The sequence below is a fragment of the Bos javanicus genome, chromosome 8 (assembly GCF_032452875.1).
Source record: "Bos javanicus breed banteng chromosome 8, ARS-OSU_banteng_1.0, whole genome shotgun sequence".
NCBI classification, from domain to species: Eukaryota; Metazoa; Chordata; class Mammalia; order Artiodactyla; family Bovidae; genus Bos; species Bos javanicus.
Genome location: NC_083875.1, coordinates 88894921 through 88967009, shown reverse-complemented (window position 1 = coordinate 88967009; position 72089 = coordinate 88894921). Strand labels below are relative to the sequence as shown.

The window sequence follows — 72089 nt, the reverse complement described above, 5'->3', positions numbered from 1 at the left end:
AGAAGGTGAGCCTGCCAACACCTTGATTTTAGCCCAGTGAGACACATTCCAGACTTCTGGCCTCTAGAAGTGTGAGACTGCAGATTTGTACTGCTTTAGCCACTAAGTATGTAGTTGTTACAGAACCTTAGGAAACTAATACGAGTGTCAAACAGACGACTTTTGTTTTAATCTGAAGAAAGTAGAAAAAGACAAGCAAATGAAATGCAAATAAGGGGTAGAAATGAAGCAACGAAAAAAGTGGAAAGATCAATTAAATTGAAAGCAGAAAGACAATAGAGAAAATCAGTGAAAATAAAATACATGTTTTATAAAAGTTTAGTTACACTGTTATTGAGCCAATGGACCATTGATGGATTCTTCCTCATTGCTCGTGACACTTTGAGTTGTATATTCTGTTCCTTGCAACCAAATGCATTTAAATTCAACATGTTATGAGACAAATGCCATCCCTCACGAGGAGGGTATAGAATGTTAACAAGTTATTTCTGCATGTAATATACCCAGGGATACCTTCCCTAGATAAAGTGCTGAAACTCTTGCCTCTGATGGGAAAAGCAATAAATGTTCTTAAAATCTTTGTGACTGAGAATTCACATCTCCCCAAACATTATATTATAAATAGCCATAAAGCATGGTTTAATTACACTCTGTGTATACAATGCACTGAGGCTTCCCCAATGGCTTACCAGTAAAGAGTCTGCTTGCAATGCAGGAGATAAAGGAGATGTGAGTTTGATCCCTGGGTCAAGTCAGGAAGATACCCTGGTGGAGGGCAAGACAACCCACTTTAGCATTCTCGCCTGGAGAATCCCGTGGATAGAGGAGCCTGGTGGGCTACAGTCCCTTTGGCTGCAAAGAGTCGAACACCACTGAAGTGACTGAGCACATATACAATGTGTTAAAAAAAGATTTTGCACTAAATAAGAATTCTAGTGTTCAAAGAAAAAAAATCCAGACTCCAATCATCTTGTGTTACCCAGTTACTATGCTACAATGAATTTCAGTTATAAAATACAGGGTTCTTAGCAAATTTTTGGAATACAATTTATTTTCATGATGCATAATATTGTTAAATGAGAAACACTTTATAAGATTATGACAGAAAGACTCCAAGGAAGAGGCCAGTCCCCCAAGAAGAAGGGAAAGAAAGAAACTGATTGCTATCCTAACTTGGTTTGTTGGTGGGAGGGATGATAATAATTCATTAATATTGAAAATTCTGGAAATAATTACATTTTCAGAGAGTTGATGAGTTGAGTGTCAGACAGGTGTTTGCAATGCTGGTGGTATTTAGTGGAGAGGGGTGGATAACCAGGACTGGGGCTAGGGGAGAAGGTCTGGATTGAAGATTGACATCTAGACATCGTGAGAGTAAGATGGGTTAAAGATACTAACCAGGGAGTACGTAGAGGACAAGGACTGGACAGCTGGGAGAATGTCTTCATTTATGGGGGAAGCAGAGAAAGATGCCCAGGGGACTGAAATGGAAGGATAAGAAGGATGACTTCATGTAAGTCAACAGGAAAGGAATTTTGAGAAGGAAGCAGAGGTGCTAGTGCTGAGTGCCAGGGAACATGAATTTCCATGGATTCAGATCAAGGTCTCAGATCAAGGTCTTGGACAGGACAGATACAGGTGCACAGAGGTTGCGGGTTGGACATATGGAGTGCTGTGTGTCTGTGTGTTGGGGAGTGGGGTTTCCATGGTCTGTGGGTCCTACGGTTCAGAGTGGAGATCACTCTGGAATCACCCAGAGTACACTGCAGGTGAGGGGAAGATGTGTTTTGTGCTAGTGTGCAGTGACTGAGCCTGGGAGGTGTTGGGGGACCTGAAGGCTGGGTTGGTCAGGGGACAGAGAGGGTGGGAGGTAAGGGCATGGAAGCCTGAAAGCACAGGCAGTAGAAGGGACAAGTAGGTGGTGAGACCCCGTGTGACACGGTAAGATGGGGAGCCGAGTGGTCTGCGTCAAGAGGGAGGGAGAGAAATTAACTCTGAGCATGGAGGAACCACTCTTTCTTTAAAAAAAAAAAAAAGGAATGAATATGGGGTATCAGGGATCGTGGCACAGTCGTGGCTTGGGGATGGCATGGAGGTTTGCTGGCACATTCCAAACAGCTGGCTTTTAGATGCATCTCCCAGAGTTTCCTTCCAGATCCTCAGAGGCCTGCGAATGGAAGGGGTCCATGGCGGGCTGGGAGAAGTTGCAGCCTCTCCCTCTCCTCCTGCCATTCTGATCCTGAAGTGCTCAGCCATTTGAGTTAATCTCCAGTGAGAGTCCCTTAGAATCATTCTTGCACGAGGAATGCTCAGTCGCTTAGTCATGTCCAGCTCTTTGCAACCCCATGGACTACAGCCTACCAGGTTCCTCTGTCCATGGGCTTTTCCAGGCAAGAATACTGGAGTGGGTTGACATTTTCCACTCCAAGGGATCTTTCCGACCAAGGGATTGAACCCTCATCTCCTGAGTCTCTTGTATTGGTAGGTGGATTCCTTACCACTGAGCTACCAGGGAAGCTCCTGAAGGAGGAATAGTTGATCTGTTCATTTCTGAAACAGTTGGTCTGTTCACTTCTGTTTTTATACTGTTTGGGGAGAAACTGAGTCCTGGAGACTTCAGATGACCTGTGGGGCAATTAGGGCTCAGTTTAAGTCATTGTAGGTGCTCCTGACAGATCTTCAATTGTGGGCACATTTCCAATACTTAGTCCAAACACAGGCCTGTATGTTTGGCGTGTAGGTAACACTTGCTTTGATTCACCACACAGCAGTCCAGGGAGGACACTTAGTTGATGTGCTCATCCCCTGGAGTAGGGAAGGCTTTGGGAGAGTTGGTGTCTTCTAGGCCATTTCTTCCCCAGTCCCCTACCTGACTTTTCTTCTGCCTTGGGTGTTTTAGCCCCAGCTATTCCCACCATGCTGTCTACTGAGCACCTGTGAAGAAAAGAGTCCTTCTAAAGCCTCATTCAAGGTATGGTTAGGGAGTTTGGGATCGACCTGTACACACTCCTGTATTTAAAATGGATAACCAATGAGGACTTACTGTACTGCACAAGGAACTCTGCTCAATGTTATGTGGCAGCCTGGACGGGAGGGGAGTTTAGGGAAGAATGGATACGTGCATGAGTATGGTTGAGTCCCTTTGCAGTCCTCTTCAAACTATCACAATGTTGTTAATCGGTTATACTTCAATACAAAATAAAGCCTCATTTGATTCTTTTGCTCGGTGGGGGTACTGTGAGGTTCAACCCTAAGGGGCCCAAGTGGAGGAGCCTCTGGCTGACCTTGGCTGGTGGTTCCCAGATACAGTCCTAGGAGAACTGGCAGCATCCCTGGAGAATGTGCTAGAAATCGAAATCCTCAGCCTTCCTCCTCCTAACTGAGAGAGGAACTCCAGGGTGGGCCCACTAGGCTCAACTCCAAGAACCACTTGCTGACACCAACCTGTTCAATTCAATGTTTTCTTTCGTCCAGTGTCAACCAGGCAGACATGTGAACCCCCTCCCCTTGCCCTAGGGAGTAGCCCTGCGGGATTACGGGTGGGCCTTACCATCATTGCTCAGAAATTGTCCCTTTAAAAAGTATGGCCCCTCCTGGTCCTGGCCTGTCTTTTTGAGAATTGGGGAAAGAAATACAGGAATGAAATAAGTGGAAGGGATGGAGGAGGAGAAAACACAGTTCCTGGAGCAATAAAACCTCAAAAACTGCTGTGGGAAAATTTCCCAGTCATGGTGGATTAAAAACACGCGTCCAGATGAGCCGCTCTAAGTAGCAAAGAGTGGCTGAGAGCAAAGCGGAACATTAGGAACTCTGGCTGTGGTTGGCCACCAAGGTCTCCTCACACATCTGTCAGGGCTTCTGATCTGATGTGGCCTGCTTCCAACCTGCAAACTGCGTGTGCATGCCACACACACACACACACATGCACATGAGCAAACACACATACAGATGTAGATACACACATGCACACTCAGATATACACAGGCACATACATGTACACACAGAGACACACATGCACACACACACAAGTGTCAGTTCAGTTCAGTCGCTCAGTCGTGTCCGACCCTTTGTGACCCCATGAATCGTAGCAGGCCTCCCTGTCCATCACCAACTCCCGGAGTTCACTCAGACTCAGACTCACATCCATAGAGTGGATGTGAGTAGGCACATGTGTAAGCACACACGTATATATACTCAGATACACACAGACACACATGCACAGACACATATATACACACACATGCAGGCACACACACATATACACATGCACACTCAGATACACACAGACACACACATATAGACACACATATATACACACTCTCATACACACAGATACACACTCATGGACACCCACACAGACACACAGATGGGCAAAGACCAGATCTGGGGCTCCGTTTGTAGCTCAGCTGAAGGCTTTTATCAAAACAAATGCTGCATCTCTCATCTTTCAGTCTCTGCCCAGGCTCTTCAGCACCCCAGGGCCACAAGGGGTGGGGTTTACAATGGAAAATAGAAGCAGGACTCTGTATGCCGTGTCACCTGTGGGCTTGGTGGCCCTGCTCTCCAGGAGGTATGGTGACAGAGGCCGGCTGTCACTGGAACTCAAGAGGTGGCAGGAAAGGTGCCTTGTGTGTGATGAAGCCTGGAGTCAGTCCTTGGAAGCAAGAAATCCTGGAAACTCTCAGCAGCGTCCAGGGGATTCTGGGTGGTGAAAGAGCTCACACTTGGGCTGGTCTCTACAGAGCCTAGTGAGGGCATTTGGGCAGGCAGTCAGGCGTTTTTGGTGTCTGGGAAGATGGTACGCTCATACTTCCTGCAGAGCCCTGTAGTGCTACAGAGCAGAGGTGGCAACATTTGGAAACTTTGAGAAAGAGCTTCGTGGTTCCATGCAGGCAGCTGGGGTTGACAGTGGTGGGAGTGCGTGCTACTTACAGAAGACACAGCAGGCAGCTGAAGCCTGAATTCAGGCCCACGCTTCTATGTATTCCCCGGTCTCTGCAGTTCTGCATGCTAGATTTTAGATTAGTCTAAGTGGATAAAACAAGCAGGCTTAATATTAACTGGGGAATCTTGAAATCCTCTGAAGGTTTCTGTGGGGTGTGACTATTAGTAGCAAGTGACTGTTACCAGGCTGTAATTTTCAGTTCTGTGTGAAGGAGTACTCCTTCCTCTTCTGAAGGTTCTGCTCTTCACACATTGAGGGAGCTCTCTGAAGGATCATGGTGCCACCCTGGCATTATCTAGACTAGGAGGCCATCCCACCTTGAACAAGGGCAGAGCTAGAATTGGTGAGGACCAGGTAAGGTGGCTGAGGGCTCTAGGGTGCCCCGAAGGCCTTGTGAGCAAGAAGCCAGGCCAGGATCTTGAGACCATGGGGTTTTGCTTTCTACTCAACTGATGTTGAAACTTTGGAGAGGATTCCAGAATGAACCATAAGATTTTTTCTATATCCTTTAGCCAGAGTTTCCTGTAATAACAGTTATGCCCATGAAAAAAGTGCGAGAGAACAGGGGTCTTGGTTCTCAGAAGCCTGGGGTCTCAGCCTGGCCATGGCTGCGCTGCTCCATCTCTGAGACAAATCCATCTCCGAGACAAATCCATCTCCAGCTTCTCTTAGTTCTAGAATGCATCCTTCTACAAATACAGGGGCTCCATGGAGCCCCACAACCTCAATTCTTTTTGAAATTCAACTCCTTTGTGTGGAGTGTCTAGTAATTGCCCTGGGCAGAGTCTGGGAGGATTCTCAGTTTTAGTCTTATTCTAAAACTTCAGTTCAGTTGCTCAGTCGTGTCCAACTCTTTGTGACCCCACGTACGGCAGCACACCAGGCCTCCGTGTCCATCAGCACCTCAGATGGTGTGGCTTAAATAACAGAAATGTATTTTCTCAAAGTCCTAAAGTCTGCAAGTCCGAGATCAAGGCATGAGCAAGGCTGGCTTCTCCTGAGGCCTCCCTTGTTGGCTTGAAGACCACTGTCAACATGTCACATGGTCTTCCCTCTGTGTGTGGGTTCTCATCTCCTGTTCTCATAAGGACACTGGACATGCTGGATTAGGGCCCACCCTAATGTCCTCATCTTACATTAACCCCCTCTGCAAAGGCCCTGTCTCCAAACATAGTCACAGTCTGAGGTCCTTCAGGTTAAGATTCCAGCATATGGATTTTGGGGGGTGTCCTTTTAGCCTATAATGGTGAGTGGGCCTGTTTGAGAGGGTGCCTGTCCCCTCTCTCCTCCAACATTCAACGCTGCTCTCAGAAAGTGCCTGATCTAAATCTCCCCAGAGAGAGAGAGAGACAGTGGGAGACAGAGACAGAGAGACAGAAGTGCCAGGCTTCAACCCTGTGCCGTGTGCTCAGCAGAAAACCTGTTTAAAGGGAAGCAGATGCTCCCTGCACTCCTGATCTCACACTGAGTCTGTTTAATATAATTGACCTTGGCTCGTGCACTCACCCTTAGCCCACCATGTCACTCAGCCATGGTTGAGGCTCTTACGGCTCTGACAGTTTCTCAGAGGGTCCCCAGCAGGATGCAGCTGTGTCGGCCCAGGGCTCTCACCTGCTCTTTCACATCTGCCTCATGGCCTCTGGCTTTCCTCTCTTTCCTTCCCCACTTCCCCACTTTCCCCAGCATCCGGACTCATGTCTCAGAGGACTTTAGGGGGATTCAGACTAAGACAGTGTGGACTATGGATGACATGCACCCCCATCTTGGCTGTGAACTATGGGGAAGGATTTGTTTACATCTCTCACTGATAGTATCCTTTGGCCTCCAGTTGGCACTGACATGTCACTGCTGTGTTAACTGCCTCTGTGCCCTGCTACTGAGGGTGACAATGAGAGTGGGACTTTGTGGTACTAACTGGAGTTTCAACCCATACGCAGCACACATGGAAAATGACCAGAGGGGCTCACTGACAGCAAATGAGGCCGAATGTGCTTTCTCTCTCTCTCTTTTATTTTCTTTTTCTCCTAATTCATTTTCTATATAAAAATGTGATAAAATGTACATATCATAAGATTTACCATCTTACGTATACAGTTCAGTGGCATCAAATGCATTCACGTTGTCGTACAATGGGGTGATGACCACTATTCGTCTCTGGAACTCTTTTCATTTTGGAAAACAAACATGTGTCACCATTCAACACAAACTCCTGACCTACTGTATAGCACAGGCAACTATACTCAGTATTTTGTAATAACTTATAAGGGAACAGAATCTGAAAAGGAATTCAGATTTCCTTTTGTGTTGTATCCCTGAAACTAGCATGATACTGTAAGTCAATTATATTTCAATTAAAACAAAAATCACTAAATCTGCCTTCTCTCTTCTCCCCAGACCCTGGCACCCACCATTCTACTTTCTGTTTCTATGAATTTGAGTATTCTACAGCTCTCATATTAGTGGTATCATATAGTATTTGTCCTGTTTCTGGTTTCTCTCCTTAGCATGATGTCCTCAAGGTTCATCTATGTAGAAGCAAGTGTTTTTAAAGCTGAATAATATTCCATCCATATATCCAAATGTGGATATACCACATTTTATTTATTTGTTCTTCAGTGGATGTTGGGGTTGCTTCCACTTTCTGATTGTTGTGAATAATCCTGCTATGTACACTGGGTGTTCAGACAGTTCTTTGAGACCCTGCATTCAATATTTTTTGGTAAATACCTAAAAATAGAAATATTGAATCATATGGGAGTAAAATGTGCTTTTAATAATTTTCAAAGATTGTAAATATCAATAGTATCTGCTGGGTCACAAATACATCTTCAGATAAAGGATCTGTGGACATTAGTATAAGAAAAACCACTTGTCCTGGTTTAGTTTCCCACAGAAACAGACCCAGGATGGTGGCTTGGGTGCAGAAGTGGGATGTGATCCTGTGAGGGTGGAAAAGTAAGCCCCCCACCAGGGAAGGCAAGAAAGAGGGTGCCCACCGCCTGGTTACACTACTGGGTGCAGTCCTGCCTTTCCTGGATGACCAAGGAGAGGTACCTCCCCAGGCAAGGAGGGCTCTCATTGTCTCAGGGAATCCTAGCAAAACCAGCTGTCTGTGGGCTGTTTATTGTCACCATGCACTGAGATTCAAAACAGTGCAGCTCCCTAGAAAAACATATTTGTTCCAAACAGCGGCTCTGTTTGCTCTTGAATTGTAATCATATTGATGCCAAATTGACATGCAATATTACTTATGCTTTATTCAAAATCATCTTCTACATGGAAGTTAATTTGAAAGATTCCAGTGACACAGTGACCCAACAAACATTTCTTTCAAAAGGAAGCTCATAACGGCTCAGAATCATTTCCATTCCATTCGCATGAGGTGCACAACTCCCACAGTCATACATGACCTTGTTTTTAAACAGTCGTTTGAAATAAACAGTGATAACTCAGTGGTTTAAAAAAAAAAAAAGACCAAGAATCAGCTCTAGAGTTATCACCGCTTTGTCCTTCTATGGGCACTCACAGCAACAGTGAACTCTCAGGTGTAAGGGCAGATTTTAGTGCATTTGTTTCATTTCATGATGATTTTTGATATTTTTATCATAGAAAACATACCTGTAAATATACATGTTCTCATATCCCTGACTCATGTTCTCACTCTGAAACGGGTCCTGGGCCTGGGCAGAGGTGCCTGGTGTCTGGTGTTTTTTCGAGTGGAAGATGAACTCATAGCTGCAGCAGAGGGAGGCCTGGCTGTTAACGACCATTGCCTTAGGGTGAGATGAAACTGCTCCTGCCTCGTAAGGATCTTTCTCTCTGTCTGTGAAGGAAGATAAGGGGACTGCCTGTGTGAGGGCACCTGGGAGCTAGTCAGGACCCTGACACCCCAGAACTGCCCACCCCGGGGTGGTATTTTGCTGATGATCCAACCCGGATATGTTTATGTGATTATATTTGTTTCTTTGAGAAATGGATTATTTCCTGCCATTCTTGTAAACGAGAGTGTCACAGTCATCAGAGACTGCAGCCCTCCAACGTGAGCCTCCTGTATCCTCTTAGGTCACAAACAGTTCTCACTTTAGGCCACAAGCACAATTGATCTGGAAAGACTGAGCATGTGTGGCTCAGGATGATTGGACTGTAAACTTGAGGTAGCATCTCATCTGATCCTGGCTAAGCTGATCCTCTGCAACCTCTGAACTTGCTAGAAGGTTCCAGAATCTCCAGGGTAAGGGTGGCTGGAGAGAGAAAATGGATGGAAGAACCCCGCTGGGGTTCAGGGGCTCTCTGCTGTTCCTTCTCTAGGCCCCCTGAATGTGCTCTGTGTAGATGTGGTTTCCAGTGGCTCCTACGCCCATGTGGTATAGGTGACCTATGGAATTTCAGGCCTCTGTGCCCCTCCCCTTTCACCAGTGTGAAGGACAGCCCCTCTACCTCTCACCCTGTAAGTTTCCTTGGTGGGGGACTCAGACCCAGGCCACAGTGTCCTGACTATAGACAACACTTGTTATGCTCTCAGAGTGGTCCCTCTGGGCCTAGAATCCGGCAGTGTCACTCTCCCTCACCCATCAGGCACCCCAAGGCGTTTTGAATTTGACTTGGACAATCTTAATAGCATGAGACATTTTGGAAAACAAACAAACAAAAAACTTTACCCTTGATCTTCCCTCCCGCTTATTTTTTATTCATTTAATTTTTTTTTTTTTTTAGAAATCTAGGGAAAGGCTTTGAAGTGTCCTAGAGCCTTGAGGTGGGAAGCAGTGGAATTCCTCTGTCTGGGCTCAGCAGGCTTCTCTGTCAGGAGCAGATGGATTGGGGCACCCGCAACAATAGCAGCAAATGCAGCCCAGTCCTCTCCTTTGATGTGCGAAGATTAAACATCGTGTCAAGTGAGTGCTGGAAGCTGGACTGAAATGTGATAATATGGAAGCCTGATACCTTAGGGCCAAAGCCTTATAAAGATAAAAATCAGATTATTAATGACAGTTTCCAGTTTAAAAAAAAAAGCCTTAAGATGTGTTTGATCAGCAGGTTCCAGGCAGACACCCCTGCTTGAGAACACATGCAGACCACATGCTTGCAAATGGAAAAGACCCAGTCTGGAAAGCAAAGGCTTTGGGAGCAGACTGGCCAGGAGAGCTGGGAGTCCTCAATGCCTCCACAGGAGGTTTGGCGAGAAGCCAGGGCCACTACCGAGAGGCCACCCCTCCAGGCGTGTCGCTCTCTGAGGGTGCCTGTGTGCTCTTTCCAGCTGTCGGGGAATCGCTGTGCAGAGATCCAAGTCTGGCTGCAGCCCCTGCCTGGAGGCTGTGGGGGGTGAGGGCAAGCGTTTCTCACATGGGGAAGAGACAGGTTTCTGCAAATCCCCTTCTATCTGATGTGTTCTTCCAGGAAGCTTATTTGCAGTGGATGGGGGGGTTGAGATTTGAGGAACCCCCATGGGGTAGGGTTTCACTGGCTGCCCTGGACCTAGAAAGCCTGTCCAAGATGTGTTTGCAAGAAGGCATGTTCCGTTCTCTAGCTGAGATGGTTTCAGTTAGGTGGTACACGAGGCACGTGGGGAAAAGGTCTCTGGAACTGTGAGGGGGAGGGGTGGACTCCAGACTGAGTGAGGTTCCCAGTGGGCGTGTGATGTGGGCCTCAGTTTTCTCAGCTGTAACTGCAGAGGGTCAACCCACACGATGACCCTGGTCCTCTGCCATCATGGCATTAGTCATCAACACCTCAGTGTAAATAGTCCCTAGGATCACTTTTGGGGGATGAGACTTGGTACAGACACTCAGATTAAGGAAAGGGATTGGAAGGGAAGTTTCTAAGTACAAGGATCTGCCTGGGCTGCAGGATTTTGGGAGCCCTGGTCAGGTAGCAGGATGACAGGAGAGGGGTTGGGAGCGAAAGCACAGATGTGTGAGGTGGGGGAGGTTCCAGGTGTCAGGGTCATTACCATCCTCTGGGCAGGGTGCTTCTCCATCGGAGCTTCACCACACTCCCAGGGGACACACAGACCCTGTCTCATTTGTCTTGGATGAGTAAACCGAGGCTCAGAGAGGTTGGATATCTTGAATCAGAATTTGAATCCCAGCCTCTTGAATCTAAGCTAGGTTTTGTGACCACAGAACATTTAATTTATCACTTGGATCAATCCAATTGCAAAACCCACTCCTGGTGTTGGCCCCTGGCCCTGGCTGCCCCTTTGCACTCCTGGTGGTGGTTTAGTCGCTAAGTTGTGTCTGACTCTTGTGACCCCATGAACTGTGCTCCAATAGGCTTCTCTGTCCATGTGATTTCCCAGGCAAGAATATTGGAGTGGATTGCCGTTTCCTCCTCCAGGGAATCTTCCTGACTGAGGGATTTTCACCATTGATGGTGTGCAAAGGCAGCCTGACCCAATGAGGGATTTGAGAGACTCCTGAACAATCTGTGGGCTTCCCTGGTGGCTCAAATGGTAAAGAATCTGCCTGTAATGTGGGAGACCTGGGTTCAATCCCTGAGTTGGGAAGATCCCCTGGAGAAGGGAGCAATGACCACACCAATATTCTGGCCTGGAGAAGTTCATGGACAGAGGAAACTGGTGGGCTGCAGTTCATGGGGTCGCAGAGTCAGACATGACTGAGTGACTTTCACTTTCACTGAACAATCTATTCACTCAGAGGAGTTGGTACTGGCCTGTCAAGGTCACCTATGGAGATGTAGGGGCCATGGCACCAGCTGCATAGTGGTTCCAAGGACAGATGATAGGATGCTGGTATGGCATCACGGATCAGACTCAGAGGTTGCTTCCCAGTGTTCAAATGGGTCTTCCTTCCTCTGTCCCTCTGCTGGTCGTTGAAGGCAGGCAGGGAGCACACTTCCTCTGGACGTGTTGCTGGATGGCTTGAACTAATGTATGATTGCCGAGTCTCGACCTGGTATGGCAGAATGCCCTCAAATGGTGATGGCTACTGAATACCCATTGACTGTATGACAGTTAGTGTGTGGGCTGGAAAGCAGAGCAGAGGTGTGGATGTTGGATTAAACACTTCTTGAGCACAGAGCAGAGCCTTCGTACCTTGCAGAATTGTTTTCAGGTGGGTCTTTATTGTGAGTTGGAGGATGATGGGCAGTGAGTGATGGGCACGCCCACACAGGGTCCTCCATGCAGCCAGGGCAGAAGTAGGCTGGGCATGGACGATCTCTAGCAACTGCACACATCTGCATATCACAGGAAGACAGGCTGGTCCTTGAGGATGTAGGAGGGCGCATGGGATGGAGAGCCACTTGATCTGCAATGGTGACTCATTCTAGGAAGAAATGGGTCAGGGATGGAGGATGGACAATGTTGGTCATCTGCATCCTCTTGGTTGGAATGTAAGCGATGAGAGTTCAGCCTGCTTATGCACTTATGACTGTTCTTGTCCCCGTGAAATCACCGTGCAGGTGAAAAGGGCAGATCTTTTGCTCCTCTGGGGAATCCTGCTGTCAGCTGGACTTGAGAATCTGCTCCCCAAATGTGATATTTCAAGTCCTGAAGAAATCTATATTGACCCATTTCTGCCTGTCACTGTCACATTGCATCCTCCTACATGCCCCTCTGCACCTACAGCCCTCAAGGACTCCAATCCACCCTTGAACACTGGGCCTTGAGCAATCTGGTCCTTTTCAGAGGTCTGGGCTCCCTATGAGGGCTGTGGCTCCTGCACCAGCTGGCTCCTGCACCAGCTCTCTGCCCGTCTCCTGGCAGACCTGTCTCAGGAAGTGTTGCTATTTCTGGCCCACGGTGGATCATACATTCCTCCTGGGCAGATGGATGTAGCGGGTCTCACTTTAAATGGGCCAGATTTTATTACTGTATCCCATGTGTGATGCCAGCTTTAAGAGGAGAGGTCTTCACATCTCTTTTTCGAGGGTGAATGAGGAGGGACTTCCCTGGTGGTCCAGTGGTTAAGACCCTGTGCTTCTATTGCAGGGGGCACCAGTTCAATCTCTAGTCAGGGAGCAAAGATTCTGCATGCCACATGGCACAGCCAAAAATACAAAGGTGAATTAGGAATGTTTCCAAACTCTGTTTGATGCCCATTTACCCAGAAACACACACATCAAGCATGGAGATCCACGACTACACAGCAGCTTCACAAGGTCTGCACTGTTTTCCCACAAAATGTTCAAAATGGGTGTGAGTCGCAGCCCAGATCCTGGACCTTCTCACAGCACAGGGGAGGGGAGGTGCCTGTCTCTCTGTTCCACCTGCCTCCAGGTATTCACATTCAATCTGCAGCCAAGTCTCTTCCTGTGTTGAAAAAGGGCTGAAAAACTATAGCCACAGTCACATTGTCACAATGAATCATAGATGTGGGTCATGCCTTGGGACAGATAAACAGGGTCACAGTTCACATGGCACCAGAGCTAGCTGGCCCTGGGTGAAGCTTGCGTGATGAGACCTGACCTCACCTCCCACCCCACACCTCAGGGTCACCTGCCAGGATACACTCCTCTCATCCCGTCCCTTCTTATCGGGCTACATTTCGAAAATTGTGCTTATGCATTCCCTTCAATACTTCATCTATAATAAAAAAAAAGTGGGGTGGGTGGAGAGGGATAAACTAAACTATAAGGATTGCCATACATACTACTATATATAAAATAGATAACTAATAAGGACCTGCTGTGTAGCACAGGGGACTCTGCTCACTACTCTGTAAGGGCCTAAGGGAAAAGAATCTAAGAAAAGGGTGGATATAGGTATATGTATAACAGATTAACTTGATTATACAGCAGAAACTAACACAACATAATCAACTATACGCCAATAAAAATTTTTATAAAAGTTTTTTTAAAAGTGGATTTCCAAAACTCAGGTCAAATGGACTCAGATGGCCTAAAACTGTGTCTAAGAATGAACAAAACTCCATATTCTTTAGGTATAAAATTCCACCCATCAGCCAAGTTGTCCATGTTATTATTGGTGTTGGAGAAGACTCTTGAGAGTCCCTGGGATTGCAAGGAGATCCAACCAGTCCAACCTAAAGGAAATCAGTCCTGAATATTCATTGGAAGGAAAGATGCTGAAGCTGAAACTCCAATACTTTGGCCACCTGATTTGAAGAACTGACTCATTTGCAAAGACCCTGAGGCTGAGAAAGATTGAAGGCAGGAGGAGAGGAGAATGACAGAGGATGAGATGGCTGGATGGCATTACTGACTTGATGAACATGAGTTTGGGTGAACTCTGGGAGTTGGTGATGGACAGGGAGGCCTGGCGTGCTGCAGTCCATGGGGTCATAAAGAGTCAGACATGACTGAGCGACTGAACTGAACTGAACTGATGGATAGTAGTCTGCCAGGCTCCTCTGTCCATAGGATTTTCCAGGCAAGAATACTGGAGAGGATTGCCATTTCCTTCTCCAGGGGATCTTCCCAGTCCAGGAATCAAACTCACGGCTCCTGCATTGGCAGCTGGATTCTTTACCACTGAGCTACCTGCGAAGCCATACCCTATAAAAAGAAGGTGCTTCCAGGCCAGCCAACCACAGAACCCTCCACACACATTCTGCTCCAGTCTGGCTTCTCTTTTTCCTTCTCTAATTTAAGTCTGGTGAGTTAGTTGCAGGATCAGTATTGGTCACAAAGTCTCCCTTGCTACTAAACTGATGCAATACACTTGCCTCTAACCGTGAAGGGTCAAGTGAAGCATCATTTAATTTCCACTACCCTTATTTTAAAAGACCCTGATGCTGGGAATGATTGAAGGCGGGAGGAGAAAGGGACGAAACAGAGGATGAGATGATTGGATGGCATCACTGACTCAATGGACATGAGTTTGAGTAAACTCCAGGAGGCGGTGATGGACAGGGAAGCCTGGTGTGCTGCAGTCCATGGCGTCGCAAAGAGTCGCATACGACTAAGTGACTGAACTGAACTGAACTGACCCTTACTTCAGTTTAAAATTTTCTGACTTTGACATTAAACAGTATTAGACATCAGCTACAAAACGTGTGACCAAAGATAGACTATCTTACAACATAAAAGATAGCATCCCATGTATTTCAACATAGTAGCATTTGGTCTGTCAACCCATGTTCCTGGCCAAATACAGAAAAAGTGATGTGCTTTGCCAAAGCTGGTTTGGGCATTTGAATAATACTGTTCTTGTGATGAGATTCTGTAAGAACATCTTCTGTCAGACTGAGCTCCCTAGCTCACATCTCCAAAGGCTTTTCATGTCCAAGTCTGCTGAAGCACTTGGCAAGCACCCTCTTTACTGTGCTCTGAGCAGGAACTGAGGATGGGTTTCCCAGATGAAGGAGCATCAAGAGGGTGGCAGGCTGGTGGCCAGCACACTGGCCCTGGGCCAGGAGGAAATAAATGAAACCAGAGTCAGAATCACAGTGCTGCCTTGGCTTCCTAGGGACACCCTGTCCCTCTGCCTGGGCTCCCTGGGTAATTAAGAGGCAGCTGGATTCAGAGAGCTAGCTTGACACTGGGTGGAATCAGAGATTCATGTCCCGGCTTGAGTGCAGAGTGTCCTGTGCAAAGCCTGGGTGGTCACTGGGCATCTCTCCACTGGGCAATGCCATGCTTCCTTTCAAAAGCTCATTAGAGACTCCCCTCTTTTCCAAAGGCATGGAGCTATTTCATGTGCTGTTTTCAATTTTCCATGATATGACTCCAAAGAGCCTGTGATGACGAGAGGGTGTGTTTGTGAAACTGAAGGAGTCTCCCAGACCACAGTTCTGTAGACAGCGTCTCACTGAGTTGGGATGCAGAGGCTGGGAGCAGACAGCAGCACACTGTTTTCAATTCTCAGCCTGGCTCTGCATCTGAATGCAAGTGGTGTGCACCATGTTCTAGGAAGAGCTGAAGGTCAACTTTGATGCTGGCTTTTAAAAAATGGGGAAAATCAAACACAGATTCCTGAAATATTAGCAACCCCGGGGCTCTGGGGATTTGGAAAAGAGGATGTGGGAAGACCTTGGACCTGACTATTCTTCTCTTTAAATTGATTAATTTCTCACCTTTCTCTCCTTCTTCCTGCTTTTCCACTAGACACCTGGTCAGGCATCTTTGCTGCCCTGGGACGGGCAGTGTCACAACTGCAATTGCCAGTTGGTTAGACTGGTGTGAGTACCAGAAGTCTGGCTCAGTTCCCCCACTCTGCTCCTGTTCTCCTTCTCCCACTACTCCTCTGGGTACCAAGGAAGAGAGCCCTGGGTGCATGCGTGAGTCTAGACGTCTGCAGACTTCTCTGTTTATTATATTGTATTATATTGCATTATATTGTATGTGTGTGCTCAGACATGTCTGAGTGTTTGTGACCACATGGACTGTAGCCTGCCAGGCTCCTCTGTCCATGGGTTTCTCCAGGCAAAAATACTGGAGTGGGTTCCCATTTCCTACTCCAGGGGATCTTCCCGACCCAAGGATCAAACCCAGGTCTTTGTGTCTCCTACATCAACGGGAGGATTCTTTACCACTAGCACGTGTCTCTTTATGCTGGTGTCCTAATGCTCCAGCCCCGCCTTCTCCAGGTGTGAACACTGGACAACTTTCTGCCTGTTTTCACTCTCATTGTTTGCTCCACCCGCTTGCTTCTTCTTGAGAAGTAAGGCCCTGTGGCCATACTGACCTGTGCAGAGACCTTTGTACAGGCTGAGTAGTGAGGAGGCCTTCCTGTGACTGGAAGGTGACTCTGTTTCTCACGTGTAGCATCATGTTTTGAGAGAATGAATAAGCCTGGGAAGCCAAAAGGGGCCAAGTCCCTGGAAAAAGTTCATGTCAGTGCCTTCTGTGTCAATATTCTTTTAAACTCTTTCCCAGTTTGCATCAGAAAAGAGGTCATGCCTAAAGAGGGTGATCAGTGAACTTGCAGAGTGTTACTGACCTGCCTGGAAGGTTGTGATCTCCAAGGCAGTCACAAAACCTGTTGGGTCTCAGGGCACAATAGTCATGAAGGGTGACCCCACTGGCCAGACTCTTATTGTCTATGGAATATCTGCTGAATGAACAAAGCAGTTGGGAGTCTGAACCCAGAAGCGAGGCCCAGGAAAGACCCTGGAGTCAACTACACAGAAGCGCATGTCCTAGCATGGGACGGTTGGATGGAGGGATGGACATCAGGCTCTGGCAAGGTGGTGCTCACAGCTGGGTAAATGTTCCGGTCACCCAACTCCAATGTGTGTGTGTGTGGGGGGAGGTTTCCAATACAGCCAAGCAATTCTCTGAGACTAGCTGGGGGCCCTACAATCAACTGAACTCTGACACTGTTGATCCAGAGGTAGCATCAGATTCCACAAGTTAAGGGCTCAGTAGTGCAAGACTGTCCCCATGTCCCCTCAGAGGCCAGTTTCAAGTTCAGGTTGTCACCTGGGCTTCTGGAACAGACTAGATATAGGTTTCCCAAGTCTAGCAAACTAATCCTTAGAATTTGATTAGTTTGCTAGAATGACTAGATTACTAGCTTACTGATTTATTATAAACTGTGGAAAATTCTGAAAGAGATGGGAATACTAGACCACCTGACCTGCCCCTTGAGAAATCTGTATGCAGGTCAGGAAGCAACAGTTAGAACTGGACATGGAACAACAGACTGGTTACAAATAGGAAAAGGAGTACGTCAAGGCTGTATATTGTCACCCTGCTTATTTGACTTATATGCAGAGTACATCATGAGAAATGCTGGACTGGAAGAAGCACAAGCTGGAATCAAGAATGCCAGGAGAAATATCAATAACCTCAGATATGCAGATGACACCACCCTTATGGCAGAAAGTGAAGAGGAACTCAAAAGCCTCTTAATGAAAGTGAAAGGGGAGAGTGAAAAACTTGGCTTAAAGCTCAACATTCAGAAAACGAAGATCATGGCATCCAGTCCCATCACTTCATGGGAAATAGATGGGGAAACAGTGGAAACAGCGTCAGGCTTTATTTTTTGGGGCTCCAAAATCACTGCAGATGGTGATTGCAGCCATGAAATTAAAAGACGCTTACTCCTTGGAAGAAAAGTTATGACCAACCTAGATAGCATATTGAAAAGCAGAGACATTACTTTGCCAACAAAGGTCCACCTAGTCAAGGCTATGGTTTTTCCTGTGATCATGTATGGATGTAAGAGTTGGACTGTGAAGAAGGCTGAGCGCCGAAGAATTGACGCTTTTGAACTGTGGTGTTGGAGAAGACTCTTGAGAGTCCCTTAGACTGCAAGGAGATCCAACCAGTCCATTCTGAAGGAGATCAGCCCTGGGATTTCTTTGGAAGAAATGATGCTAAGGCTGAAACTCCAGTACTTTGGCCACCTCATGCAAAGAGTTGACTCATTGGAAAAGACTCTGATGCTGGGAGGGATTGAGGGCAGGAGGAGAAGGGGACGACAGAGGATGAGATGGCTGGATGGCATCACTGACTTGATGGACGTGAGTTTGAGTGAACTCCGGGAGTTGGTAATGGACAGGGAGGCCTGGCGTGCTGCAATTCTTGGGGTTGCAAAGAGTCGGACACGACTGAGCGACTGATCTGATCTGATCTGAGCCTTCAAAGGGTCCTGCTGGGTTTCAGATTCATGCTACAAAATAGATTAAAAAGGTGTTTCTAGAGGACAGTTCAGTTCAGTTCAGTCACTCAGTCGTGTCCGACTCTTTGCGACCCCATGAACTGCAGAATGCCAGGCTTCCCTGTCTATCACCAACTCCTGGAACATACCCAAACTCATGTCCATTGAGTCAGTGATGTCATCCAACCATCTCATCCTCTGTTGTCCCCTTCTCCTCTTGCCCTCAATCTTTCCCAGCATCAGGGTCTTTTCCAATGAGTCAACACTTCGCATCAGATGGCCAAAGTACTGGAGTTTCAGCTTCAACGTCAGTCCTTCCAATGAACACCCGGGACTGATCTCCTTTAGGATGGACGGGTTGGATCTCCTTGTAGTCCAAGGAACTATCAAAAGTCTTCTCCAACATCACATTTCAAAAGCATCAATTATTTGGTGCTCAGCTTTCTTTATAGTCCAACTCTCACATCCATACATGACTACTGGAAAAACCATAGTCTTGACTAGATGGACCTTTGTTGACAAAGTAATGTCTCTGCTTTTTAATATGCTGTCTAGGTTGGTCATAACTTTCCTTCCAACGAGTAAGCATCTCTTAATTTCATGACTGTAATCACCATGTGCAGTGATTTTGGAGCCCCCCAGAATAAAATCTGTCACTGTTTCCACTGTTTCCCCATCTATTTCCCATGAAGTGATAGTACCAGATGCCATGATCTTAAGTTTTCTGAATGTTGAATTTTAAGCCAACTTTTTCAGTCTCCCTTTTCACTTTCGTCAAGAGGCTCTTTAGTTCTTCGTCACTTTCTGCCATAAGGGTGGTGTCATCTGCATATCTGATGAGATTGATATTTCTCCTGGCAATCTTGATTCACGCTTGTGTGTGCTTCGTACAGCCCAGCATTTCTCCTGATGTACTCTGCCTATAAGTTCAATAAGCAGGGTGACAATATACAGCCTTGACGTACTCCTTTTCCTATTTGAAACCAGTCTGTTGTTCCATGTCCAGTTCTAACTGTTGCTTCCTGACCTGCATACAGGTTTCTCAAGGGGCAGGTCAGGTGGTCTGGTATGCCCATCTCTTGAAAAATTTTCCACAGTTTATTGCGATCCACACAGTCAAAGGCTTTGGCATATCAATAAAGCAGAAATTGATGTTTTTCTGGAACTCTCTTGCTTTTTTGTTAATCCAGAGGATGTTGGTAATTTGATCTCTGACTTCTCTGCCTTTTCTAAATCTAGCTTGAACATCTGGAAGTTCATGGTTTACGTACTGTTGAAGCCTGGCTTGGAGAATTTTGAGCATTACTTTACTACAGTGTGAGATGAGTGCAATTGTGCAGTAGTTTGAGCATTCTTTGGCATTGCCTTTCTTTGGAATTGGAATGAAAACTGACCTTTTCCAGTCCTGTGGCCACTGCTGAGTTTTCCAAATTTGCTGGCATAATGAATGCATCACTTTAACAGCATCATCTTTTAGGATTTGAAATAGCTCAACTGGAATTCCATCACCTCCACTAGCTTTGTTTGTAGTGATGCTTCCTAAGGCCCATTTGACTTTGCATTCCAGGATGTCTGGCTCTAGATGAGTGATCATACCATCATGATTATCTGAGTCATGAAAACCTTTTTTGTACAGTTCTTCTTTATATTCTTGCACCTCTTCTTAATATCTTCTGCTTCTGTTACGTCTATGTCATTTCTGTCCTTTATTGTGCCCATCTTGCATGAAACATTCCCTTGGTATCTCTAATTTTTTTGAAGAGATCTCCAGTCTTTCGATTCTATATTTGCCCTGATCACTGAGGAAGGCTTTCTTATCTCTCCTTGCTATTCTTTGGAACTCTGCATTCAGATGCCTATATCGTTCCTTTTCTCCTTTGCCTTTAGCTTCTCTTCTTTTCACCACTATTTGTAAGGCCTCCTCAGACAGTCATTTTGCCTTTTTGTACTTCTTTTTCTTGGGGATTGTCTTGGTTCCTGCTTCCTGTACAATGTCACAAACCTCTGTCCATAGTTCATCAGGCACTCTGTCTATCAGATCTAATCCTTTCAATCTATTTCTCACTTCTACTGTATAATCATAAAGGATTTGATTTAGGTCATAGCTGAATGGTTTAGTGGTTTTCCCTACTTTCTTCAATTTATGTCTGAATTTTGCAATAAGGAGTTCATGATCTGAGCCATAGTCAGCTTCTGGTCTTGTTTTTGCTGACTGTTTAGAGCTTGTCCATCTATGGCTGCAAAGAATATAATCAATCTGATTTCAGTGTTGACCATCTGGTGATGTCCATGTGTAGTGTCTTCTCTTGTGTTGTTGGAAGAGGGTGTTTGCTATGACCAGTGCGTTCTCTTGGCAAAACTCTATTAGCTTTTGTCCTGCTTCATTCTGTGTTTCAAGGTCAAATTTGTCAAATTTGTTTCTTGACTTCCTACTTTTGCATTCCAGTCCCCTATAATGAAAAGGACATCTTTTTTGGGTGTTAGTTCTAGAAGGTATTGTAGGTCTTTATACAACCATTCAACTTCTGCTTCTTCAGCATTACTGGTCGGGGCATAGACTTGGATTACTCTGATATTGAATGGTTTGCCTTGGAAACGAACAGAGAACATTTTGTCCTTTTTGAGATTGCATCCAAGTACTGCATTTCTCTGAGAGACTTATAGCCCTCATAGCTCTGAGAAACTGCTCCAAAGTGGCGGTGGGGGAAGGTCAATATATAAGATTTTGGTGAAGGGGGAGGTCAATATCATGAAGCACTCATTTTACAAAAGGTTTTTTGTTATTCATGAGGATCTGATGTCATCATTAAGGAATATAGTGCTTCTCTAGATATGAGGAGATGCAAGGATTGAGATCATAAAATCTGTTCCTAAAAACATCCAACTATCTAAAGACCTGTCCCACCGGATTCCCTGGAACACAGAATGCCTCATTCCACCCTGAACTTCCTCAGGGGTTGTTGAAGGTTAGCAGCTATAGCAGCATGGGGTTCAATCTGTGTAGAGTCAGATGGCAAATGCCTTTGTTGGTCAGTCAGTGGCAATGCTCTTGGTAAGTACTAATTTATAGTTGACTAGCTGTTGAGCTTGAAACCTGAAATTTGTTGTACAGCAGATTTGACTGAACTTTGTTCCTGGTTCCTGGAAAGTATCTGCTAAATCCTTGGAATTTCCAGTGTCTTTCTTATTTGAGGTGGATCTCCAACCATTCTTGTGATTATGCTAATAAGATGACTCAGGATGGGGGATGGTCACAGATGGAAAACCACTATACCATAGGATTAGAGCATTGGGGCTTTGAGCCTAATGCTAGTGAAACCCTGTATTTTAGGCTGGGACTTGGACCCTTATGCCTGTTCTTTTAACTGAGATCATATACCTGGTGTCTCAGGACTTAATGAGTCTCAGGTTCTTGATATTGCATTGCAATAAGAATTCAGTGAGAGACAAAGTGATATGTAAAAAGTGGATTTATTTAGAGAGAAACACACACTACAGACACAGTATGGGCCATCTCAGAAGGTGAGAGCAGCATCAGCGTATGGGACTGTCAGTTTTTTATAGGGGTGGGTAACTTCATAGGCTAATCAGTGGGAGGAGTACTGCAGCTATTTTGGACAAGGGGGTCAGAATTTCCAGGAATTGGAAAGCCACCCACTTTTTGGTCTTTATGTTGGCCTCAGAACTGTCATGGTACATGTGGGTGTGTCATTTAGCTTGCTGATGCATTACAATGAGTGGATATTGAGGCTCAAGGTCTAGTGGAAGTCAACTCATCTGCCATCTTGAACCTATTTGGTGCCAGAGTCCAGCTCCAGCAGCCAGGGAATTAGCCTGAAGAGATGAGCGGTGTCAGTGGGGAATGATGCAGCCTCTGACTCAAGGTGCGGGACTGCGTGTTTATTTCAAGTTTCAGGTTCTCTTTTATACTTTGACAAAAGCATTAGGTCAGAGGTTTGACATTTTCAGTTCCCCCTCACCCATATTTATTGTCTCCAGAAATCATTGTTGCCCTTCAAACAGAGTTCCTGCTTCAGAGATTCTCTCAGAATCGTGTTTACTATCTATTATCTACTTCCTCTTATGTGTCCTGTATCTAACTTGTGATTACATTGTAACTCATGCTTATGTCTGGGCTGCATACCACATTCCTCAGTTTATTTCTTATCTTTCTAAATCCTGTTTGCCCCTAGAATCTTAAGCTCACTATCTCTTAAAAGGTTTCTAGCTATTAATATCTCTAAAATTCCTAATCTCTATAAGCTATAGTAAAATATGCTAACACTACAACATTCCTTAAATTTTTAGCTTCTAACTATTCTTAATTATTCCTAGACCCTAAACTCAACAAACTCCCTTTGCCGTAAATATTTCCCTCACAAACAGGTCTCAGATAACAATCCTTCCCATGGCCTCAAGCTGCAGCCTATGTGCTCATCCTGGAATGTTCTTTGTAAAGATCCTTGAACAAATGTCAATGGTTAACTTTATAGATTATTCTCTGGGAACAACTGCAGAAGGCTTTGTGCCTTCTTATGTTCCTCTCAAGAACAATAAGCACCTTAACATTCTTTCCAGCCAACTCAACCGAAGAAAGGAAAAAACAAGTCAGAATCACAAGACCTAACTCCTTCATCCTGGGAACGTATCTGCAGGACGAGGAGAGAGGGTTGGGGCTGTGCCTTCATTTTGTCAGCAATGACTAATGTGGCTCCCAACAATTTGGTTCTAATCAGTTTATGTTGTGTCCTCGGGCTATGAAATTAAAAGATGATTGCTCCTTGAAAGAATAGCTATGGCAAACCCAGACAGCATATTAAAAGGCAGAGACATCACATTGCCAACAAAGGTCCACACAGTCAAAGCTATGGTTTTTCCAGTAGTTATGTATAGATGTGAGAGTTGGACCATAAAGAAGGCTGATTGCTGAAGAATTGATGCCTTCAAACTACAGTGCTGGAGAAGATTCTTGAGAATCTCTTGGACAGCAAGGAGATCAAACTAGTCAATCCTAAAGGAAATCTACTCTGAATATTCATTGGAAGGACTGACGCTGAAGCTGAAGCTCCAATACTTTAGTCATCTGATGTGAAGAGTTGATTCATTGAAAAGACCTTGATGCTGGGAAATATTGAGGGCAGGAGAAGGGGGCAACAGAGGATGAGAGGGTTGGATGGCATCACCGACTTGATGGACATGAGTTTGAGCAAGCTCTGAGAGAATGTAAAGAACAGGGAAGCCTGGTGTGCTGCAGCCCATGGGGTTGCAAAGAATCAGACATGACTGAGCTACTGAACAACAACAACAACCTCAGGCTAGATCATTCTTTTAGAGGTTATGCCCTGCCCCATTCCCTCCTGTTTAACTAGCAACCCAACCTCTGGGAATAGAGGCAGATGGAGACTGACTCAATCTCAGGGCCATTCACACAATTAAACCTACATGCTGAGACTCCAGTAGAAAATACTCACCTGAAGTTGAAAGCTGAGTGCCGAAGAATTGATGCTTTTGAGCTGTGGTGTTGGAGAAGACTCTTGAGAGTCCCTTGGACTGCAAGGAGATCCAACCAGTTCATTCTGAAGGGGATCAGCCCTGGGATTTCTTTGGAAGGAATGATGCTAAGGCTGAAACTCCAGTACTTTGGCCACCTCATGCGAACAGTTGACTCATTGGAAAAGACTCTGATGCTGGGAGGGATTGGGGGCAGGAAGAGAAGGGGATGACAGAGGATGAGATGGCTGGATGGCATCACTGACTCGATGGACGTGAGTCTGAGTGAGGAGTTGGTGATGGACAGGGAGGCCTGGCGTGCTGCAATTCATGGGGTCACAAAGAGTCGGACACGACTGAGTGACTGAACTGAACTGAAGTTGGATCTGCTTCCATGTGCTGGGAAGGGATGGATCCTGAGAACATGGAAGCTTTGTGTCTGGGAGACCCCACCACAAGCCCTGTACATTTTCTCCTTTGGCTGATCTTGAGTCATACCTTTTATAAGAAAATGGCAATCCTAATAAAGTGCTGTCCTGAATTCTGCAAGTTGTTCTAGTAAAGCCTTGAAACTGAGGGTGCCAAAGGAACTCCTGAACTTGTAGCAGGCTGGTCACAACAGCAAGGGCCTTGGGGGCCCCTGAGTTTTCAGCTGCCAATAGCAGTGAAGGCAGTTGTATAGAGGATGATGTTTCAGTTGGTAAAGTCTGACCTCATGCTGGTAGCCAGTGTGTCACAATTGCTCTGCAGCCTGGCATCTCTCAGGGTCAAGAAGCCATGGCCAAACACTGTGTCTTAAAATGCTCTTCGTCAGGTTATTTAAGTCTGTAGGTTAAATTGCTAGAAACTGTAAATATATATATATATATATATATATATATATATATATATATATAGTAAGAGAAAACATGGTGCTGATAGTAATCTATAAGTTGTTGATGAGCCTCAGATTCTAAGATCAGTGCTTTGGGGATTTGGCATCGGTACTAGACCACCCCATTGGGTTTTACCATCTCTCCCCAGAGCTCCTTCTGTGCTTGTTTATCCTGTGTTAGAATCCTCATCACACCTTACATGCACCTTCCTTTTCCCCCCAACCTCTGCTGCCGATGGTGGAGTACAGGTTTTGTTTACCTTAGTAACCCTGCTGAAAACAGGGGTGTGCAAGAGGCTGTGGTTCTGCAAAGACTCCACCAACAATAAAGTTTGCCCAGAAAGGAATCCCACTTCATAGACAGAACACTGTAGTTTACCATTGTGAGTGCTGCTGAACCCTTCCAGCATCTTAGCACCTCACCTCTGAAAGCTCAATGAACCTGAGGCAGGTGGGGTCTGGGCTTGGTCTTGCACCCCTGCAACCTATGCTGGTGGGTCACTTCCTGACAGAGGAATCACAGGGAGTTCTTTGTGGCTCTGGGTCATTGTTCAAAGCCCTTTAAAGAATGCAGGGTTTCAAAGGGGAAGGGCAAGATAGTGGGGGTTAAGAAGTCCAAACTACTGTGTATAAAATAAGCTCCAAGAATATATTATAAAACATAGGGAATATAGCCAATATTTTATAATAACTATAAATGGAATACGGGGGCCTCCCTGGTGGCTCAGACTGTAAAGAATCTGCCCGCAATGAGGCAGACCTGGGTTTGATCCTTGGGTCTGGAAGATCCCCTGGAGAAGGGCATGCAACCCACTCCAGTATTCTTGCCTGGAGCATCCCATGGACAGAGGCGCCTTGTGGGCTACAGTCCATGGGGTTGCAAAGAGTCAAATGCAACTGAGTGGCTAACAAACACACACACACACATAAATGGAGTATAAGCTTTAAAATTTGTGAACTGTCTTGTTGTACACCTGAAACTTATATCATATTGCACACAATCTTACCTCAATAAAAAATAAAAAAGAACAGAGGGTTTTAGCTTCATCTCTCCTGCATTCCTATCCCTTTTATTTCTGCTCCTAGTCAGCATCCTGCTGAAGCTGACAGTTCAGGAAGAGAGACGATTAGATACAAGTGTTTTTCCTGCCAACGCCTCCCGGGGAACGTTCCTGAATATCCTTAGCCAGATGACCTCCCTTCTCTGCTGCAGATTGTTTTCTGCTATCAAATGTTCTGCCAGCTGTGGCAGCTGGAGTTCAAAGCTGTCCCCTTGCAACAGAGAGTGTCCTTGGTGGGCTTTCTGGAGAACAGATTAATGCCTGGCAGTATGTGGCTCTCCAGGCAGCAGCCCTGTGTTGGCTTTTTCAAGGCAAATAAGAATCTACCAGAAAGAGTGATAAATCCTCCCTGGCACCAAGCCCTCAACCTTGGCTTTCACAAACTTGCTTCTGTAGAGTGGGGAGTCATAATCTGAGTGTTTGCTCATCCAGAGCTATTCCTCTGGATGAACCCAGAGAGGGCCAAGCATAGTGTGCCCTGTGCAAGACCCAGGCCTCTGACCTAAGCAGCTTTCAAGAAGACTTCATGTGGTTGTGATCTGTCTGCCTGTGTACTTGATCCTATAAACTGACAGTTGGTATAGAACGACCCTTGCTTTGAAGCTGGGGGACACAGTGGAACTGTCAGAATGGAATTATATAGATGTAATAATGGCCAGATATGGTTAAGTGAAAAGTGCAACTAAGTGGTTGGGCAGAAAAGTCTTGTCACCTGGGGTTGGGCTTTTCCAGATCATTTGAGTATGTCTAGCATGCATGGAACTTCACAGGAGGTGGGCCTGGGGCCTTGAGTCATGACAGCCCACCCTTCTGCTCCACGCCCTGTAAGAAGGTTGGCAACAATTCCAGCTGATGGGCTGATGCAGACAGAACAACTCAGCCCAGAGCCAGCTTCTGCATGGTGGCAGACACACCTCCCACCACAGGTCACCACTGGCCTCAGTGGATGGTAAGCCTTGATGAGCCATTTCCTCTGAATTGACCTTGAGCTTGCTAAAACCATGTGCTAACTCTTACTCCTGATGACTTGTGCCCTACATTGGCAGGAATCCCTATTTACTGGCTGCTGTCCTCAGCCAAGAGACTGTCAGGGATGACTGACAGAGAGCACTTAGAGGGCCCGGTTATTGTTCTTCCTTTTTAAAAATTCTGGATATGAATCTTAGAGAAAGCACAAAAGCAATCCTAAGAGAGAACTCAGGTGAAGCCCTCTTAATTGGGTGAAATCAAGTCAATTGTTTTCTTGACTCAGAGGCTGGGATTCCTAACTAGACATGGAAGGAAATGAAGGAAGACTTGATAGGCTCTGTGACTGCACAGTGCTAACTGAAGAGGGTGGAATGCTCAGTAACACCTGCCTTCCAATCATCCTGATAGATCCTGTTTTCCAGAAATGCTCACACCGCTCTACATCCCACCTTCCACTGGTTTCTTACTATAGGACGTAGGGTTTTTCATGAAGGAATGCCCTCTGTGTTCCTTCTCTTTGGATCCCACAAGTCTTTGTAACTGTTTCTGCTAATAGAACATGGCGGAAGTGGTGCAGGGCGTCTTTGGAAATCAGATCAAAGTCCTAACAGTTTCTGCCTGGGTCTCCCTTGCTCTTGGGACACTTGCTGTAGAAACCTCACCACCATCATGGGAGGAAGCTGGGGCCACATGCAGAGGCCACGTGTGGGGGTTCCAACTGAAAGCCCATTGTGCCTGCATGGACTGTCAGACCTAGGAGAAAATGGTCTTCAGGTGGCCCCTTCCTCGATTTGACTCCCCAGCAGAGGCCCCAGACACCACGGGGCAGAGACAAGCTGTCTGCTGCTCCCTGTTTGAACTCCTGACCCACAGGAACCAGAAGAGGTAATAAAGGATTACTGTTGTTTTAAATCACAGGGTGACTCAGTCAACCATCTTATCCGAAGTAGTGGACACTGACTGGGCACGGGCCCTAGTGTGACCCCCTCCATGACCCCTTCTCATCTTCCTTTAAAGGAGGATGTGTGAGAGCCTGGTGTGTGGAGGGGGCTCAGGGAACAGGAATCACACGACTGTCACCAAAGGCAGCAGGCCTCTGTTCCTGGGCATGTCCTCCTGCTGCTAGTTTTAGCTCCACGGTGATTTGTTAAATCTGTTTATAGCGATGGTCAGGCCCGCCTCTAGGAATAACAAAGAAAAGGCGAATGGCTGGAGGGAGGAAAGTTTGGTGAGAAACACCGATACCTGAGTTCCATAGGAATTCACAGACATGCAGGAATCCGTAAGAACCCTCATCTTAAAAAGAAATTTTTTTTAAAAAAGTTTTGTTGTGGACCATTTTAAATTCTTTATTGAATTTGAACCCCTATCTTTTAAGTGGCTTTCCTGTGCTGTGCTGTGCTTAGTCCTATCTGACTGTTTGTGACCCCATGGACTGCAGCCCGCTAGGCTCCTCTATCCATGGAGATTCTCCAGATAAGAATACTGTAGTGGGTTGCCTTGCCCCTCTCCAAGGGATCTTCCCAATCTAGGGATTGAACCCAAGTATCCCACATTGCAGACTGATTCTTAACCATCTGAGCCACCAGGGAAAGCCAAGAATACTCGAGTGGGTAGCCTATCTCTTCTCCGGGGGATCTTCCCTACCCAGGAATAGAACCAGGGTCTCCTGCACTGCATGTGGATTCTTTACCAGCTGAGCTACTAGGGAAGCCCAAGTAATTTTCCTAGACCTCAAATAATTCTTAGCCCATTATGTCCATCACCACATTTCCAGGCATTCTGTATCTGCTGCCCCAGCCCCGCACCCAGGATACCAAGATAAAGAGTGAAATCTCTTCCTCTTTCTGAGGCAAGGGCTGACTGCTGTGTCCTCTCTGCAGCACGTGGCGTCAGCACGCCAGGGGTTTCCTTGGAGTGTGTCCTGGAAATGTGAGAAAGCATGCGAGGCATCTGACACCCCATTACCTAGAACTGAGTGTTTTCATGACATTCGCCCAGCTGTACCTTTATATAGTCATAGGGCACGGATATTATGCAGGTTCAAAGAGATTAAGCTTCCTTCCCCACCCAGCTGCTGGGGCATGATGCCTGGCATATGGAAGATGGATAGAGTTACTCACTCTGAAGGGTATTAGGAAACCTGTCTTGATTTTATTTTAGATTTTTAATAAGTAGCTCAGATCGTTGGCCATGGTTTGGGATGGGATGGCAGGCATCTGAAAGACAAATCCCACGTGTGGCGCCAGCTGGGGTGATCTGGGAGCAGGGAGTCTTGTTTGTTCAGCCACATTTAGCATCTCCAGTCAGGTGGAGGGGGGTGTCCCTGCCCCCTTGAATTGGGACACATGTTTGATTCCCTCTGGGAGGCCTGTTTCTTTGCTGGGGAGTCACAGACAGGCCTGACTCCCCTGCGCTCCCTTGTGTGGGGTCTTGAGCACATGGCCACTCTCCACTGGCTCTGGCTCCCTTCCTCTGGAGTTGCTCCATGAAGACTGTAACTCAAGTGAGTCTTGCAGTTGGATGCACTGCCCCTTGAAACATCTCTGGCAGCTCCTGGATTCCAGGAAGAGGCCTCCTCTCCCAGAGCTGCAGAGCTGAGTTGAAGGGGCCGCTTATGGGCCTGGCCTCTAGGGGAGGAGGGTTCTGTGGGGACGTGACCTTGCTGCAGGAAGGCAGCCAGGAGCCAGGCAGGAGCTGGCCATGGAGGGACTTGCAGATTGGCTTGGGGTGTGTGGGATAGAGGAACACACAGGGGGAAGGGCCAGTTCCAGGCCTTACTGTCGAGGGTAGCCACAGAGGTTGGGTGGCCCTCTCATTGGGATCATTGACCGCAGGGGTCACACAGGTCCTGATGGCTCCATAGTGCCCATTGCAGAGCATGAGCAAGACTGGCTCTGGGGACAGTCAGAGATCCCAAGATGTGGGCACAGCGTGGCCTTTCTTCTCCAGCAGTCTTGCCACTGTGGCTGGCGGGGAACCCACTAGAGTGGAGTTGGGAGGTGAGAGAGATGGAATGGGGAGGGGGATATGGAGTGGAGGAGATGAAGATTGCCAGGGAAGTGGATGGAAGGTGGAGCTGGGGGAGGTGATGGGGTGGGATGAGGGTGGAAAAGATGGGATGGGAGAGGTAAAAGTGGGAAGGAGGGCAAGGTAGGGGCATTTCTAGTTCCAGGTGAGACAGCCCTACCTAGGACAGGTCCGACAATCTCCATTTCCTTTCTGCCCTGATGTTCTGTGACTTAAACAGCAACTAGGAAAGCTGATGCAAAACTCTCAGGACAGCACAGAAGGAAACCAAATTTCACATTCATTGACAGCTGAAGCCTAGGTGAGGCGGTGACACTATGGGGTGGAGGCTCTGGGCTGGGCCCCTTCTCTCAGAAAGCTCACCTACCTTGGCCCATGTGCCCCTGCAGCACCCAGACCTGTCGGGTCTTGGGCACAGGCTCTGTGGGTAGCCCTGATACTTGGGGGTGCTTTTCATGGCACAAGAGCTGTCTGAGGCCATGACCAGCTTTGTGGTGCTGCTCTGATCTCACACCCTGCTGGAGGACAGGCCTCCTACCCCTCTGCACAAATGGGTGGAAAGGTGCCCCTCCTGCATTGACAGAAAGCAGCTTGGCCTCCAGGATGGAAGAGAGCCCTTGGTGTCTTTCTCAAATTCATCCCCATTTGGGATGAAACTTTTGAGGTTTGGGAAAGCCATGCTGCCTCTTGGATTATGGGGTTTTCCTGGTGGCTCAGATGGTAAAGAGTCTGCCTGCAACACAGGAGACCTGGGTTCAATTCCTGGGTTTGGGAGATTCCTTGGAGAAGAGAATGACAACCCCACTGCAGTATTCCTGCCTGGAGAATTCCCATGAACAGAGGAGCCTGGTGGGCTACAGTTCATGGGGTTGCAAAGAGTCAGACACAACTGAGCAACTAACACTTTTCACTTCCTAGGTTTGGGAAAGCCATACTGCCTCTTGGATTACGACTGTCTCCTTTGCTGCATATCTTTCACTCCTTAGTTGGATGTGGAGGATGTGGATCCTCTAAGGAATCTAGGGTGCTGACATCCTTATCCATCTGGATAACTTGTAGAACAGGCCCTGAGAGGTCTGTGCTAGAGAGGACTGGGAGGTTGAGCACCTTCAAGCAGAGTGGAGGAGAGCATCTCTCAAGCCTAGTTCAGGCTGTTGATGTTTTCGGGGCCACCAGGGCTGGGCATAGGGGAGCAAGTGGATGGCTGTGTTCGGGTTCTGATGTGGCTGAGTTTTGGCCTCTGAGCGGAGCCGAGCCCCTGGGATCCCAGCGCTGACGTGGGCTCCAGTCGCATCAAGGGGAAGCGTGACTCAGAGGAGCACCTGGTAATGCAAGCACTCCTGGCCTGTCTCCAGTGAATGTGTTGGGAAATCTGGGTCAGTGTAGCTGGGCCTGGGTGAGGTGGCCGTGGTGGTTATGTGCCCACAGCTTTGAGGGCACTATCTGGGCCATGTACTTTTGGCTTTTTGCCCCCTTACCAGAGTCTACAGCACTGAATACACCCGCTGCCTTCAGTTGTCCAACAGCCCCTACCACCCTGCCCTGGGCAGTCCATCTGGGAGCCTCTTGTGATCTCTCACTTACGGTTAGTTTTATGTGTTAATTTACCTGGACCAGGGGTGCTTATATGTTTTGCCAAACATGATCCTGGGTGTACCTGGGAGGGTATTTCTGGATAAGATTAGCACTTGAATCTGTAGGCTGAATAAAGCAGATTACTTCTCCAGTATGGTGGGCCTCATCCAACCAGTTGAAGGTCTGAATAGAACAGAAAGGCGAAGTAACAGAGAATCTTTTCGTCCTGATTATTGGGCTGGGGCATCAGTCTTTCACTGCCTTTGGACTCAGGCTGAAATACTGGCTCTTCTTCAGTCTCAAGTCTTCCAGCCTTCAGACTGGAACTTCCACCATCACTTTTCCTGGGATTCAAACCAGAACTACAGCATCAGCTCTCCTGGGTTTCTAGCTAGCTGTCTGCAGATCTTGGGTCTTGTCAGCCTCTGTGATGATAGGAGCCAATTCTTTATAATAAAACTCTGCATGTGTGTCTATGCCCGATAGGTTCCATTTCTCTGAAGATCCCTGGCTAATCCACTCAGTATTCTTCATCACTAAATTCATGGCCCTCATGCCTGCTCCCTACTTGGGCCTGGGACAAAGACGCAAAGCTGCCCTCTATGCCCAGGTGTTAGGATGGGACAGTGGACAGGCTTGGTTACCCCATAACAAGGCTTAGCTTTATGTGGAAGGCCACTGCAGGCCCAGTCATGGCAGAAGCAATATTCAGCAGATACCCTTGCATGTCTAAGGGCTTACAAAAATTTATAAATCCTAGCAAGGACATTTTTGCTAAATGATGACCTAAAGTTAATCTGGATTTCTTGGGAGAAGCCTAAAATATGAGAGCATAATAGAGAAGTTTAGATGTAGTTTGGATAGAAAGCTGAGAGTCCTTTTACTCCTGCACAATTTGAGTCTCAGATGGTGCTAGCTACCTTATTTCCTGAGTGTGGGAAGTGTGGGAAGGGAATAAGAAATTTTATTTTAAAGAAGTGCTAATCTACCACATGAGTTTGACACAAGATCCATCTGAAAACAAAGGAAGCAAAATAAATAAATAAAGTATATTTAAATCTGAAAGTTGGGGTTGTGGGGCTGGCAGTTCCAGTAGCATTCACATTTACAAAGAGTATTTGGAAATCCTTTAAGGAGGAGCTGTATGAGAGGTTATAACACACACACACACACACACACACACACACGCGCGCGCACATATGCATGCACATCCACACACAGACAGCCCACCTATACTATTTATGTATTGATGCTGCCTTTCTGAAAGCACTTTGAAATTTGCTGGCGTGTGGTGATGTAAGTCTAGGAACTTGTAACAGGCCCTTCTACGAAAGCATGTTTATGACACTGCAGATGACAGAGTGAGAGCTGGGAGACTTCTTTTTATTCTTTTTTTTTTTAATTTATTTTTTAATTGGAGGATAATTGTTTTACAGTATGTTGGTTTCTTCCATACAATGAGAATCAGTTGTAACTATATATATATATATATATATATATATCCCTCCCTCTTGGCCTCCCTCCCATCCTCCCACCCCTCCCCCCTTCCCACCCCTCTAGGTTGTCACAGCACTGGGCTGGGCTTCCTGTATTACACAGCAGTTTCCCACTAGCTACCTATATTACACAAGCTAGTGTATATACGCAAATACTACTCTCTCAATTCCCAACACCCTCTCCTTCCCCCGCTGTGTCCACAGTTTGTTCTGTCCACATCTGCATCTCACTTCTGATGAAACCACTGCCAACAGAGGACAGTGAGCACAAGAACAAGCAGCACAAATGCAAAAGTCAAAGCGAGAGCTGAGGACCGGCTCCATCTGCAGCCAGATCAGGATGGAAAGCTCTGGGCATTTCCAGGCTCAGACTTGTGGCTTTGCTGCTGGTGATCAGAGCAGAGGGCCATCCCCATGCTCAGAGAACCCTCCTGTCCTCCCTCAGGCATTTAGTCCATTCTCACTGACCCAGAGCTAAAATGCCTCTTTGCCTTAAATATCTCGGGAGGGAGACATGACTTTGGTCTTGGTTGTGTCCTTCTGGCCGCTTCCTCCAGCCACTAGCAAAGCTCCCATTTTGTGAGGCTGATGGTTCCAGCTGTGAGATGAGTCTCACTAAATAGTTTATGAGAAATGGCTATTTTTATGTGAGCAGAAAAGGTCAGTTCCTGGAAAGCTGGGGCAGCCCCTGTGTTAGCAGATGAAAGAATCGCTCCAGGAAGCCGCCGCCCTCGGGCTGGTCCTCACTTCACTGAAGCCACTGCCCAACCACTGGGAGATGTGGCTCAGGGCAGCAGCTTCTGTTGAAAAAAGTGACTTATCTCCAGTCCACATTCGCTGCTTTTCGTTTTCTGACATTTAAGAAGGAAATCCTAAACTGGAGAGGAGACCGGAGAGGAGTTTTGATGCAGCCTGGTTTAAATTGGTTCTCAAAGTGGGTCCCTGGAAACTGGTTAGAAATACATGTTTTCAGACCCACCCACCTGCTGAGTGGGCACCTCAGGGGTGGGGCTGGGACCTTCTAAGTCCGGAACACCCTTGCCCCTCACACACCAACCCCTTGTCTGAGCAGGCCTGGCTCGCTCCCTATCACTACATTCTTTATTTCTTTGATAAGACTGATCACAATCTATATTGGTTTTCCCTGGTAAATGCATTGATTCTCACCTATCAGCTCATCAGCTTGAAGGCCAGCAGGGCTGTCTTTCAATTGCCAGTGTTACACCCTGCCAGGAGCAGATCGTAGGCTCATATTTTGAGTATGAATGTGTGTGTGAATTTTCTTAGCTTCTCATTCACAATTTGAAGGTAGATTCTGCTTCAAAGATCTGTGGCTAGGATGAGGGCAGGCAGCACCTGTAACCCACCTAGCCTACGTTCCTCCTATTAATGACCTCTAATAAATGCTAGTGACCTTCCTTTACATCACACGGGCAAGGGAAAAAAAAATGAGTGGGATAAAGGGCAGACGGCAGCCCACTGGGTAGTAGGTCTTGCTCTGTCCCTGGGGAATTGAGGATGCAAACATTGGATTGCTGAAAAGTGCTAAACTTACAAGTTCAGAGACTACAGTTTGGATCCCTAACCCACCATTTCCAAGGTTGCCCCTTGGGTGTTTCACTGAACCACTCTGACCTTCAATTAATTTCCTTATCTGTAAAACAGGGTAATAAGAAATGTTTCCCATAAAAAAAATTTCATACACAGAGAATAAACACATGGATACCAAGGGAGAAGGGGAAATGGGATGAATTGGGAGACTGGGACTGCATAATACAGGGAACTGTCTTCATTGCTCTGTGGTGACCTAATTGGAAAGGAAATCCAAAAAGAGGGGATATATGTATACACGGTCTTCCCTGGTGGCTCAAATGGTTAAGAATCTGCCTGCAATGTAGGAGACCCGGGTTCGATCCCTGGGTTGGGAAGATCCTCTGGAGAAGGGAATGGCAACCCACTCCAGTACTCTTGTTTTGAGAATTCCACGGTCAGAAGAGTCTGGTAGGCTATAGTTCTGAAGGTCTCAAAGGGTTGGACACGACTACAGTAGAACAGTAGAAACAGTAGTTACAGTAGAAACTAACACAACATTGTAAAGCAAGGATATTCCAATAAAAATTAAAAAGCATTTAAAAATCTCATACAGATTCACATTTCCAGGCCCCTTCCTGGATTAGAGATGGGGGGAGGCTGGAATTGTATCTTTAAATCAAGCACCCCAGTGGATTCTTCTGGCAAGTTTGGAAAATACTGACACCAGATGCTTGCTAAGGTCTGGCTCTACGCTATGATCTATACATTTAGATAAATAATTCTTGAGAAATAAGGTGAGGTATGATAATGATTTTGAAATGATATGCCTTGTATTTACTGAATATCACTCATTGTGATCCTTGATTTTCATGTGTAATCACTTGAGGGGCACAGTTTGCATTTTCCTTTGCAAATGAAAACCTCTCCCAGGGTTGCTCCTCAGTGCCCTTGGCCATCATGACAGGTAAGAAAATCTTATGTCAAAGGCTCAATGTGTGTTGTCATTAAAGGAAGGTTGACTCCAAAGCATGTGATACATAAGGAAACTGGATCAGGATTCCAGAAACGGAAAGACCTATGGTGACTCAGATGCTAAAGAATCTTCATGCAATGCGGGAGACCCAGGTTTGATCCCTGGGCCAGGAAGATCCCCTGGAAAAGGGAATGGCAACCCACTCCAGTATTCTTGCCTGGAGAATCCCATGGCCAGAGGAGCCTGGCAGACTACAGTTTATGGGGTCGCAAAGAGTTGGACAAGACTGAACCAACTTAGCATACATGCATGCATAGGCTGACATACAAGCTAGCCCTTGAAGGCCAAGGAAGCTTTGTATAAGGAGGACCATGAAGAGGAAAAAGGACCTGAAAATGATAGGAGGAAATTCCTACACTAAGCAAGAATTTGGGTGAAAGTGTGCTATGGGCTGATTGGTTTATAGAGGCACCATCATTTCTGGAGGACAGGGCGTGCATCAGGGTTGATGGGAAGACGGGGCTCTTGGAGGGACACTGAGACCACACTTTGTGCCTTGCTTAAATGATACAGCAGAGTTCTCAGAAGTTAGTGATTCAGGCTGTTGGCAGACAGGGCAGGTGTGCTAGGAAAAGCTCTGGTGGGGAGGGTGGTTCAATCTGGCAGACATGGTCTTGGTGAAGCAGTGGGAATACTGAGGGAATGTTCTTGGAGTGAACTTTCAGGAAAATAAAGGACAGACCTTAGCATTTGTGGAAACAGGAGTAGGAGGGACAGCTTCAGGAGTACCCCAGGGTTTCCCACAAGGAAGAGCCCAGAGGGTAGCCTCGGGACCACAGGGTGACGGTGAGCTGGAGCTGATGTGGGAGCAGTGGGAACTTGTGTTGAGGTCAGGGTGGGCTGCGCTGGTGTGGGCTGAATGCAGACAATTGTAAAATTGGATTTGATTTACAAGAAGAAATCAGGGTTCATGATAGAGAATTCTGGAGTCTCTTGCATTGAGTCTGCACTTCAGTTTGGGTAGAGTCATCATAGTAACCGTGTCCCGAGAATCTGACATATTTCTTGTTTGTTTAGATTTTCTTCAATTTCTTTCAGTAATACTTCATTGCTTTTAGTTTCCTTTTCAAAATACAACGGATATGTTTTAATTTGATAAAGTAAAATTTTAAAATAGTGTTTGAGAGAGGTAACTTGAGTGCTCAGTTACTCAGTCGTGTCTCGACCCCAGGGACGGTAGCCCACCAGGCTCCTCTGTTCATGGGGATTCTCCAGACAATTGGATGAGATTAATTTGCTGGAAAAGCTCAGCAGTCCCTGTAGAAGATACTCCACTATTTATTTCTGCTCATACGAAATGCATCCTCATCATGGGACCATCCCTTTGTTTAGCACATACCAGATCATGCAGACCCCTTTGTTGGGGCCCCCCAGACTCAAGTGACCATGTTGCTGTGACGAGGCCCAGGAATGTGTGAAGTGACATGGACTGTTGGAGAGTTGTGAGAATTTAGGCCAGGCCCCCTGGGGAGGTGACCTCTCAACAGGTCCTCTCAGGCAACGGGCACTCTGAGCAAGGGCGCAGTTGGGGAGCCATGGAATCCAGGCCCCACCTGAACTTGGCTGTGCCAACAGAGCCAGTATGGTGGCTTAGAGTTGGTGAGAAGGAAGGTGGTATGAGGAGGTGGGAGTTGTGGGCAGAGTCCTCAGTTGAGACCACAGGAGCAGACTGGGGACATCAATCCCAGGCACTTCTTAGAGATCCAGGCAGAGGAGCCCCAGCCTCCTGCTAATGGATCAATGGTTCCCCCCAAGAACTCCTCAGCCACATCAGATTCTGAATCTTATTCTGAATGGATTTTAGTGGGGTGTGCTCTGACTCAGATGTTCACAGTGTCTCTTGTTGAGCTGAAGCAGGGGCCACAGGGACCCCGCATAGGACTTCCTCATCTACCCAAGGAGTGAACACTGAGGACGTGGGGGTGCTCAGGGAGAGGAATCTGCGTGTCTGACTGTCAAACTTTGGGCTCACTCTTAAAAATCATGCAGAGCCCCTTGAGACTTTTGTTTGTGTAGGTGCATCGAACAGTATTTACTACATGAGCTATCAAAATGGAAACAGTCTTAAAACACAAGTTCTTTCACATGGATGTGGTTGCTGGAGTGACGGGCTTGCCAACGCTTCACGTGGCCTCCAGAAATGTCCACTGCCCACCTCTTCATACGCACTGGGGAATGAGAATGAAAGGGGAATATCATGTACTATTATTATGAAAACAATCTTGACTTTACGTGGCCCTGAGAGGGGCTTGGGGAACTCCCAGGGGCTCCCAGGCTGCACTTGAGCACTGCAGACTCAGGCCAGTGCTTCCTGTTTCTCAGGAGGTATCTTGGGGGTTAGGACAAGGGCTTCTCCCACTGCAGACAGGGCGTAGGTCCCACCAGCTCCCTGCACTCTGCAGAGCAGGGCCAGACTCCGCCCACTTGGGAGGTAGTGAAAGTGAGGGGCCCACCCTCTTCTCTATTCAGGTTCTGAAATTGAGAAGGCACACAGTTGAATGGGAACCTCACTGCCATTTTCCTCCTGACAGAGGCTACGATAGGGACACAGCATGGGGTGTCAGCCTGGGAGCCTCCAATGGGCCCTGCTGTTGCTGTTGCTGCTGCTGCTAAGTTGCTTCAGTCGTGTCCGACTCTGTGTGACCCCATAGACAGCAGCCCCCCAGGCTCCCCCGTCCCTGGGATTCTCCAGGCAAGAACACTGGAGTGGGTTGCCATTTCCTTCTCCAATGCATGAAAGTGAAAAGTGAAAGTGAAGTCGCTCAGTTGCGTCCGACTCTGAGCGATCCCATGGACTGTAGCCCAGCAGGCTCCTCCATCCATGGGATTTTCCAGGCAAGAGTACTGGAGTGCCAATGGGCCCTAGCCTTGGGCAAACCTGCTGGGCTCCTGTGGGTGGGGCCAGGGCTCCCTGTGCAGCAGGCAGGCCCCACCTGGACCGAGGCGGGATGCAGAGGGCCTGGCCTGCATGTGCCCCCCTGTTATATCCCCTCACCCTCAACTCCAGGGCCAGGTGCAGAGAAGACAGGATGTCTATCTTGCCCTCTGTGTCCCTCACATCAATTGACAGCTAACTGAAGCCCAGTTGTCCTCTCATGTACTGGATTCGTTTTCTTCCCAGTGAAGGTCTGGGGTTTTAGTCCGGGGCTTCAGCCTGCCTGTGATGCGGTGCAGCAAGGAGGTGCCTCTGTTTTGCTGATGTGTGGTGGTCGTCCTTTCAGTGACAACAGCTTCTATGGCCTGCTTGTGCTCCTGTGTGGGGCATCCCTTGCTCATCACACTCAACCCTCTGTCCCTCGTCCTCTGGGAAATTTCTCACAATTCAAGTCCAACTGGAGGACCTTCTACATGTTGTCCAAGGGTGTGTGTGTGTGTGGTCTCACAATTCTCATTTTACCATCTTGGTGTAGTTTCTGAATTGAGTTTTTTTTTTTTTAAGTAAAATATATTTCCTAAAAAATAAAAAAAATAAGTTTTTTTGTTTTTTGGGCTTCAATATCACTGTGGACAGTGATTGCAGCCATGAAATGAAAAGATGCTTGCTCCTTAGAAGAAAAGCTATGACAACCTAGACAGTGTATTAAAAAGCAGAGACATCATTTTGCTAACATCTGGATAGTCCAAGCTATGGTTTTTCCAGTAGTCATGTATGGATGTGAGAGTTGCACCAATAAAGAAAACAGAAGAATCAATGCTTTTGAATTGTGGTACTGGAAAAGACTCTTGAGAGTCTCTTGGACAGCAAAGAGATCAAACCAGTCCATCCTAAAGGAAATTAACACTGAGTATTCATTAGAAGGACTGAAGCTGAAGCTGAAGCTGAAGCTCATATACTTTGGCCACCTGATGCTAACAGCCAACTGTTTGGAAAAGATCCTGATGTTGGGAAAGATTGAGGACAGGAGGAGAAAGAGCCGACAGAGGATGAGATGGTTGGATGGCATCACAGACTCAATGGACATGAGTTTGAGCAAACTCTAGGAGACCGTGAAGGATAGGGAAGCCTGGTGTGCTATAGTCCATAAAGTTGCAAAGAGTTAGACATGACTTAGCGACTGAACAACAACAGCAACAAAATTTCCTGGAAGAGTTGAGTCTCTCATTCTCACAGGTTGTGAATGGCCCTAATGAATGAGCTGATCGTTTCTCCCAAGAGCAGCTTTACCCAAAGTATATGGGATGATATAGGAGGAGAGCAGATGGATTCAGGGACCTGGGTTAAGGGACCTGCAGAAGGGCATGGCATCCTGTCAGAAGCAAGAGTTGTCCCCTGGGCAGTTACAGGGGCAGGGGAGGGGGCTGTTCAGGGTCATCCCCTACCCTTGAGCCTTTCCCTGTGGGTAAAGGACTTTGGTTCTCTTTTCTTACTGACCTTTAGTCCTTATGACTGAAATAGCCCAAGTTCTGGGATGGGAAGCCCAAGGCTCCCTAAGAGACTGGTCATTTCTCATCAGGACAATAAACCTGAAGACTTTTTTCCTGCTGAGACTCTGAATGGCCCCTCATGAGCTCAGTACAGTCTGGCTGTGTGGTCCTTTTCTCATCACAGAGAATGCCTGCCTTTCAGGACATGGCCCTCTTAGTCACTATCAGGTTTTAAAAGACAAAATAAATTTCATGCTCCTTATAACCCCAGAAGCAGCCGTAATTCCCATGAGGGATACGTGAGCATCTTTGTCACTCCCTAAGCTCACATATGCCATTGCCAGAGGAAGTCACTGTTTAGTATACAGCACTTGGGGGATGCCTCAATTTGTATGTGTTATGCACTTTTGCACAGATGGAAGCTATAAGTGGGTACTGTTTTGCTTTCAGTGTATGTGTGTTTTTCATCACATTATATTCTGGACATGATTCCGTGTCAGCACATGTTGATTCGCCTGATTTTTTTTAAGAGACCACAGTGTATTCCATAGTATGGATTGGGACTTATTTAACCAGTTTTCCCTGGAAGGATGTCTGTCTACTTGTCTCCAGCAGAAATGTAATATATTTGAAAATAAGATCACAAAATTGTATTGAAGCAAGGAAATGCCACCAGATGGTAACTCAGATCCACAGGAACAAATGCAGAAATCTGAGATGAGAACTGGAAGGTTAATAACTCCATTACTGTATATGTGCTCTCCTTTCTTCTTATAAAGACATTAAGCAATCAAATTTAAAAAACAGCAAAGGATCTGACAAAATGTTTCTCCAGGGAAGATATAAAAGTGGCCAATAAACACATGAAAAGATGCTCAACCTCATTAGCTAACAGGGAAATACAAATCAAAATTACAATGAGCTATCACTTCACACCCAGGAGGATGACTGTCATCATAAAGACAAACAATAATAAATATTGGTGAGGACAGACACCAAATAGAAGAGAAATGGAATCCTCATTCCCTGCTAGTGGAACTGGAAAACAGTCTGAGAGTTCTTCAAAGGGTTGAACATAGGTTAATGCATGACTGCTGCTGCTGCTGCTGCTGCTAAGTTGCTTCAGTCGTGTCCGACTCTGTGCGACCCCATAGATGGCAGCCCACCAGGCTCCCCTGTCCCTGGGATTCTCCAGGCAAGAACACTGGAGTGGGTTGCCATTTCCTTCTCCAATGCATGAAAGTGAAAAGTGAAAGTGAAGTTAGCCGTGTCTGACTCTTTGGGACCCCATGGACTGTAGCCCACCAGGCTCCTCCATCCATGGGATTTTCATTTCTGAGGCTACAAGCAAGAATAAAGAAGCACATGTCCACACAAAAATGGACATACCCAAGTTGGTAGCAGAATTATTCAGAATAGACAAAAATGGGAGCTAATGAATGGATAAGTAAAATGTGGTACCCACATACAATGGAGTATTATTCAGAAATGAAAATTAATGAAACTCTAATACACACTATAGCATGGATAAGCCCTGAAAATATGGTAAGTGAGAGAAATTAGTCCAAAAAGCCCACATAGATAATTCAGTTTATATGAAATATCCAGGATAGGTGACTCTAAAGAGTCAGAAAATAGAATAATGGTTGTCTAGGGCTGGGATGGGAGAGTTTAGGGCAATATGGGCAATGACTGCTGATGGATGTGGGATTTCTTTTTGGGATAATGAAAACGTTTTAAAATTGGTTGTGATTATGTTTACACAAGTCTGTGAATATACTAAAAACCACTGAACTGTTCAGTTAAAATGCACTAATTATAAATATGTCCAGTTAAAATGCATGATTTACAACAAGTTGGCTCAGTGGGTAGAGTCTTCCAGCAATACAGGAGACAAGGGTTCAATCCCTGAGTCGGGAAGGTCACCTGGGGGAGGAAATGACAATTCACTCCAGTATTCTCACCTGAAAAATCCCATTGACAGAGAAGCCTGCCCGACTACAGTCCACTGGGTCCCTAACAGTCAGACATGACTGAGCATTCTACTGGCTTGACAGGTTAGACGTATATAACCTGTCATAATATATATGACAGGTATATATATGACCGTATATAATAATAATAAACTGATCTACCATTTATCTATTTCTGCCTATCAGTCTTCTATCTACTCATCTCATGTCAACTTTGGCTTCGTGACGGATTGGTGAAACTAGGACTGTTTGGATGGTTTATATTTAAGCATGTTAACCAATTTTCCTCTGCTGTTTTCCCACTACTGTTTTATTTAGGGTGTGCTATTGATGTTAACACTATAGTTTAGTTCTTAGATTATTCCAGGATACTGAGCAGGGGTTTTTATGGAGCTAGGTGAGGAGAAAACAGCTCTCAGCTGTAGATCTAGTGACAGATGAGACCCGGGTCTTCACTTCTGGAAGAGGTGGGTGTGTTCCCTTGAGGTGGGAAGGGTTGCATTTTGAAGGAGGAACGGATTGGGGCTGTCATTTGGGGCGTGATTACTGTGAGAATGGCATGGAAGGATGTTGAGAAGCCACAGGAGGGCTCAGAGGATATGATGGCTCCACTCTTCCCTCCTAGACAGCCTTCCTGCATTGCAGTGACAGGAAAGCTCAAATGCATGATTCTGAGACCCCTTTCAAGTCAGGGCTTCTATATTTCATTTAGGTTTAAAAGTCAGATGACTTGGCCTGAGATTTGCAAGGCAGAGGGCCAAGAGGGCTGTACTTTGGCCACAACTATTGTTTCTGCCAACAAACATGGCAGTGGAGATGGTGACTTGCTGACGAAGGGATGAGCAGGGCAGAGCAAGGTCCAGTTTCTGGGGTTGCGAAGCCTGACCAGCAGGACACAGGGCACTCATTCGATGGGTCACAGCAGGGTGGTGTGACCCTGGAGCTGGCAGTGGTCTTTCCAGTCAGACTTTCCTGATTCTAGTGGCTTTCTGATGGAGGCAGTTTCTTGGTTGTGGCGTTCTCCATATTGGCAGTGTCAGGGTGGTGCTGGAGAGCCAGTGGGTTTCTGACTGAAGAGGGAGAAGCAGCCCCTTCCTGGCTGCTTTGGGAGCTGTTCTCAAAAGCCCATCCCGGTGTCTGTTTCTCTGGCCCTGCCTGGACTTCTGTGAGCCACTCAACAGTCCACAATGAATCTCTTTCTGTTCTAAACCAGCTAGAGAGGATTCTGGTTTTTGTAACTGAACCCTGACCGATACAGTGAATTACATCAATGGATTTCTTAACACTGAACAATTTTGCATTACTGGAATGAACTCAACTTGGGTAGAGTGTGTTCTCCTAAAACACTACTCAAGTTATATTTGCTAATTCTTTACGAAGATGTTGACATTGCTTTCTCATGTAAGGCTGGTCTACTTCTATTTCATATTAGTTAAGTTATTAGTGTCTTGCTGACCTTGGGGAAAAAAAAGAATCTGGATGATTTCTTTCTTTGCTGTATTCTTGAATAAGCTGTGTTAGTAGTTATTTATTCCTCGAAAATTTTGAAGATTTTCCACATAAAACTAGATGAGGCATTTTGGGATCAAAGTAGCTTTTATTTCTGCAAATTCTTCCATTGTTATTGATTTGTTAGATTTCCTAGTTCTTTTTAGGTTGATTTGCCAAATATATATTTGTTGTTGTTGCTGTTCAGTCGCTAAGTTGCGTCCAACTTCTCCACCCCAAGGAGTCTGCTAGGCTCCTCTGTTTATAGGATTTTCCAGGCAAGAATACTGGAGTGGGTTGCCATTTCCTTCTCCAAAATATATGTTTACTTATATAATATTCTATTTTAGATTAAACTGAGCCATCTCATTAAAATTATTTCTTGTTTAGTAATATAAATATGAATGGCCAACAAGTTTTTCTCTGAATATTATTTTGCATGTTTCTTTTTGTAACATATAGTTGGATTTTATTTATTAACCTATTCTGAACTTCTTTCTATTTTAAGCAAATAAGGTTATACCACATTTATGAACATATCAAATCAATTTGGTCTTTTTAACTGGTATCTACTGTTTATTTAAAAATATTTCTCTTGCTTTCTCTCTTTTGTTCTGTAGTCTTTTCCTTTTTGTTTACTTTGGTAATTTAGATACTTTTTTTTCTTATTTTGGTTTTCTTTAAATAATGCCCAAATGTCCAAATTTTGAATTATCATTGTTAGAAACATCAATAAGAACAGCAACACTATTTATTGAAATCTCACTAAAAAGCATGAGCAAGTTAGCTCACCTTTACCTCCTCTCATCTTTCCTTCCTCCATCACGTGTGGACTTTTTGCCCTGTTCCAGTATGGGCAGGAACAATAGGGATACATTTTGAAAGCATGAATAAGATTTAAAAATATCTACTAGTTAATATTAGTAAAACTAATAATTCTTATTAATCATTTTCTCTTGAAGCCTTTACACATGAATTTCAACCCACATCTTTTTCACTGGGAAAAAGAGAATTGCTTTGAGAGCATGACATAGACAAGTTTCCAGATGCCAGAAAGAAGAATCAGATAGACTGGAGTCCAGATAGACCTGATTTCTGAGGGAAAAGGGAGGGTGGTTGGTCAGCTGTGTGTTTTCTGCCTCTGTTCTCTCCAGACAAAAATGATGCATGTGAGAGACTCCCAGAAGGGTGGAATCCAATTCCTTTTGGGTCTCTTGGCGGATACCACTCAATGAGGGCCTTGCATAAAGCTGGGAAAGCTCCCCTCCACAGGGGAAATGTCAGTGTTGCATATTTAGATGTGTCAGCTGCACCACATCCCACCCACCCTCTCCTGCCCACTGTACCCTTGATCCCAGCATCATGAATGAATTGTAGAAGTTTCTCATTCATCTCACTGAGAACAGAGCGAGCAGCTTAGAACCGGAAGTCAGCAGCCGTGGAGTGACATAGTGAAAGGCAAGATGATCTGGTGATACACACGTGTTTTTGAAATATGCTTTTAAAATTTCAGCTATTTTAGGCTATTTCCTGTTTTATTATTGTTATTGATTTCTGACTTTGCCATCTGATAAAGAATGTGGTTTACATGATATTGATTTTGGAGCATGGATTGAGACTTCTTTTGTGGCCCAGTGGGTGGTCTCTTTTAGAAAACATTCCAGGCATACTGGAAATGCACAGTTGCAATTTCCATTTGTTGGGTGCAGGGTTTTGCATATGACTCCTAGATAGATAGACTCAACAGGATTCAAAACAAAATCCTAAGTTTTTCTTTTTGCATTTTCTGGGAGAGTAATATAATCTCTTAGTATGATTGCATATTTTTCACTTTCTCTGGGAAATTATGTTAGATTTGTTTTAATTCTTTTGATGCTCTACTGTTAGTTCTTCCCAAAGATAATAGTTTTATAAATTCTTAGAAAGTTATTCTTTCTATCATTAAGTTATGATTTTCTTTGTTACTCTTTTGTCTTGATATCTATTGTGTCTGAGCTACTCAGCGTGTGGTATTCTGTTATGGAAGCCAAAGCAGTCTCATATAACTATGCTTAACTTTGTAAGAAATTGCTAAACTGTCTCCCAAAGTGGCTGTACCGTTTTGCTTTCCCACCAGCAATGGATGAGAGTTTCTGTTGTTCCACATCCTCACCAGCATTTAGTGCAGTCTGTTTTTGGATTTTTGCTATTTTAATAGGTATGTTGTCATACCTCATGCTATTTTTTTTTTAATTTTTTTTTTTTTTCCATTTGGCTGTGATGGGTCTTAGTTGCTGCATGTGAAATCTGGTTCCCTGACCAGGGATGGAACCCAGGTCCCCTGCATTGGGAGCATGGAGTCTTAGCCAGTGGACTAGGGAAGTTCATCATTGTTATTTTAATTTGTAATTCTTTAACAACAAATTATGCTCACCATCTTTTCATGTGCTTATTTGTCATTTATATATATTTCTTTATGAGATGTCTATCCAAATTTTGTAGTCATTTTAAAACAAGTAGTTTTTTAATTAATAGTGAATTTTCAGAGTATTTTTGGCTATACAAGCTGCTCAGTGATAAAGAATCTGCCTGCAACTCAAGAGATGTGTTCAAGAGACATAAATTCGATCCCTGGGTTGGGAATAACCCACTCCAGTTTTCTTGCATGGCTTTCCTGGTGACTCAGACGGTAAAGAATCCACCAGCAATGTAGGAGACCTGGGTTCGATCCTTGGGTTGGGAAGATCCTCTGGAGAAGGGAATGGCAACCCACTCCAGTGTTCTTGCCTGGAGAATCCCATGGACAGAGGAGCCTGGAGGGCTATAGTCCATGGGGTCGTGAAACAGTCAGACATGACTTAGTGACTAAACAATAAACCAACAACAATTTACTGAAGATGAGTTGACTATATGCATGTCAGGTAACTCTAGGCTCTATTCTGTTCCACTGTTTTTGTCTAATCCTTCATCACTGCCGTGTTGCCCTGATTACTCTAGCTCCATAGTACGTGTTTAAGTGAAATAGTATCAGTTCTTCCCCTTTGTTCGTCTGCTCCTCCTCTTCTGCTTCTTTCTCCTCTTATTTTTTTAATACTGTTTTGGATATTTTAGATCTTTGACTATTCCGTATAAACTTTAAACTCAGAAAATAGTTTGCTGATATTTTATTGAAATTTCATTGAATCAATCAAGTTGAGAAGAACCCATTTCTTAACAATATTGAGTTTTCCAATCATAATCTTTGATTTTTATCCCTAAAAATTTGTCATTTTCTGCATATACATTCTGTGTATTTTTGGTTAGATTTATACATAAATTCATTTTTGGTGCTATTATAAATGACACTGTGTTTTTTATTTCAAATTTTAATTGCTCATTACCAGGATAGGAAAGCAATTGACTTTTTACATTAACCTGTATACTGCAATCTTTCTATGCTTGATTATTAATTCCAAGATGTGTTTTGATGTTGTTGTTCATTCTTTGGGATTTTCTATGTAGTCAATCATGTTATCTGTGAGTAAAATCAGTGTTATTTCTTCTTTCCTAATTCATTCTTTTATTTCATTTCTTCTCCTATTGTATGTATTAGTTGGCACTTCTAATACAATGCTGAGTAGGAGTGGTAAGAGGAGACATCTTTGCCTTATCTCACATCTTAGGGGGAAAGCGTCTACTTTCTTACTATTAATTAACTATGATATTAGCTATAGCAGCTTTCTGCTTCAGTTTGTTTTTTTTTGTGTGTGTGTGTAGGGGGGTATATGTTCTTCTCAAGGTGAAGAAGTTCTACTCTATTCCTACTAGCCAATTTTTTTTTTTAATCATAGGTGATAGGTGATATCACAGATAGGTATTTTTTAAATGCTTTTTCCACATCAGTTGATATGATGGTATAACTTTTCTTCTTTTGCCTGTTGATGTGATAGATTATGTTAATTGATTTTCAAATATTGAATCAGTCCTGTGTACCTCACAATCCCACTTACTCATGATGTATAATTAAATTTTTTATTAATTATTTGAATGACTATTTAGATAAGATCCGTATAGTTAAAGCTATGGTTTTTCCAGTAGTCATGTTTGGATGTGAGAGCTGGACCATAAAGAAGGCAAGAATTGACGCTTTTGAACTGTGGTGTTGGAGAAGACTCTAGAGAATCTCTTGGACTGCAAGGAGATCAAACCAGTCAATCCTAAAGGAAATCAATCCTGAATATTCATTGGAAGGACTGATGCTGAAGCTAAAGCTCCAATACTTTGGCCACCTGATGTGAAGAGCCGACTCATTAGAAAAGATCCTGATGCTGGGAAAGATTGAAGGCAGGAGGAGAAGGGAATGACAGAGGATGAGATGGTTGGATGGCACGAGTTTGAGCAAGTGCTGGGAAATGGTGAAGGAGAGTGAAGCCTGGCATGCTGCAGTCCGTGTGATCGCAGAGTTGGACATGACTGTCAACTGAACAACAACATTTAGATAAGATTCTTATATTGGAAAAGATTGCTATGCCTTATAACTCTCTTTTAATCTGTGACTTCCCTCTTTATCTTTCTGGCTTATTTTCGCAAATTCAGTCATTTGCCTTATAGAATTCCCAACTGTTTGGGTCTTGTTGATTTCCTCCCCATATTTTTATTTAACTTACTTGTTCCTCTGTCTTTGGTATTTCTTACAAACTATTAGTCGAATTCAGAGACTTATTTTGCGTTTAGATTGAATTGATTGATTGATTTGTTTGGGGGCAAGACTATTTCACGGATGGTATGTACTTTCATCAGACAGTATATAATATCTGCTTGTCTGTCTTTGCAATGTCAAACGCCACTGATGTTCATTTCCCCAATACATAGTCTCATTAACAGTACAAAATTTAGATTTCTAGTTCCAGCATTTTTTTCATCATTTGGTAGCTGGAATATTGCTATGAAGAGAAAAGTTTCTCTCATTAGCTACCTAGTGAAAGAGTTTATTTAGGGAAACCAGGATAAATCTTTGATTCTTTCTCTTTAGTTGCCAGTTTTCAAAATAATGAGATCATTCCTATAATAACTTTTGAAGAAAGTACTATTATGTACTCAATGATTTAAATATCTTCTTGTGTTTTAATCTCCTGCTCTGTCCTTATGATCTTTGGTGTTGCTCTTACTGTTCCTTCCATGGTGATTAGATCCCATTTTCAGTGGCTCCTTATTTCCTTTTTGCGGTAACCTCATGTTTTATTAGTGTCCTTGCTTTCAGATCAGAGCAATTGTTCCCTCTGTGTCTTGTACACTTTCTGCTCTCGGTGCAGAGTCAGCCATTCCTCAAGGAGCCTTGATCCCTTTTTGTGGGAAATTCAGAGATTGCAATCTGCACACTTAGCAGAGTTTTAACAAGAAATTGGAAATGGCGTGTGGAGACCAAGCCTTGAGCAGACTGGGGGCCCGAATCACGTGTGGGAGGACTGAGTCACGTGTATCCTGAATTGTGAAAATATTCCCATGGAATGACTTTGTTTTTCTTCTGCTGGGGGGCCCAGAGGTTTCACCCATACAGGACAAGTTTTCACATTCATTTCTTGGCTTAAGATCCCCCAAACCATATGAACAGTGCAGATTTGGAATCCTTACGTGCATGTGGTACAGCCTGAGGTTTTGATTTCTCATGGGAAACCTTTTTCTTCTCATTCAGGGCCCCAGGCAGATGGCAATCCTGCCTGACACATCCCAGGACTGGCAGCTGGAATTCCTCTAGCCTCCTCTTTTCACAGGGAGGGATGGTCGTTTATTGTCAGCCCTTCCGTTCTCACAGTTGGGCACTGGGATCTCAGTGGCCTGAGTGGGTCCGTGTGCCGCCTCCCACCCAGAATATCACTGTGCCTATTTCCAGGTGGTGGGGCCTTGGGGAGCATAGCTTTCTGTTCCAGTTTTGCTTCATTTCTGGTATCTAGTAACTGACTCTTCTCTCTTCAGAGCCTGGTTAAAGGTTTTTAAGACAGTCATGTGAAGTGAGAGTTGCTTAGTCATGTCCGACTCTTTGTGACTCCATGAATAAATAGTCTATGGAATTCTCCAGGCCAGAATACTGGAGTGGGTAGCTGTTCTTTTCTCCAGGGGATCTTCCCAACCCAGGGATTGAACCCAGGTCTCCCGCATTGCAGGTGGATTCTTTACCATCTGAGCCACCAGGGAAGCCTAAGGATACTGGAGTGGGTAGCTTATCCCTTCTCCAGTGGATCTTTCTGGCCCAGAAATCAAACCAGGTCTCCTGCTTTGCAGGCAGATTTTTTTTTTACCAGCTGAGCTACCGGGGAAGCCTTGCTGCTGCTGCTGCTAAGTCGCTTCAGTCGTGTCCGACTCTGTGCGATCCCATAGACGGCAGCCCACCAGGCTCCCCTGTTCCTGGGATTCTCCAGGCAGGGAAGCCTTAAGACAGTCATATTGAGCATATAAAATCTGTTCCCTTTTCCACCTTCTTGTTAACCTGGGCACCATAAAATTGTATGTTCTCTTTTTCCATCTCTGGTGGGATTGCATTTAATCCATGAGAGCAGGTCATGGGGAACAGCTCTTTCTCTTGGGATGCTGGCTCCCAGCTGGATTCTCTGTGTTGAGGGGTGCAGTGGGGGGAAGACGCCCATAGCTGGAGGTTTTGATGTTTATGCTATTTAACATATCAGTGCAGTCACCTGCATGGACCTTCTCCTGCCTCTTGGAGGCTGGGTGGGTGACATGTGTCCATTGCTCAAACACCTGTCTCAGAGTGATGTGGGCTCCTGGTGTATGGTGTTGCCCTCATGGATGGAGAGCTATGTCTCCTGGGCGCTTGCCAGGTGTCTTGGCCAAAGCCTCCTCTGCCATCTTCCCATTCTTTACCAGGTCGCTTTTTAAAAAAGATGTTTTTTACAAGCAATAAATGCTGGAGAGGGTGTGGAGAAAAAGGAACCCTCTTACACTGTTGGTGGGAATGCAAACTAGTACAGCCACTATGGAGAACAGTGGGGAGATTCCTTAAAAAACTGGAAATAGAACTGCCTTATGACCCAGCAATCCCACTGCTGGGCATACACACTGAGGAAACCAGAAGGGAAAGAGACACGTGTACCCCAGTGTTCATCGCAGCACTGTTTATAATAGCCAGGACATGGAAGCAACCTAGATGTCCATCAGCAGATGAATGGATAAGAAAGCTGTGGTACATATACACAATGGAGTATTACTCAGCCATTAAAAAGAATACATTTGAATCAGTTCTAATGAGGTGGATGAAACTGGAGCCTATTATACAGAGTGAAGTAAGCCAGAAAGAAAAACACCAATACAGTATACTAATGCATATTTATGAAATGTAGAAAGGTGGTAATGATAACCCTGTATGCGAGATAACAAAAGAGACACAGATGTGTAGAACAGTCTTTTGGACTCTGTGGGAGAGGGAGAGGGTGGGATGATTTGGGAGAATGGCATTGAAACATGTATAATATCGTATATGAAATGAATCGCCAGTCCAGGTTTGATGCATGATACTGGATGCTTGGGGCTGGTGCACTGAGACGACCCAGAGGGATGGTATGGGGAGGGAGGTGGGAGGAGGGTTCAGGATGGGGAACACGTGTATACCCGTGGCAGATTCATGTTGATGTATGGCAAAACCAATACAATATTGTAAAGAAATTAGCCTCCAATTAAAATAAATAAACTTATATTAAAAAAAAATAAACTTACCAAAAAAAAAAAAAGATGTTTTTTAAGAACATTACCACTAAATACCTCACATTTTCTTATCATCAGACTGTTTTCCTCTGAAGGAATCACTGTCTTCAGAGATATCAGTGCCAAGTGGTGCCTGGAAGGCATTTGGGATAACACTTGACCCACTAGTGAGCCCGGGTGGATGGAGCAATGATGCTGTCTGGGAACCTTCCCAGACATGAACACAAAGGCCGGTATTCTTTTCTCTCATTCTGCGCTGTTTCCCCTGACATGTTTTAGTACTGATTAGGGACCGGTGGGTCCCTTTGTTCTTAATTAAAAGTGGTTGTCTGTAAATATTCTACCTTTCTATTTTGTTTTCCCTCAAACTTAAAAAGGCAGAGGCCCAAGAAGACAGAATCAGAATCTTGTATCACAGTCCATACTTCCTCCTGAGAGCAAGGGCCACTTAAGTGGGACTTTTGCAGCTCACATTTCCTCTAATTTTAATAGTACAAAGGTCTTCTCAAAGGCAGTTATCAGGTACCAAGGGACTATGCATACCCATAGTGGATGCTGCTGTGTCCTGTGGCCTCCCCCAGTGCAAGGTTTCTAAGGAGCCAGCTGGTGATGCATTCAACACAGGTTTGTATAAATGGTCCATTTGCAAGAAAAAATGTGAGATTTTCTGACCTAGTAACTGTTGCTTAGAAACTGTTGTCCACAAAACCTAGAATTCAGGAAAGGGCATTGGTGAAAGGGAATAAACTTTAGACCTAGATACAAAAGATGCAGGTGAAAACCCTAGTCCCAGTAGTGGGATGTGACCTTGGTACATTTGTTTAAATTTATCACAGCTTGTCTCATCAGCAGGCCAGCTCAGGATCCAGGGATATCTACATTGTGGGAAATGCTGTGGATCCAAGGATACCACAAGGAGAAGAGATGGGCATCTGCTTAGCATCCAACACTTGAGGCCGACAATGAACCTGACAGCAGGTAAGACTCAGAATATTTGTTTACGGCATGCTCTGTGGTCCCAAGCAGACTAACAGGTCCTTGGACTAACAGCTCTCCTCCGGGCTGGGCTCTTTAGGAGTCACCTCTATTTCCATCCCACTTTCTAGTTCTCAGTAAAGGCTGGTTCATGGGCAAGTAGGGGGTCTGATGAAAAATATGAACGTGACCAGCATGACTTTGTTCCTTTTTGTCCAATACAAGAATCATACTGTGCTGAAACTGATGATGTGTTGATCGATGCAGGCAAGCAAACCAGATCTCTCTGTGCATGGAAAGTTCTCTTCTTTCTTCCTCAGCATCTACAGCTGTGCCTTTCACTCAATGTGGACAGTTCTGTCCTTCAGGGGCCAATAATATTCGGTTCCTGCTTTGATACTGCAGTTTGGATGGCAAGGGATACTGTGTCCTGATCACTTACTCTTGCCAGACTACTTTTCTGCTGCTGGAAATGGAGACATAAAAGACAGGTTCGAACTCTCCCAGGGCTGCAGCTTGAAACTTCTAACTACACTCCAGGAATCCTGCAGGAATGTGGGTCAGTGGTTCCCTTTGGAAAGAGATGAACACAAATGAATTTATTTTGCCAAATGCTTGTTTCTGGATCACGGTGGAAATACTGTTGGATTTCAACACAAAAAAACCAAACGGCAAATTCGTGTTTGCTTAGCCCAAACAAGCTCCTTGCATCTCCCAAGCCTCAGTTTCTTCATCTGTGAATTAGGGATGGGAACCTACCATGACAAGGTTGCTTGCTGGGCTGGCTGAAATGACATACTGGAGTGACAGGATTGCTCATCTGTTCCACATTATTGGGTTGACACCAGATGGATTTGTTTCACCACAGTTGTCCCGCTTCCCTGAAATGCCATTTCCCATGGGACAGAAAGCTGGGGCCATCTTAATGTATGTTCCTCTGAAGTTAGGTCTTGATACATGGAAAGTCATTTTGTTCAATTCCCATTTCACAGGCTCCCAGTTTTCCGTGAATGGAGACTTCATGCATTTTTTATCTCTGATTAGAAAAACTCCAAGTCCCAAATAAGGACCTTTAGTGAAAACTTGAGAGATTTTAGCTTCAAATCCAGAAACAGTTAAATTAGCCAATGTGATAACCGCACTCTGTCCCAGAATGTTGAATATCACAGGCTTCAGAGTTTGTCTGCAAGTGGTATGTAATTAGGTCAGCAGAGGAGTGGAAATGCTGGTTAATTGCTTCAATCTTTTTCTCTTTCATTCTTCTAAATGCGTTTCAATTGTCTATTAACTGGAATGTTTTTCTTCCCAGAAACAGTGAGTGTCTCAGAGGTTCCCATGGGGTACCCTGTGTTTGGCAGTGTGCAGAAGTTCTGGGGGCGCCCTGCAGTTGGGGGTGGGCAGAGTATCTGAAGGGGCACCATGCATTTGGAGGGCACCCTGTGATGGCTCAGATGATATGGAATCCACCTGCAAAGCAGGAGGCTTGGTTCAATCCCTGGGTGGGGAAGATCCCCTGGAGAAGGGAATGGCAACCCACTCCAGTATTCCTGCCTGGGAAATCCTATAGACAGAGGAGCCTGGCAAGCTGCAGTCCATGGGGTTGCAGAGTTGGACATGACTGAGAGACTAACACTTCCACATTTCCACGGTGTTTGTGCAGAGCTGCAGGAACTTACAAATTCCTCCTTCCTGTCACCCAGGCAGGACTGCTTTTCTTACAAAAAGGATTGATAGTAGTGTGGGTTTTAACTGCCAGCAAATATGAGGAATTTGTACCTTAAGCTTTCTTTGGAAATGTGTCATTCCCAGTATGGGTGTGGAGCTGCTGTATCTGTTTACAGCTCTCTCTCCTTCGCTGGTTCCTCAGAAATCACCCGGGTCACTCTGGCATCCACCACTCAGGGCTACAGGAAGATTTGTCTCCGTGCTGCTTTACACTGAAAAGCCCAGCTACCTGCTTACCAACACAAGCTCGTTGTGTTAGCAGTACATAGCATTAATTCCTTGTACTGCTTTAAATTTCTAAGTGAGGCAGGCCCACTCCTTGAACATGTGCCTTGCTCAAGCCTACAATTTATCTCCCCGATGGCCATTCTCTCCTCCTCCTTAGTAACAAGAGCTCTGAGTTTTAGCTGGGACTGTTATGGCAGTCAGTGCCACGTATCCCTGCTCCTTTATGGCTAGCTATAGCCATGCTCCTGCATCCCCCTCCTTGAGATGTGGCCCTGAGCATTGTGTGGACTCCGGAAGCATCATGTGCTTCCCTGGGCAACAGCCTGAAAAGTGGATGTACAGAGACTTCCTTGGGAGGTGTCATCCCAGAGCAGCGAGGGTCAGGAAAAGGGACTCTGGCAGGAGAGACAGAGATGCCTCACTGAGCTGTTCAAAGCTTCCCAGAGAAACGTGCCAGTTTACTCGGTCATCCGGAACTCGTCTCCAACATAACAGTCCATCTTGGGGAGAGGGGAAGGGAAACCAGTGTATATGCCAGCATCCTGTCTCAAACCTCTTGTTTGTCAAATTTTAAACCATAGGATATGACCTCCCCACTTCTTCTCCTGTTTGTATCACTTCTGAGGTAGCCTTGGGGAAGGCCAAGTCCCACCCCCAATGATGTGGGGCTTCATCTGAGCCCAGCAGTGAGGGGAAGTGTCAGACTCTTCATGGGTACCAGAGTTGCTATCATGCTGTCTGGTGGGAGCGATAGAGTCTGTGATTCAGCCTGCCTTCACCCCAGAGAAACTGAGATAGCCAGTCTAGGAGAGGAGGTGACAGAGAAGCAGCTGAGCCCTAACAATCTAGGGAAGGACAAAAACTGGGTTTAGTACATGTCCTTAAAAGGAGTGGGTGTGCACTGGAATACAGATGTGATGGCTGGAGCTCTGGCAGCCATTTGGAAGCTCAAGGAAGAGGCAAAATGCTTATAATGATTGGGTATAATCTAGAATAAAGCTCATGCTCCTGATAGTATTTTGAATTTACCCTGCTAGTTAACCAAACTGGTGACCTCCATACTTCTTGTACAGGTCTTGTTGTCTTTTACAAAAAAGAGACACAGACTTCTATTTTGTTAAAGCTAATGGGCTTCCCTGTTGACTCAGATGGTAAAGAATCTGCCTGCAGTGCCAGAGACCTGGGGTTGATCCCTGGGTCGGGAAGATCATTGGAGAAGGGGTTGACTATCCATTTTAGTATTCTTGCCTGGAGAACTCCATGGACAGAGAAGCCTACAGGCTACAGTCCATGTGTTCACGAAGAGTTGGACACAACAGAGAGACTAACATATTTCCTTGTATTTAAAGGCAAAACAAGTTTCAACTACTGTAGCACGTGATAACAGTTTGTTGGATGAATGAATAAATGTCCTGGTTGATTAATGCTTGTCATATATCCAAAATAGTAGGTTTATTGCAGTGTATTTGACACCAGTGTTTGTCCTCTGCACCTGTGTGAATCCTGCCTGTCCCTTAAGGCTGGGGACAGCCTTGACCCAGCACACGTCCATGGTCTTTGCATTAAAGCACTTTCCTTTCTTTCTGTTTCCATGTTTCCCTACATTTTCTTTTCTTAAATATGAACCCAACACCTCCACCTACATCCACTCAGCAAATTCTTCCCCTTTGTCTAAAATTCCGTATACATGTCACCTCCTTGTGAAGCCTTCCAGCATCCTCCTGGGCAGGGAGCACTTGCCCATGTTCCTCCAGCACTCAGAGCACACACAGTTCCTGCCTCCGCTTCCCTGCCTGGCTCCCTGAAGTTTCTGCATCATCCCTTCTCTCTCCTCACACCTTCCACCCATCCTTTCCCTTCCCACTCTTTACTGAAGACATGATTTACATCTTCCACAGAGAAAGTACAAGCCTCCAGATATGAACCTGCTCTCCTCCACATCAGTCAGCCTCCATGTGCAGCCGTGGGCACTGCCCTGTCTCCTGGTGATGTGTCAGCCTCCCGCAGGGTGAAGACAGCCTTTACCACTGGGTGAGCCATCAGCACTCCTACAGAAAGCTAGAGTCTCCTTCATTACCCACACTCATCGGCTCTCCTTAACTTTGTTGTAGCAATTTCTCCTCTTCTTTTGCACCATCAATTCTTCTATCTACAGAATCATTCTCATTAGCATTTACACATGCTGTAATAAATCTCTATCCACTCCTTCCAGCTGCCGCCTCATTTCTCTGCTCTTCTTTATAGCAAAACTCCTTGAACAATTCTGTTTTCATTTCTCTCCCTTTTCTCCTTTGAGTCCATTCCAGTCCAATTTTTCTCCCCTCCAAGGTCACTGTTGACCTTGACAAAGCTAAATCCAGGGGTCAGTCCTGGCTCCAGCTATCCATCACTGCATGACAAAAGTGCCCCCCAAATTTAAATAACAATACATTGTGATGAATCATGATTTTGTTGGTTGACTGGGCCCAGCTGATGGTTCTAGCTGGGCTTCTCATGTCGTTGCTGTCACATGGTTTCTGGGGCTGGAGTCACCTGAAGGCAAGACTGGGCTGTGCATTCAAGATGGCACACTCACCCAACCAGCGGTTGGTGTTGCCCATGGGCTGGGAGCTTGGCATGACCTTGACCACAGAACCTGCCCATGGCCTTGCCATGTGGCTTGGACTTCTCATTGAGTGATGTTGGGTTCCAAGAGAGAGCATTTCAAACGTGAGCATTCAGGAGACAAAAAGCAGAAACTACCAGGTCACTTACATCTCCATCTAGAGCAGGTGTGGGCTCTTTCTTCTGGGTTGTGATGCTCAAAGTGTCATGGACTCAACAGGGAGCTTGAGAAATGAAGTTTGGCCCCGTCGAGGGAGTGACAAAGTCACATTGCAGAACAGCCTTTGGAACAGGGGCTCCCTCCCTCCCCCTTCAAACATGGTCTACAGTGTCTTCCTGGAGGCACTTTCTGCATCTCTCATCTCACTAGCTGCTTATTCTCAGCACCTTTCCTGGATCTTTCCACCTCCACACTTTGGCACTTCCCAGGGCATCATCTTTGCCCATTTTTGTTCAGCCCTTTTCTTGATCATCTGTCTAGTACCATGACTCAGAGTGGTGTGAGTCAGAGTTGCCATGGGGTGATGCTATGGTGGATACACCTGTAAGTAACTGTTCTGTGGTTCATATGGATGGGGCTCCTTCCCTGAAGGATTTCATAGGGGTCTGCACCCCAGGGTAGTCTCTCTAAAGTTAAAGAACAGTGAAATGACCCCATGGCAGGTCTCTCTGCTGTGCCCAAACATGAGCTCCACATTGTACTTGCCTGAGAGAGTGGTACCCCTGGCCTCCTGAATTTACTGTTATCAGTGGAACATGAGGGGGCATTGATGTGTCCCTTCTAGGCCAGGAAGTTCTTATTTACTGGTGCTTGTCTTTCTTCCTTTCCTGCCTCCCTGACTGAGGAAGAGTATATCAATATGGACACATTATAGGTGACTCAGAATGCCAATCTGATAGGCAAAGGGATAACTGGTTCCCTGGTAGACTTGAGATGACTGCAAGATGAATGCTGGCTATGCTAAACCGCTGAGACATAAGCTGGGCCATTATCACAGTATAATTGGTCTGTTATGATGTATGAACAGCAACAGAGCTTTCCAGAAAAATAGGGGGTATTTCTTTTTTTTTCCCCTCAATCTAAGCAGATAAGAACCTCTCCACACTCCCAAACCTCCAGCTGCCCAAATTTAAAACAATAGAAAATGAAGATCCTGAGTTCCTAAACATTCTGGATGTGACCTCTAAAGCATTAAAGATTCACTAACATTTGATCTCTGTCTGCAGGTGTCTATCACATATCTGACACTTGTCTCACCTATGAACACGATTATGGAGGTCCAAAGCAGAGTACAGCCCTGTCTCTAGCTGAGATAAGACAAACAAAGTCATCACATATGCAGTTAGGGAAGAGCTGCAGGCAATCAGATCCTAGCATTTGTTGAATACTGACGCACAAGTTGGGCATGTGAATATAAATGAGACATTGTCTGCTTTCTAGAAGTCCCTGATACAGCGGGGCCTGTGATATGGTTGGTCATTCACTCAGCAAGTTTTTACTGACAATCTGCTATGTTCAGGCTCCATTTCGGGCATGTGGGATATAGCAGGCAACAGAATCAATTGAATGAGGTCTCTGTCTTGAAGCTCTCACCTCCTGGGTGGGATATGGGACAGTCAACATTGCCTGGCATATGGTGATAAGAGCTATGAGGAAGAGTGACGAAAGGGGGAAGGGGATCAGTGTATGGTCAGAGATGCCTCATGAAAGGAGATATTTGCATAGATACCATGAGTAACATGAGTGAGACAGCCAGGTGGGTCTCTAGGAAGAGAGTGTTCCAGGCAAAGGCTTGAGAATGCAGAGGCCTTGAGATGGAAATTTCTTGGAATGTTGGAGAAACAGCAGAGATTCTCTGGGACTCTGGAGCATGATGGGTGGTGGAGTGGCAGGAGGCAGCAAGAGGCTGGGGGCCCCTGTTTGGACTTAGGTTTACAGCTCAGCCTGTGAACATTGCACCATGGATGCCCTGACACTTGCCTGACCCTGTAGGCACAGGAGGCCGACTGCAGGTTGCACTCAGAAGGAAAAGAATTGAGTGGTTCTTTAAAAATGTTTGTAATACAAACATGAATAAAATACTGGGTAAAAATGGAGAAAAAGCCTCCTCTCTTTGTAAGTGTCTTAAGAATCACACAGCTTTATTTCATGTCTTCAAATATTTAAACAGAGTTTAGAGATTCAAATGAATTTTTTTTTTTTTTTTGTCTTCTTAAAGCATCCAGGATCTCCTAGTTCCTGCTCCACATGGGTTGAGCTGTTATCTTGAAATGTTTTTTCATCTCTGACTTCCTGGAATGGGTTTGCTTAAGGAAATCAGTTTTGAGAGTTTGCCTTTAGTTCTGGCACACTCATGGGAACCTTGTTACAGAAGTCGGCGTATGCTATGAGCACCAGAACTTCAGGGCTGTTTTCCGGCCCCTGAGACTGCTGGCCTGTTCAGTTGACCCCTGGCAAGAGGGAAACTCCCTTTACTGTTTGAAGGCTGAGTACCCATGGCTCAATTCTAGTCCCTTGGGAAGACAGAGACAGGAATCTAAGGTTTCATAGCAAAAGAATGATTTGAAAAAGAGGCTTTCATCAGAAGTCAGTCCCCAGTTACTGAGAATATTGTTGTTGCTCTCCATTTTAAATTGGATTTTCATCTGAGGATGTGGTATTTAAAAGTAAATCATCATCCATGTAGGTTTCTATGGAAGCTCCCCGGTTCCTTGTGGTGAAATTAAATTAGACAAAGAAATGAAGGGAGGAGCAGATGGGCCCGTTTTCCAATTTGGGCTCAAGTGGATCTCAAGGAGCAGGACAAGGGTAATTCAAAAGAATCTAAAATGTCATCTTCAGAGAATGCTCTGATTGGTGTCCAGAGAGAGAGAGCTGTCCTTCCTTTGTCATCACATTCCTCTGATGGAACGGACTCACTACTGGGCTGCACTTCATTTGACTTGGGTTAAGGAAAGGCGGTGAGGACATCTCATGTGCTATAAGGAACTGAGCTGTGTGCCCCCCAAACTCATCTGGGCACCCCTGGTGGCTCGGCAGTAAAGAATCTGCTTGTAATGCAGGAGCCGTAGGAGATGTGGGCTCAACCCGTGGGTTGGGAAGATCCCCTGGAGGAGGGCATGGCAACCCACTCCAGTATTCTTGCCTGGAGAATCCTATGGATGGAGCAGCCTGGCAGGCTACAGTCCATGGGTCAGAAACAGTTGGACACAACTGAAGCGACTTAGCATGCAGGCACATACAACCTTATCTGGTGAAGCCCTAACCTCCAATGTGACTGACTATATTTAGATACAGGGCTTTAAGGATGTAATTAGGGTTAAATGAGGTTATAAGGGTGGGGCCCTAATCCATGAGGAATGATAGCCCTGTGAAAAGAGACCGAGTCAGCCAACTCTCTCCCTCTGTGCCTGTGCGAGAGGCATGGCCATGTGAGGACAGCAGGAAGGCCTCTGCAAACCAGAAACAGGGCTCACACTGGATCTGCTGGTACCTTGATCTCAGACTTCCAGCTTTCAGAATTGTGAGAAGTGAATGTTTGCTGGTTAAATCGTCTTACCCTGTGGCATTTCTTAAGGCTGCCAGAGTTGACTAAGATGTGGAATTAAACGCTAATGCAAGACCAAGTGGATAAAGGGGTGAGGGGCAGTGAGGCTGTTTCTCAGCTCCCACTGACCACCAACACTGGGTTCACATCCACATGATGCTGGCCAGTTGAGCCAGCCCTGGCTGAGCAGGCCAGGACCCTGTGGGCTGTCACCCTCTTGAGCAGGAGCTAGATGTTCTCTCTGTCATCAAGGCTTTTGTCCTGCTCAAGAAGCATTTCTTCCCATCACTTTCCACTTACTCACTCAGTACATCACCTACGAGTCCATTCAGACCAGTGATGCAGTGCCAACTTGTGGATCACCACAGGGGCCAAGCCCTGTGGTGAGCATGTGCTGAGCTCTCACTGAGGACACAGTTGTTGGTTTGGCATGGGGAGTGGATGACAAAAAACATTTAAGGGATCATAGCTCAACTATTTGACAAATAAGACAAAAGGTCACACATACAGTAGTCAGAATATTGGCATCATAAGTGATGGTTTTTTATTTTCTTGGGCTCCAAAATCCATGCAGATAGTGATTGCAGCCATGAAATTAAAAGACACTTGCTCCTTGAAAGAAAAGTTATGACAAACCTAGACAGTGCATTAAAAAGCAGAGACATCACTTTGCCAACAAAGGTCAAAACTATGGTTTTTCCAGCAGTCATGTATGGATGTGAGAGTTGGACCATAAAGAAGGCTGAGTGCTGAAGAATTGATGCTTTCGAATCGTGGTGCTGGAGAAGGCTCTTGAGAGTCCCTTGGACTGCAAGGAAATCAAACCAGTCAATCCTAAGTGATATCAACCCTCAATATTCATTGGAAGGATTGATGCTAATGCTCCACTACTTTGGCCACCTGATGCGAAGAACTGACTCATTGGAAAATACCCCGATGCTGGAAAAGATGAAAGGCAAAAGGAGAAGGGGTCAGCAGGGGATGAGTTGGTTAGATAGCATCACCGGCTCAATGGGCACGAGTCTGAGCAAACTCCAGGAGAAGGTGAAGGGCAGGGAAGACTGCTGTGCTACAGTCCATGGGCTTGAAGAGTTGGATACAACTTAAGGACTGAACAACAACAACAAGTCTAAGTAATAAATGAGGCAAGAGATGCTGGTCTGGACACTCAGGAATTGGACTCACTCACCTGTGACCAGGCCTCACTGGGCACCAGCTGTCCTCCTAGTGCTTGTGAAGGGGGCATAGATCAGATCATTGCTCTCTGCCAACAGGGGTTTTAACATGAAGTATTCCTAGTTTCTCTCCCAGTAAAATCCCTCACCCTCCCTTTGAAGGTGTGAGTCAGGAGAGATGGAGAGTCGCAAGAGTGTCAGCCTGGATGCAACTCCCTTCCCGTGGGAGGAAGCTTCAGGAAGAGGAAACAGCACCAGTTTCCCTGCACAGACTAATTAAGGACACAGAAGGGAAACAAGTGAAAGAGCGAATCAGTCAAGGCAATTACAGCTAGTGATAAGCAGTGTGAAGGAAGCAAACAGTACACAGGGGAGGAGGGGAGTCATCGGAGAGCCTGTGCTTCTCTGGGAGAGTCCAGAAGACATTTAGGCTGATGGCTCGGGACCCATCACTGAAAAGGAAAGGCGATGAGGGGCAGGGAGCAACATGTGCAGAGCCTTGCAGTGTGGCAGAGTGGGGCATGTGCTGGAAACAGAAAGCAAGCCAAGATCACAGCAGAGTGAACGAGGGAAGGATGGAGGAGAGGCTGCCGAGATGGAGCAGGCTCATCTCACGTGGAGCTGGGGGAGAAGAGGCCAGGAGGGAGGGAGCTGGGGGAGGCCAGTCAGGGTGCTGTCACGTGGTCTGGGTGGGGCAGTGGAGTTTGCATTTTGGCAATGGGATTGGAGAGCTGGGGGCAGGTCTGAGACATGGTTTGAAGGTAGAGTTGGCTGCTTCACTGACGGACTTTGCATATGGAAAAGGGACAGGTAAGAACCAGGGAAAACCTGGCATTGGAGTGGCCCACATTTGACTCTTGGTGAAGATTCTTGAGAACAACAGCCAGAGCATCTCAAAGATCACAACTGCTGCTGCTGCTGCTAAGTCGCTTCAGTTGTGTCCGACTCTGTGCGACCCCATAGACGGCAGCCCATCAGGCTCCTCCATCCATGGGATTCACCAGGCAAGAATACTGGGGTGGGTTGTCATTTCCTTCTCCAGTGCATGAAAGTGAAAAGTGAAAGTGAAGTCGCTCAGTCGTGTCCGACTCCTAGCGACCCCATGGACTGCAGCCCACCAGGCTCCTCTGTCCACAGGATTCTCCAGGCAAGAGTACTGGAGTGGGTTTCCATTGCCTTCTCTGAAATATCACAACAGATGTGCATAAAAGTTCCTTGAATAATGATTGCAGGGGCTTCCTTTGAACTTCAGGGAACTCAAAACTGAGGTATTTAATTAAAAAATTTGTTGGAATGGAAGCTAGTGGGGAGATACGGGAAGAGAATCACGTTGAAGGGCAAAAGGTGAACCACGGTATTTATTCATCTTTCTGGTGTCTCCTCTCATTGCTCCCAAGGATCCAGGCATTGATCCATGTCTCAGAGTCATTATAAAATATTAATAGATACACACTTTTTATTTCCATTTTACTTTTCTGGAAATATCTATTTTAAGGAGGGCTTGAGAGGCTTCCAAGTCCAAGGAAATCTAGTCATTCCTTAATCCATTGAGCAGGTGCCTTCCAAGCAGCTGCAGAGAAAGAGTGTTTCCACAGTGCCTGCCAGCCAGCTCAGCTGTTGTCCAGGAGACGAGTGCTCCATGGACCTACTCAAGCCTTTCCCAGTCCCTTTCTTGCTCTTAACTCTGCATGTGGAAAGTCAAATTGTCAGGAGATTAAAGTGCTCACTTTTACCTCTAGCTGGAATTCCTGAAGGGTTTTAAGGAAATAATGATTCCCCAGTAAATGTGTAGATTGATCCAAATCACCATTTTACTTCGTATTTATTTAGTACAGTTGGTTGAATAATGGCTCCCCAAAGATGTTCACATTCCTAATACCCAGAGCCTGCCGTTGTGTTACATTACACAGCAAAAGCTCCTCTGAAGGTGGAATTAACTTAAGAATCTTGAGATGGAGAGATTATCCTGGAATATCCAGGTGAATCCAATGTCATCACCAGGTTTCTCATCAGAGAGAAGCAGGAGGGTCAGAGGTGGAGCTGGAGAGAAAAGTTACAAGGATGGAAGCAGAGGCTGGAGCGATGTGATTTGATGGTGGAGGAAAGGCCATGAGCCAATGAATGCAAGAACCCCTGAAGCTGGAAAAGGCAAGGAAACAGGTATTCCCCTGGAGCCTTCAGAAGGCAGGCAGGCTTGTGTGCTCCTTGAGACTAACCCAGAGAAATAGACTTTGGGCTTTAGACCTCCAGAATAATACATTCATGTTGTTTAAAGTCACATAGCTTACAATAATTTGTTACAGCATCAAGAGGAGCCTAAGACGCCTAGCACAGCAGTTCTGCAATCACCTGATTGCATGGGTTGAACATTTAACTGTTTTCTCATAGAATTCACCACTCTATGCCATCCTATACCCCTATTCTTAGTTTCGTCTAGGCTGATTTTGACACTTGGCCAGATTAACCATTTATGTCCTTTCCCCAGTAGAAACAGAGGGTATTAGCTGATTTCCATTGTTTGGAATGAGCATGAAATTAGAATCCAAAGTCACCTGACTACTTGGATATCTGCTTGGTGGTCATAAAGTCTGGAAACAATGATGAAGTTTTTTTTTATTATTTAAATCATAATATTTATTAATACTTTATTATTTTCTCAATCTTGATAGAGATCTTCTCATTTTAAAATTTGGAAGATTGGTAATGTGAATATTTCAAAGTTATTTTTGTGGGCTAATATATTTAGTTTTAAGCAAATAAAAAATTGATTCTGGAAATCTACAATTTGTAAGTTTGACAATTGTCCATGGCACAAACAGATGATTTTGAATGATTTTTGAGGGGTGAAGGAAGGAAGTGATAGTTATTGGATGCAACCATTATTTTATTTGGAATAAGCAAGACCAAGTTCACCTCTTTTTGGTTTATTTGTATTTTCATTTGTTTAAACAAACCATTTCATTCACAGTAAAAAACTATATTGGTGAATATTGCTTTAATGGCTTGTTTTACATATAAAAGATTATATTAACTTTAACTGTAAAGTTATTCATTCAATCTTTTTTTAGGATGAGTTAATAGACATAGGGGACCTAGCTGGCACTAGTGGTAAAGAACTGACATGTCAATACAGGTGATGCAGCAGACATGGGCTCCATCCCTGGGTCGGGAAGATTCCCTGCAGTAGGAAATGGCAATCCACTCCAGTATTCTTGCCTGGAAAATCCTATGGACAGAAAAGCCTGACAGGCTACAGTTCATGGTGTCACAAAGAGGTAGACATGACTGAGAACACATGCGTGTGCACGCGCACAAACACACACACACACACAGATGTAGAATTGCTATTCAAAATATATGCATGTTTAAAAATATATGCCCTTTTAAAATCTTAATAAATACTGTTACTAAGATCATGGCATCTGATCCCATCATTTCATGGCAAATAGATGGAGAAAAAGTGGGAACAATGGCAGATTTTATTTTGTTGGGCTCCAAAATCACTTTGGACAGTGACTGCAGCCATGAAATTAAAAGATGCTTGCTCCTTGGAAGAAAAGCTACGACCAACCAAGATAGCTTATTAAAAAACAGAGACACCACTTTGCTGACAAACTTCTGTATAGTCAAAGCTATGATTTTTCCAGCAGTCATGTACGGATGTGAAAGTTGGACTGTAAAGAAAGCTGAGTGCCAAAGAATGAATGCTTTTGAATTGTGGTGCTGGAGAAGACTCCTGAGACTCCACTGTACTGTAAGGGGATCAAACCAGTCAATCCTAAAGGAAATCAACCCTGAATATTCATTGGAAGGACTGATGCTGAAGTTGAACCTCCAATACTTCGGTCATCTGATGCTAAGAGTTGATTCACTGGAAAAGACCCTGATGCTAGGAAATATTGAGGGCAGGAGGAGAAGGGGACACAGAGGATGAGATGGTTGGATGGCATCACCGACTTGATGGACATGAGTTTGAGCAAACTCAGGGAGATAGTTAAATACAGGGAAGCCTGGCAGGCTGCAGTCCATGGGGACGCAAAGATTTGGACATGACTTAGCAACTGAAAAACAACAACAATGTGTGTCTGAGGATGTATGAGTATACGTGAGTGCATGTGAATGCATGTGTTTAAAATGTACGGGTTGGCTGTCAGTTTCACCCTAAGGGTATTCCTTCTATGAGAGTTGAGATCACTTGTCTCTTGGCCATGGCTGGTCCTCAACCCCTGGGCCCTGACTCAGGATATCAAGTGCTCAGTTGCTCAGTTGTGTCCGATTCTTTGTGACCCCATGGACTATAGCCCACCAGGCTCCTCTGTCCCTGGGATTATCCAGGCAACAATACTGAAGTGGATTGCCATGCCTTCCTCCAGGGGATCTTCCAACCCAGGGATCGAACCTATGTCTCTAATTTCTCCTGCAATGGCAGGCAGATTCTTTTACCACCAGCAGCCATGTGGGAAGCCCAAAGGAACAAATTATATTGTGGGATGCATGACCCAGTGGACAGGAGGGAAGCCTCTATTCAGAGGTCAGTGTGAACTATTTGCTTTCTCTCTTTTTCAGGCTGTTTTGATACCTTTTCATTAGAAGGCTTCCTTCCTTGCATCTGCACTCATGAGGCTCCCCTAGTGGTTCTGGATGGTCATCTCCGGGCTCTGCACCCACCCAGACCTGCTCCCTCGGGTCTCCCCTTCAGGAGGCTTGGTTCTGTTCCTTTCCCGCCACCCCCCCATCCCCCACTCGCAGTGCTTTCATAGCAGATGACACGTGCCCTCCTGGAGGACCAGGTGGCTGCACTGTGAAATCATAAGTCGTTACAATCTAAGCAATTAGGGTTTTCCATAGGACCACACGCTAATTGAGGTTGGAGACAATGTGTGTCTCATTTGCTGCCGTACCCTTAGAGGACAGCCCAATTCCTTTCTATCCTTATATTCTTCATCTTCAATAAATATTTGTTGAATGAATACAATATTACAAATGCTGAGAAATATGACTTTTCCCTATACAAAGTTTTTTGAATAGAGGGTCTCCATTAAATTGAGGACAAGATGTGTGCATATGTAATATATATGTGTATAGGTATTGATACATTGAGGGCTTCCCTGGTGGCTCAGATGGTAAAGAATCCACCTGCAGTGCAGGAGACCTGGGTTCGATCCCTGAATTGGGAAGATCCCCTGGAGAAGGGCGTGGCAACCCACTCCAGTATTTTTGCCTGAAGAATTTCCATGGGGACACAGAGAGTCAGACACAACTGAGTGACTAAGCACATACACACACACACACACACACACACACACACACTGATACACTGAATATGCAGTGACATATTGAGTATGCAAACAATGGCCAGACCACATCTGGCAACAGAATTCTGACTCAGAATTTCCATAGTAACCAGTCCAGGACTGTCAAAACTTAGTCAATGAACACTGGCTGCCCTTTTTCTTGTCCTGTTTCCAACACTGGACCAATCAGAGAAAGTAAAATGTGCTCCCTAACCAATCAGATGGGTTGCCTCCTTCTTGGCCCATCTCCTGCTTCCCCAGGCCCACCACCTCCACTCAGCACACTTAACACCTTCTCTTCTTGTTCTCTATGAAGGTTTGAGTCTCTGGTAAAGGAAAGGAATGGTGGTTGATTCTCTGGCTACAGCAAGCTTTGAATAATTGCATTTGGTCCTTCTCATTTGGGTGGACTTCATTTATTTGATACACACAGACACATACATTTTGGGCATTGGTTTTAATGATAACTTACAAAGGTTAATAGAGGCATGTCAAGAATGACCCAGATGTCCATCACACAGACAGGCACTGTGACTTCTTTATCTGGATTTGCATGTTGACTCATGGCATTTGTCACACTAAATAAAGGCCAAAGGCCAGGGAAGCGAATAGTTGACAAGAATTTAGCAAGAAGAGTGGTGGGGAATGGATTCTGCACATGGCACATGCTGAGGTGGGAATAACTAGACCAGAGGCCGCTGTCCAAGTGTTGAAGCTGGTCTACTTCCCCATCTCTGGCAGGTGGTCAAGGCAGAGGAAGTTCAAGATGGGCAAGGTTGGGTCCCTAAACCATGATATGGAGGAGGTCTACCTGCCCATTGGAACAATCGTTTTTGATTTTGAGAACAAACCAGTCAGTCCTAAAAGAAATCAACCCTGAATATTCTTTGAAAGGACTGAGGCTAAAGCTGAAACTCCAATACTTTGGTCATCTGATTTGAATAGTCTTATTGGAAAGGACCCTGATGCTGGGAAAGATTGAGGGCAAGAGAAGTGGGTGTCAGAGGATGAGATGGTTAGTTGCCATCACTGAGTCAAAAGACATGAACTTGGGCAAACCCTGGGAGATGGTGAGGGACAGGGAAGCCTGGCATGCTGCAGTCCATAGGGTTACAAAAAGTCAGATGCAATTTGGCGACTGGACAAACAACAAAGTAAACTTTAATTGCATCTGACTAAGCCATGAGATTCTGGGGCTTGTTACAGAAACTTGCATTGCCTAAATGAATGTGTATGTGATCAGTTGCTTAGTCAGGTCCGACTCTTTGCAACCTATGGACTGTAGCCTGCCAGGCTCCTCTGTCCATAGCATTTTCCAGGTAAGAATACAGGAGTGGGTTGTCATTTCCAAGGATTTCCAGGGAATCTTCCTGATCCAAGGATCAACCTGCATCTCTTGCATCTCCTGCATTAGCAGGAGGGTTCTTTACAACTGTGCCACCTGGGAAGCCCCACCTACATGGCTACCTTCCCCAAACACAAAGAAATGAAGACACACAGTAGCAGAGAGCACCAAGTGCTACATAGACCTCGGTGAGCTGGGGAGTGGCTAGCCATGTGGGTGTTACTGTCACCTCTTCTAGGAGGCAGCCTGAAGCTGACACAAGTTTGAGGGGATCCTTCCATGTAGAGACTTGGGCTGGAATAAGGGTTCGAGGTCTGAGGTGCCTAGAGAGTTTGAGAAGTAGAAAGAGGCCAGGGTTGTGCTGCATCAGCCCAAGTGGACACAGCAGTACCTGATGATGATGGAGTAGTTGGCAGTGGTCAGAGTATGGGGGCTGGGTAGAATGAAGAAGAGAGTGGATTTTATTCCAAGTGCACAATGGGAATCCTACAGCCTGCTGTAGGGCAGTGTTCTTTTTATTTTTACCTTTTCAGGAAAAGAAAAATGTTTAAACTCAGGGAGTTGGTGATGGACAGGGAGGCCTGGCGTGCTGCGATTCATGGGGTCGCAGAGTCGGACACGACTGAGCGACTGAATTGAACTGAACTGAACTGAACTGCACCTTTTCAGAAAAAGGGTTATCCATTTAACAAACATTTATTGCCTGCCTACTCAAATGGCTAAACAATGCATTCATTTACTTCTTATTCAGACAACATATACTGAATGCTTACTGTACTCAGTGCTAATGTCATGGGGTAGATGTTCAGGGGTGAACAAAAGAGATGGAGCGTCTTCCTCCATGAAGCTGATAGCCTAATGAGAGACAAGCTTTCGGTAAATGTCCCCAAGTAAACTGAGAAAGACGTCTTCAACTCGGGCCATGAAGGTAAAGAACATGGAGTGTTGGGAGCCAATACTAGGGAGAACTTCTTCAGATCAGGGGATAAAGAAATCAGGAAAGCTGAGTGCTGAAGGATGAATCATGAAGCCTGGGGATAGGGAGGAACTCCTGCCAGGGGGAACTGCATGGGTGAAGACCCTGAGGTGGGACCAGGCTTTATGTGTCTAAGAAACTAGAAGATGGTGGAAGCCAGAGAGCCAGGGAGAAGGTGGGTAGGGCCAGATCCCATGGGGCTCCCACAGGAATAGAACTGCAGGGCAGTGTTCTGTTTACACATGTGAGGGATGGCTTAAGTGTGGGTGGACAATGGAGCAGACAGGGCCATGGTCCAGCCAAAGGATGGCAGAAGATGGACATGGAGATATGTTGGGATGTATTTTGAAAAGGGAGCTGTTGGGATTTGCCTAGTATTAAATGAGGGCATTTAATGAGATGAGATGAATTCATTGAGATGAATCAACAGCCCTATCTAGATCATTGACTGAAGACCTAAGAAGTGTTTCCAGAGAGACTGAGCCTGGGCTTGGAAGAATGGGCCATCCTGAGCCAGCAAACAAAGCCTAAGAGTTATTAATATCCTCAAAACAGCATTGTTATGGGAGAGACATCCCCTGTATTTGTTTTATTCAAATTAAAATCCAGAAATATTATCTATAAAATGAGCCCTGAAGAGACAACCTCCTGTTCTAAGCCCAATACTGGCAAATTAGTTTCTGCAAAATGACATCACTTGCCAAATTACATTAATGTGACCTATTTTTATTTTATTGGGTCTGCAGTTTTATAGTAAAAGATTTTAAAATTATTTTGTTTTATAGTTATATAAAAGCTGAAAAGCTCACGAAATGTATACCTAAATGTATACACATTTAATTCATATTACGATAAGAATAATAAACTCCAGACAGGAGATCCATGATAAATTTTTTTCTTTTAAAGGGAATGTTGTTTTGGTCAGGTTTAGTAAACACTGCTTGGGTGACCTGCTGAAAAATGCTGTGTTGTCTGCGGTGGGTACACAAAGATGGCCGAGTTGGTCTCTGCATATGGAAGGAGGGGATTCTGCTAAGTGACATGCCCATCACCTGCCCTGTCTCCATGGGGACATCTCCAAGTGTGCATCACACTTGTAGGAAGACGGTTCTCCTGGGAAAGAGCTGTGACTCCTGCACTGTCTGCATGTGACTGCCCATCATCGGGGGAGTTTACAGAATGTCAAGGTCTAGATACTAAATCTATGGATACAGATTTAACTCACTGAGACCCAGCCTAGGCACTGGTGGATTAGAAACTTAACTAGGTGATGGGAATGCACAGTCAGGCTGAAACATAGAACCATCTGGAACTGTGATCTGGTTGGTGAACACATCTCATCAATGCTAGTCAGATGCTTTGGGAAAGATGTACAGACGATGTGAAAGTCAACAGATAGCCACCTGTTGGAACAGGAGGAATGCTGGACACTCGCTGGAAATAACGTCATAAAACAGAGACCTCAGTCTCCCCACAGCGCGTGTTTTGACTGAGGAATAGGAAAGGGAAAATGCAATATAAGAAATTATAAAACAGACAGGAAATAGGAAATTCACCTTCCTGGCTTTGAACAAATATATTTTTATTAAATCCCCTGATCTAGCAGGCACCTCAGGATGCAGTGTATTTCTGAGAAGACAGCAAAGCAAATGGGCAGATGCTATCTCTGTATGCCTGGAGCCAGACTGTCCACGACAGGGAGTGATGGGGTGGGTCTGAGCTGCCCTGGGGCTGGTCCAGGCGTCTTTGTGACCAGCATCCCCAGCATCTTCATGCATCTGGTCTAGGCTGGAAGCTGTGTTGTCCAGAACTTCTCTCTGATTTCACATCTTTGTGGAAACAAATGTTAACTTCTCATTCCTGTGTCTTGCTCACACTTTTACCACTGCGCTTCTCGTGGTTTCCTGAACACATCTACTTATGTTCTCCCTCCCTTATAGACTTGGAGCGGGGTGGTCCTCAGAGCATCAGACTCCTCTCTGGTCCCTTAACACTTACTTCAGTGCTTTTTTATAGTTGGCACCCACACACCAAACTGATTCAAGATTTCATTTTTCCCTAGAGATCTTCTGCTTTTGTTTCCATTTTTCCATGTTACAGTCATTAGTATGGGTGTTGGTCGACCCTTCTAGAGTTAGTAATGAGGACTGTCCATTGTTGGAGGCCATTAGGAAGCTGGGAGTTGTGTGGCGCTTGGACAGGACTTGTCCTGGAACTAGCCACAGCACATGTAGTTGAAATTGGGTGGGTGATAAAAAGCGACTCACATATTTTAAAGATGATTTCTTTATCTGATACTTTCTACTGGAGCATCTATCAAGCAGATGGCTTGGAAGAGGCCATCCTTACACTCTTGAAGTGAGGTGAGAGGATGAGCAGCCGATGGCCCCACAGGACGTACTGAATCGTAACTCTGCCTTTCCACAAACTCTCTAGGGGATTTGATGCACACTAAAGTTTGAGAACAATTGACCTAGGATTACTTCCATTTTTCTCATTCTATCCTTTGCATTTAATCTTTGAATGCATATTTATTAAGCTTCCACATGGCAGAAGCATTATGCTATACAGACAAATTCCTTGACTTTGAAAATTTCACAGTCTTGGCAGGGTGGCAAATATACTGACTTTTGTTGTGAGGGGTCAGGGCTGTGCATGTGGACTGTTAGTACAGGTGAAACAAAGGGAAAGGAAGTACACATATCAGAGAGCAACATGATGGGGATGTACAGCCATTTTTTCCCCCATAAAATCCCAGCAGCTCAGCAAAGTGGTTCCCATTGCCCTGTTTGATAGCTCACCACTTTGATGTAGGGGCCATGTAGCCATCTGTAGAGGAGGGGAGATCTGAGCAGAGTTTTGGAGTGTCTGGCATGAAGTAAGTGAGAAAAGATGTTAGACACTACTCTTATCTAGCATTTCATCAAGTGTGGGCAATACCAACATAAACTCAAGGCTCTATTTCTTGAAAACTTTAGTGGCAGCTCACATATCAGTGGCAGCCTGTACTACATTATTTTTCAGAGTTGTCTGGTTAAGCATCACCTAGGGCACTAGTTAAAAATAAAAATATCTGGGCTCCACCTGAAATAGCCTGACCCAGATTCACAAGGAGATGATCCTGGGAATCAACTTCCAGCAAGTCCACAGGGATTCTCAAACTTAGGTAAGGAAGAAAAAGTATTCTCAAA

General features: G+C 45.4%; 1 long non-coding RNA gene across 1 annotated transcript; it reads left to right on the top strand.

The window, feature by feature from the left end:
- The first annotated feature begins 26213 nt into the window (after positions 1-26213).
- On the top strand, positions 26214-55988 carry LOC133253073 (uncharacterized). Its single transcript, XR_009738169.1, has 3 exons — positions 26214-26844; positions 51865-52006; positions 55855-55988. It is a non-coding gene; the product is annotated as an uncharacterized LOC133253073 (long non-coding RNA).
- Positions 55989-72089: the final 16101 nt, after the last annotated feature.